The 60,230-nt window shown below is 32.8% G+C and overlaps 5 protein-coding genes and 1 pseudogene across 7 annotated transcripts; 1 reads left to right on the forward strand and 5 right to left on the reverse strand.

The window, feature by feature from the left end:
• Positions 1-2,242: 2,242 nt before the first annotated feature.
• Positions 2,243-15,012, forward strand: LOC145589772 (protein REDUCED CHLOROPLAST COVERAGE 3-like). Its single transcript, XM_081646458.1, has 23 exons — positions 2,243-2,534; positions 2,624-2,685; positions 2,829-2,921; positions 3,054-3,126; positions 5,743-6,054; positions 6,682-6,743; positions 8,022-8,153; positions 8,253-8,294; positions 8,393-8,899; positions 8,986-9,137; positions 9,522-10,014; positions 10,105-10,167; positions 10,251-10,352; positions 10,553-10,870; positions 10,959-11,051; positions 11,149-11,250; positions 11,374-11,478; positions 11,710-11,843; positions 11,943-12,126; positions 12,305-12,436; positions 12,543-12,655; positions 13,002-13,083; positions 13,197-15,012. The coding sequence occupies exons 1-23, from the start codon at positions 2,465-2,467 to the stop codon at positions 14,646-14,648; spliced, it is 4,878 nt and encodes a 1,625-aa protein (XP_081502584.1). The 5' UTR covers positions 2,243-2,464; the 3' UTR covers positions 14,649-15,012.
• Positions 15,013-17,056: 2,044 nt separating this feature from the next.
• On the reverse strand, positions 17,057-17,668 carry LOC145589033 (VQ motif-containing protein 11-like). The gene has a single exon (XM_081645607.1). It carries the CDS (start codon positions 17,666-17,668, stop codon positions 17,057-17,059), a length of 612 nt encoding a protein of 203 aa, XP_081501733.1.
• A 4,132-nt stretch (positions 17,669-21,800) lies between these two features.
• On the reverse strand, positions 21,801-24,693 carry LOC145589034 (protein NUCLEAR FUSION DEFECTIVE 4-like; annotated as a pseudogene). Its single transcript, XR_014101628.1, has 2 exons — positions 24,297-24,693; positions 21,801-23,224 (listed from the first exon to the last, which is right to left on the reverse strand). The product of XR_014101628.1 is annotated as a protein NUCLEAR FUSION DEFECTIVE 4-like (transcript).
• Positions 24,694-27,475: 2,782 nt separating this feature from the next.
• Positions 27,476-30,879, reverse strand: LOC145588053 (protein NUCLEAR FUSION DEFECTIVE 4-like). The gene is made up of 2 exons (XM_081644695.1): positions 30,414-30,879; positions 27,476-29,167 (listed from the first exon to the last, which is right to left on the reverse strand). Exons 1-2 carry the CDS (start codon positions 30,784-30,786, stop codon positions 27,732-27,734), a joined length of 1,809 nt encoding a protein of 602 aa, XP_081500821.1. The 5' UTR covers positions 30,787-30,879; the 3' UTR covers positions 27,476-27,731.
• A 4,573-nt stretch (positions 30,880-35,452) lies between these two features.
• LOC145589035 (uncharacterized) lies at positions 35,453-38,953 on the reverse strand. Its single transcript, XM_081645609.1, has 4 exons — positions 38,656-38,953; positions 38,176-38,560; positions 36,017-36,104; positions 35,453-35,524 (listed from the first exon to the last, which is right to left on the reverse strand). Exons 1-4 carry the CDS (start codon positions 38,951-38,953, stop codon positions 35,453-35,455), a joined length of 843 nt encoding a protein of 280 aa, XP_081501735.1.
• Positions 38,954-44,347: 5,394 nt separating this feature from the next.
• Positions 44,348-52,025, reverse strand: LOC145588054 (protein NUCLEAR FUSION DEFECTIVE 4-like). 2 transcript variants are annotated; one of them, XM_081644697.1, is made up of 2 exons: positions 51,532-52,025; positions 44,348-46,054 (listed from the first exon to the last, which is right to left on the reverse strand). In XM_081644697.1, exons 1-2 carry the CDS (start codon positions 51,899-51,901, stop codon positions 44,622-44,624), a joined length of 1,803 nt encoding a protein of 600 aa, XP_081500823.1. In that variant the 5' UTR covers positions 51,902-52,025; the 3' UTR covers positions 44,348-44,621. The 2 variants fall into 2 exon arrangements, with proteins under 2 accessions (XP_081500823.1, XP_081500822.1); XM_081644696.1 differs by lacking the exon at positions 51,532-52,025 and adding an exon at positions 48,124-48,638.
• Positions 52,026-60,230: the final 8,205 nt, after the last annotated feature.

Here is a 60,230-nt window from a genome sequence, read left to right on the forward strand (position 1 = left end):
TAATAAATCATCTATTCGTACATACAATTTTTTTTTTCATTTTAAATAAAAATAATATCATATGAAGTGTAAAGCATTAATTTTTTTTAATTAGTAAAAAAAAAGCATTACATATATTTTATTAAAAAAAAACCGAATTAATTGATGATATATGTTTAATGAAAAAAAAACATTAAATGTATTAATGATAGTAAACATATTATTGAGGGTAAAAAAGTAAATACACATTTTGCACACAATTTTGTACACAATAGTGAGGGTATAATTGGTAGCACACTATTCCTAAGAGTTACTTTCTACTTTTTATAAGGTAGGGATATATTTTATTAAAAAAAAACCGAATTAATTGATGATATATGTTTAATGAAAAAAAAACATTAAATGTATTAATGATAGTAAACATATTATTGAGGGTAAAAAAGTAAATACACATTTTGCACACAATTTTGTACACAATAGTGAGGGTATAATTGGTAGCACACTATTCCTAAGAGTTACTTTCTACTTTTTATAAGGTAGGGATATCTTCACCCCACTATCTCTTACTTTATCATTTCTCACTCCTTTCATGGTCCCCACTTCCTCTCACATTCTTTTACTTTATCATTTCTCACTCCTCCAACCTACCCCACTAACATCTTATTTTATTAAAGTCAATAAAATCTCCTAAAACTACGTGTCGGTCAAAGTGTGTCACTTAAAAAAACATGGAGGGAGTATTAGGTAATGTCAATATGTTTGTCCAATATACGAGTAATAGATAAAATAAATAAATAAAAAATTTAAAAAAAAATCTTATCCACATATACTTAATTATTGTTTTGTCTAATATTTATTTTAATTGATGGTTTGTTGGTCCATCCATTATCGACCTACGACCTATATTGGTCTGATCCATTATTAACCTTATATAATGTGACCCTTTTGACCCAAACTGCCTAATAACTAGGTCTACTAACAACTACGGAGTATACGTTTACCAATTATGGAATATACTCTACAAAAATTTCCCTTTGATCCTCACCCTATAGTTTTCCTAAAATTATGTATAGCACCTTGAAAGGAGAAAGTAATTAGGTTATTGGTTTGTTAAGTTGTTATGGAGTAGCTACTTATGGAGTATTTTGACTAGTTTTTCGTTTATCATATCGAGAGTGATTGGTATCCTATCTGCATGTACCATGGCAAAGTCTTCCCAACCATATGACATTGTTTATACAACTTTGAAACACAAATCAAAGTCTAGAGTGATTGATTGACTTACATAGATTTCCTTAAAATTTTCAGAAATTAATGTTAACTTTAAAAAGTTATTCCTATTGGTCTAAGGTACTCTAGGCAAGTTTTATTTCATGATCATTTTACATGTTGTCTATTTGTTCACACTTTTAGCAGATGAGAATGTACTATATTTTAGTTATAGAGATTGTGTTACATCAATTCATGTGAATCTTAGTAGTTACTACTTGCTAGTTAGTAGAGCAAATATTGAGAACGTATTTTTATGCTAAATTGTAGAATGATGTGCAAAAGCTTGTAAGCAATCAACGAAAGTTGTTATTTTTTTCAAATTTAGCAAAAAGTCAAATGATTTGTAATAATTCAATCATAACACAACAAAACCTATGTGTTTATTTATTTATTTACAAAAACCTATATACGTATATTTTTTTTTTGAACAACCTATATTTTTAATTTGTAAAGTATATATACACGATACAATTATACCTTATAAGATGAAAATGTGAAAAACAACATTAATAATGTACATTTTTATTAAAAAAAGAATACACAAAAGTTTGAGGTAGCGAGACAATAACGTCAACTACAATTTAAATCATCAATTTCCTAAAATTAAAAATTCAAAAAAATCACAATTACCATTTTTCGAAATTTAAAATAATCTTCTATTTAGGGTAAGTATCACTAATTTTCAAATTGATAATACATTTCGTATATTTCATCATTAATATTTCCTTACCCGTCACCCTATCATATTAACGTGCTACGTCACCGTTCCATGTAATACTCATACAATTTCTTACCCAATCGTATTCACCCACTCTATCACCATCCATTCATCCATTCATCCACATTGTATACACACTCATACAATTTCATTTACAGTCACAACTTACGACCTTTAGCATTTTCGCTCATAAATTACAGCACATCACATGCATCTCACATAGAGAGTGGGGAAGAAGAGAGAGAAATCCACACAAAAAAAAAAAAAAAAAAAGAAAAGAAAAAGACAATTATAAGTTAAGCAGTAAGGAGAGGTCAGGATTTCTCTAAAATCTCCAATACTGGTAAAACCCCAAAACCCCTCCTTATCTTCCTATCTTCTTTATTTTCCCCTCTTATTCTTCATTCTCTGCAACTCTGTTTTTGCCACCCATTAATTCTTTCTTCGCAAAACCAAAAATATAATTTCACGAACATAAAAAAGGAAGAAAGAAAAATGGCCCCAAAATCAGGTCGCAGTAAAGGGCACAAACCAAAGTCCGAGAAGAAGAAGAAAGAGGAAAAAGGTTGATTAATTATCTACTGTTTTTTTCATCATTTCTTGATATTTTAATTATGTTCGTCTTATTATATTGATTGGGTTTTGATTTTGCAGTTGTTCCTAGTGTTATTGACATTATTGTCATTACCCCATATGACTCCCAAGTTACTCTCAAGGTATATATCAATGTTCGGAAATAATTGCCACGTTGACAGTGTAATTTGAACTAGTAATTCGATTCGATGTTTTTGAAATGGGATTGTTTTTGTCTACATACAAATTTTTTCATATGTGTATTTGTTTTGGAATGTGAATGAAGGGGATATCTACTGATAAGATATTAGATGTGAGAAGGTTACTAGCTTCAAATGTAGAGACATGCCATATTACCAATTATTCTTTGTCACATGAGGTGAGTGTAAATTACCATTTTTATTGCTTATATTTTTGTATTTATTCATATTATGGAAATTAATCATTGTTGCTAAATTTGTGATAATTATGTAATTTTTGAGATTTAATTGCTGTTGAATATGGTTTTCAGGTAAGAGGGCAAAAATTGAATGACAAAGTTGAAATTACATCTCTGAAACCATGTGTATTGAAGATGGTTGAAGGTATGGTTGGACTGTGTAATTGTTTCAAATTCAATCCAAGTTGTTGATGCAAAATTGATTATTTCGTGTTCCACGTGGGATTCTTAATTTTTTATAAATGAGATGAACTATGACCAATAATTTTTTAATTAATATTTACTAAAAAAAAAAAGGTTGGTATTCCTATAACAATTATGCAATCATAATCACTCTCATAAGTAACCTAGTTATGAATTTTACATAGTTTAGAAAGTAGTAAAATTTGTATGGTTATTTGTAACCATATTTTCCCTTGATTTTTGGTTATTTTTAACTTCAAATAACAATGGAAAACAAAGTAGAAAAAGTTTTATATAAAAATGTACAAAGTAATAATTTATGTAGTACCAGTAGTCCGTAAATGATAGTGTATGATATGGAGTATGCTATTATGCGATAAATATATAATGTGGACGACTTTAATATGAAATACGGAGAATAAATTAATCACATATTTGTATTTTATTTTGATTAATTATAATACTATGTAGGCTCTCCTAGTACTTGTATATAAAATTAGTCATTGTTAGACACTTAAACTCCAAGGAAATAATTAACCTCAAAATAGAAAAGTAAACAATGGGGCAATGCAGGTAAAAATAAGTTTAAATTTCGAAGGAAAGTGTTATGGTTGGTGAGTGCGCAACGGAAGTAAAGATGTGTTTGATTAAAAAATATGAATTGAATTGATAATTGACAAGATAATTAATATAATTGAACACACAATTTTATGTAATGACAAGCACTTTTAGTCCACTATTTGAAACAGGAACCTTTGAGAGGGTGAGTATTACAAGAGAACTCTCAAAATAGAAACTCACAAAGGAGTATTACAAAATAGGAATAGTGGATTCGTAAAAAAAGTTAAATAGTACAAGGAGGTGTAGAATGTAGGAAGACTTTTGTATGGTATGGGTTCTTGTGTTGTCTTCAATAGCTGAATGCCTATGACCTATATTTATAGGTGTAGACGGAGCTTGGAAAAAATGGCCGGATTATTCTAGAAATTCCTCCATCATTCTTGTATTTATAATGTTTTAGAAAATTCACGAACCATGTATTATATTCTAATAGCTTCCAATGTCAATAATGCTTTAGAACATTCAAGTAGGATATTATTCTAGAGAAATCAAGAGCAAGTAATGACCTTGCTTGATTATTCCGAAAGCCTGTAAACTATGCACAATACTCCACCAAAATAACCAAAATAATGGGCTTATAAAATTTGGCCATACCCAACAGTGAGAAATTATTTTAATTATCTCACTCAATGAATATTTGAACAAAAGTGATAAGACAATCTAAAATTGTGTGGTTATATAATACTCCAATAAGTGATAAGATGTTGAAAATAATAATGTTTAAATTACAAATTTCTAGAATTGGTATATTGGTAAAATTGCAAAAAAGGTTTGAAAAATGCCTTGTTTACTTGTTTGTTGCGTTCAGTCAAAAGTTGGACAACAAATAATCATTGATCACTATAATATAAAATCAAATCTGTGTTTTTTTTTTATGGTATCTAAGGGAATGAAGATTAAAGGAAAATTAAATTATAAAATATTACAAATTCACCTACCATAGTACCATGTAACCGTGCAGGCAATCATGGGGAATCTAATGGTATATGAAATGTGCCGCATATGTGTATATCAGTTACTCTGACTAATTCAGTTGGAAATGTATTATTTTAAATTGGAGATTGAATTATGTTTACATTGGTACCTTTGTGACTTTAATACACTGGTAAAATATTTCAAAATTGTATTTTGTAATACGAGTATAAATTTTGACTATTGAAAGATTAATAAACAGTTTTATAGTGAGTGCATAATATTAAACAACCTCGATGATGAAATTAAGAATGTGACTAAAATATATACTCCGTACCATCCACTTTTATTATAAACTAGCCTTTTGGCCCGTTCAACGAACGGGTTGTAGCTCATTTTATTTTTCTTGAAATGTGTTGCTTATTTGTATTGTATGTGTCGGTGATTTTTTGTAACAATTTGCTTAATTTTCTTACTTATAATTTGCAAGTTAGGAATACATAAAGATTTTAACATTAAATAATTTGTTATTTTAACTTTTACATTAAAAGGGGTATAGAGAGGAGTACAACTTTTTTTTTTTTATAGTGAAAATGAAACACTCCATTTTCTTACTCAAATTTGCAAGTTAGGAATGCATAAAGACTTTAGCATTCAATAACATTTTATTTTATCATTTACTTTAAAAGGGAGTATAAAAAGTAAAAAAATTAATGGATGTGTTATGTGGCATAAGGGTGAATTATGATGACATGTGTCATATAGGTGATTGTGGTTTGGCTTTTTAAATACTAATAAAGTATAGAAGTATAGATAGATAGATTAATTTCCTAATTTACGTAGAAATTAAACCACTTAATTTAGTTGAGGTGCACAATCTTAAGCTACGTGGCTATATTAAATTCGTAGTATCCTTCTTATTATTGTTGATGTTGTTGTACAGAATATAACATTCATTTGATTGACACTTTCACTTCTCAAACAGTGATACAACTACATAGTGGCTAGTTACTACAGTAACAATTTGGCTAGTTTTAATTTACAGATGAATATAATAACAAGGCCGAAGCAATGGCCCACGTGAGGAGGCTACTAGACATTGTGGCATGTACAAGTTGGTTCAGCAAGCCCAAAGGACAGCGGCCCACATCATCCGACCATAAATCGAAAAAGAGTAAGGCCCACAGTCCAATACAAGTGGGACCACCTCCATCAAATGAAGAGCCCAGAATTCAAAATGGACCGTCCATTTCTGTTATCTCAGAAGAAAATGACATGGCTGCTCTTCATCCAACACCTAAACTCTCCGAATTTTTTGAGTTTTTCTCTTTCTCTCACCTCTCTCCTCCTCTTCTTGGTGGGTCCTACTTTTTCTTTCTCACTTGACTTTTTTTTATTTTTATTTTTTTAAAATAATAATTCTAAGGCATGAGTCACGATGATTGGCCAAATTGCATGGTTGGAACTTTTGTGATTTTTGTCATAGTGTGGTTGGTGTTGTACTCTAGTGTGATCAATTTTGAGTCACACATTTTTTTTGTTGTTTCCAAAATTAGGTGGCTTGGAATTCACCATAAATTATTGACTTATTGTTTTTATCAAAGAATTATAAGCTTACTTGTTGAAGTTAAGGAGAACTTGTATAGTTGTATTATGCATTTGGACAAAAGTATATTTTGCTCTTTTGAAAATTATTAAAACAAATGAAAATGATTAATGCACATAAATTTTATTTCATTGAATACACTTAATTTTTGATACACTCGAATGGATGTAATAATTTTAAACTTTACAAGTTGATAAGGTATTGATTATTGAATAAGACACTACGTACGTTCTATATGTGGTTTGTTTGCCTTTTTTGATGTAATGTTAATTTTTCGCAATTAAATTATTGTTAGATAGTTTCAAATTTTGTTTATATTCTAAATGATATTTTTTTTCCATGTTATTTTCATATACTAATGAGATGGTTGATTTACAGGTATTAAGAGGTGTGAAAGAAAGTTGGAAGATAAACGTGATGGGGACTATTTTGAATTACAGGTATATATATCTGTTTTTCTGTATAGTCAATTTTATATTCCTTTTCATGTGTTGGTGTGTTACACATTTTAACATGGACGTACACTTAATCAGTTATGTACAGTGCACATTTTGAATAGATATTGGATTTTCTAGTGCATGATTATGACTTATTGACCTTATTTTTGACACACTGTGTATTGTCATATTGATGAGGTCAGATAACACATTTATTTTGGTTTTCTAATGGAAAAATGATGTGTCTAGTTTTATAGATGAATTATATGACACGATTGAGTGACCCAAAATTAAGTGAATCAAACATTAAGTGACGGAAAATGCTACATTTACTGATTTACCCACCAGGAAATCTTACTAATGACCCAATCGAGTTAGAAAACATGTACTACGTAGTTTTATATTTATGTGTTATCAATTATATTTCTGAAATCAAGTGAACCAAATGGATCCTTAGGGCCTGTTGTATTCAGCTTATTTTTAGTTCAATTTAGCTCAGTTCAGCTCTAATAAGTTCAGTTCCGTTCTTATTTTAATTTCCTTCTCTCATAAAATATTCAATTCAGTTCAGTTTAGCTCCAATAAGTTCAGTTCAATTCAGCTTACTTCATTCAATCAGAACAGACCCTTAGTCTCTCTACCTACTCTCTTTATCCCATAATACATGACACAGTAAAAAATTGCACACATGTCAATACAATAGTTTGACTTTATTTTTATACAATTTAATATTAATAAAAATTATTTTTAAAATTATATTATGAAACTTTATATTAAAATCTATCTAACAACATATTTTATGATAAAGTATATTTATATTATGTTAAGTAAAAAATTATGGTCAAACCTAATGCATGAATAGTGAAAAAAAGTCTAACGTCTCATGTATTATGGGACGGAGGGAGTATTAAAGAGTATGATCGTGCTATTGGACCTTTACAGATTTTGAAGGATCCAGAAGAAATTACTGGGTAATGTTTGATAAGTGAAAATTTTCTTTCTAATTAAGAATAAGGTTGATGGTCAAATTTAGATTAATGTTGTCCAAAATTAGAAAGAATGGAGTTGTAGATGTATGTTTTCATAGATGTCTGCATTTACATATTGGAATTGAACATTATAATCTTGAGTATAAACTATAGTTGGTTTCATCTTACAAGTAATTCTAGATTTCGAGTTGAAGATTAATGGTTTAAAATGCAAAGATTTGTTATTGTAATGGTTGTTAATTTGTTATAGTTGTTCTAGTTGTGAGTAGTTTACTAATGCAGTTAAATATAGATCAAGATTTGCAATGGGAAGATAATACAAGTCGTTGCTTCCGAAAAAGGCTTCTACACTTTGGGCAAGCAGTTAGTACAATCTCACTCCTTAGTGGATCTCCTGCATCAGCACAGCCAAGCATTTGCTAATGTGAGTATACTTGAGGATTAAGTTATCTAAAAATTATGTAGTTGTATGTATCTTAATTCTAACTTAAGCGAAAATTTTTGTTCTTACTTTAAATCATAGGCATATGATGCACTTATCAAAGCTTTTGTGGAACACAATAAGGTAATGCTCGCAGAATGTGTCTGTCTTGAACCTATTTACTTATACTCCGTACATGTTATGCAAGGAAATTGAACTCATGAAACAATGTGAAATTTCAGTTTGGCAATCTACCTTATGGATTCCGTGCAAATTGTTGGCTTACCCCATCTTCGCTTGCTGAATCTCCATCAAACTTCCCACCTTTGCCAATCGAGGATGAGAACTGGGGTGGAAATGGTGGAGGTCAAGGAAGAAATGGTGAGCATGATCTCCGACCTTGGGCTACAGAGTTTGCTACGTTGGCTAGTTTGCCTTGCAAAACTGAAGAGGAGAGAGTGATACGTGATCGAAAGGCTTTCTTACTTCACAGTTTATTTGTCGACGTGTCAATCTTCAAAGCTGTAGATACTATTCGCCATTTGATTGAATCAGACTCCTATGGAAGAGATTCCCATGAAAGCCGTGTGGGTGACCTGTTTATTGTGGTTAAACGTGACTTAGCTGATGCTAACTTGAAGCCGGATGACAAGTCTCTCTTCTGTGAGGAGTCTGAAACTTCTGCTAGAGGAGTTGTTCAGAGAAATTTGATCAAAGGGTTGACTGCCGATGAAAATGTGACTGTCCATGTGAGTTTTATTTGTAAACAATATGTAGCTTCAATTGATGTAGTTGTGAAGTTTGTTAATGAAGTAGTGAACGTCTTTTTTTTCAGGATATTTCTTCACTTGGAACTGTCACTTTAAGGTACTGTGGGTACACTGCGACAGTCAAAGTTCTTGGAAATGTCAGGAAGAATTTTGAACACCATGATGTTGAAGTTGAAGATCAGCCTGATGGAGGAGCTAATGCCCTCAATGTTTACAGGTTAGTATAAGATTTAATTACGCCAAGTTCCTTCATTATTCCCTTAAATTAATTTAAATCATTAAGCTGATTATGAAGAATTAGCTTTAATTAGCTAGTTCAGTGTACTCCCTCCATCCGGATTAATAATCGTCACTTTTCTCTAAGCCTCTAGCCCCTCCAATATCCTTCCTATATAATAGTTGAATTTAACTTATGCTCCAAATTATTCAATCTTAATAGAGGTATTCATTACATATCAATGTTGTTTTAGAAAGTATTGACAATTTTTTTCCAGAAATCTTAATATTGTATATGTAACACTGATTTTTCGAACAAATGGTGTATGTCCACTGGTATACGTACTTAACGCCCCATGTTTATGCATTTTATATATGTTTGCAGCTTAAGGATGCCATTACACAAGCCAGTTAACGCTGAATTCTCTGGAGAAAGCACATCTCCCGTGGCACAATCTGATGAACTAGAAAATCCTAGATCTCAAGTCATAAAGATACTTAATGATAGTTTAGCCAAATTGGAAGGGGAGGAAAAACCTGTGGAGGCTGAAGCGGGTATTAGATGGGAACTAGGTTCATGTTGGGTACAACATTTGCAGAAGCAGGAAAGTGAAAAAAATCCTAAGGAAGCTGGCAATGAGAAGAGTAGTGAAGCTTCGGTTAAAGGTTTGGGAAAAGAATTCAAATCTCTAAAGAAAAGGGAGAAAAAGCCGAACAGTGTGGACTCTTCAGATGGACAAGAGGAGAAAGAACCTCAAGTTTCTGGCCCTGAAACCAATGGCTTCTGCAAAAATACTGAAGTTTCTGAGCTGGAAAAGCTACTCTCTGAAGAAGCTTTCTTACGCTTGAAAGAATCTGGAACTGGTCTTCATCTTAAGGTTTCTAAGCTTTCCTAACTAGATATATATATGGCTTAGAATTGATGGAATTTCTTTAGCTGATTAAATCATCTTTGTTTTCTGTCACAGACTGTAGATGAACTTATCACTATGATTCACACCTATTATGATGAAGTCGCTTTACCAAAGCTGGTAATTAATCGCCAACTATTTAGCTGTATTTGATTTTTTTTAATGTAATGTTGTCTAACACAAACATTTTTTAATGATCTCAGGTGACAGATTTTGCTTCTCTTGAACTTTCTCCTGTTGATGGACGTACACTTACAGATTTCATGCATCTCAGGGGACTGAAGATGAGCTCTTTGGGTCGTGTGGTGAGGAAACTGTTTAAATCATTTTATTCAATACTAGTCAAAATTGTCAAATTACTAGAAGTGTCTTAATAGCTTCTTTTTCCTTCTTGTGTTTTTCATATTCTTAACTGTCTTTAGTTGCCTCTTCCATTTTTTGGGGCTAGGTGATGATCTTTTTCCTAATTTGATTAATCAAGATATATTTTTCATATGTGATTCAGGTCGAGTTAGCTGAGAAACTTCCTCACATACAATCCCTATGTGTCCATGAAATGGTCACCCGAGCTTTCAAATATGTTGTGAAAGCTTCTGTTGCTTCTGTTGATGATGTATCACAAATACCAGCAGCAATTGCAACATCTTTGAATCTCCTCTTTGGGTCCAATTCTACTAATAATAGTGAAAATGCCGAATTTCAAGAGTATGAGCTCAAAGTTAGGTGGTTAAGGGCTTTCCTCTTAAGCCGGTTTGGGTGGAAGCTCAATGATGAATTTCCTCACTTAAGGAAGTTGTCAATTCTTCGAGGCCTCTGCCACAAGGTTCTTTTTTCTTTGATTGTGATTTTATGCTCCTTGGACCTTTATATCCTTATTCATAGCACTGTATTAATCCTGCTATCCTTTCCAGGTTGGTTTTGAGTTGGTTCCAAGAGACTATGATGTCGATGCTCCAAACCCTTTTAGGAAAGAGGATATTATCAGCATGGTTCCTGTGTGCAAGGTAAATAACTTTCTTAATTTCCCTTTATTTTTTGTTTTCATTTGTCCTTTTTTTTTTCCTCTCCTGGTGGACTAATTCTTGTAATTATCCTCTGCAGCATGTGATATGCTCCTCTGCAGATGGCCGAACTCTGTTGGAATCTTCCAAGGTAGCTCTAGACAAGGGGAAGCTAGAAGACGCTGTTACTTATGGAACAAAGGTATGTGTTTAGAGTCAACGTGCTACAAACTGTTTAGTGTAGATGTGTTACAACTAATTGTTTGTGCTGTCCTTGGATTACAAAAGATATTCTAAATTTCCTTTATTTGTGTTAAATTTGAAGGCTCTAGCAAAGATCATTGCTGTATGTGGTCCCTATCATCGAACAACTGCAGGTGCTTATAGTCTTCTTGCTGTAGTCTTATACCACACAGGAGATTTCAATCAGGTAATGTATTGTTACAATAGCTGGTTTGTAAAACAATTCATATAATTACTTTTGTCTTATATATTTTGCTGATGTGACAACTGATCATTCTGTTCAAGTAATGCTATCTTCAATGAACAATGTTTGCCTACCATTGAAGTTGGGTTCTTGTATGCTAACTTCAGATGTTTTTAGCTTGGATATTGTCGTTACATGGATAATAGGGCTGAAGTGAATTTTTTCCATTTTCAGGCTACCATTTATCAGCAAAAGGCATTAGATATCAATGAAAGGGAACTTGGTCCTGATCATCCTGATACTATGAAGAGTTATGGGGATCTATCAGTATTTTATTATCGTCTCCAACACATCGAATTAGCACTCAAGTATGTTTAATTTATTCACTAATCTGCATGCTTTGCTAGATAATCATCCCTCTATCGTCTTCCACTCTTCTTACATTAAATTTGACGTCCTATTGCCAGGTATGTCAACCGTGCTTTATTTTTGCTCCACTTTACGTGTGGATTATCGCACCCAAATAGTGCTGCAACTTATATAAATGTAGCCATGATGGAAGAGGGGATGGGGAATGTCAACTTTGCTCTCCGCTATCTCCATGAAGCCTTGAAATGCAACAAGAGGCTCTTAGGAGCTGATCATATCCAGGTTTTTTTTCACATTATCCTATCTTTTTGCTTTTGCTGTTGGACTCTGGCTTTTGTCAATAATTAATTTAGTCACGGATTGAACTTTGCTATCCCATGTATAAACTTTTTTTCCTTGACAGTGATACAATTGGATTTTGTATCAAGTAATTTTTTGCTTCTTTGATTGTTGCTTACAGACTGCTGCCAGTTATCATGCCATAGCGATTGCACTTTCACTAATGGAGGCCTACTCACTCAGTGTTCAGCATGAGCAAACTACGCTCAAAATTCTTCAAGCCAAGCTTGGAGCAGAAGACCTTCGTACTCAGGTAATTGGTGGTCTCATAGTTGACATTTTCATCAGTTTGTATTTTTGTTGAGTTTGATCAATACAAGGTCTCAAGACTCATCCTATGAAGTTTATTGATCTTATAGGATGCAGCAGCATGGCTGGAATATTTTGAATCTAAGGTAATAGAACAGCAGGAACTGGCAAGGACAGGAACACCAAAACCGGATGCATCCATTGCTAGCAAAGGGCATCTTAGGTACTAAAAATGTTTGCCTGAGTTGTTGTAGTTGGAAGTAATGCAAATGGTAATTGTGAGGTAATCATGATGCTAACTGCAGTAAACCTAACTTAATGCAGTGATATGATAATTATACAACAATGCTTCAGGCTGGAATATAAACCTCTATAACTTCTCAGTAAATAAATAATAAAGTCTAAGAAAGAATAAAATGATAAGAAAACAAAAATAAAAAGGATAACATGAGGAAACTGTTGTAGTAAAAATCTTCAATTAAGCAAAATGAATATGGTTTCTATGCAATATAGATGTCTTACAGGATTACAAACGTGTCGGTAACTGATTTCGCTGTTCTTTTTGACAGTGTATCGGATCTCCTCGATTTTATTAGTCCTGATCATGAGCCTAAGGGTGGAGATGCTCAGAAGAAACATAGGCGTTCAAAGGTATATATACTATATAAACCATTGTTATAAATATGTGCATTTGTGCATTTTTAGATGTCTGTTACTAATTAACTTGGGCAAGTTTGTATAACATGTTTATACGGTTTTATTAGATATTGCAGGTTGCTGAAAACATTCAGGGTCAGGAACAGGGTCAAGTGTCAAATGGCTCAGCACCTGAAGATCATGACATAATAAATGATACTGTTGTTGTGGAAGAAAGAGCTGCTATTAAAGAAGAAGCAGAAGAACAAATTCCTGAAGAATCGAATGATAGCGATGTTACTATTGGTGAGCAGGTTGTCTTTGGTGAGGCTGTTGATACAAGTTCAGATGAGGGGTGGCAAGAAGCCAGCACGAAAGTGCGTTCTGGTAATACTAATGAGACCAAGTTCCGTAAAAGACGGCCTAATCATCTGAAAGTAAAAGTCAATCACTCTGTATCTTCAAAGGCTAAAGAAAATGGCCATGTATCTGGAGTCATGCCAAGAGAGCAGAGAGTGATGAATCATACCGTGAACTTGAAGGAGTCTTCTCCACCAAAGAAATCAAGAACTCAGGTTCAATCGAAGAAAACTGTTACTGCTTTGGCTTCGAAGGCAATTTCCTACAAAGAAGTTGCTATGTCACCCCCAGGAACTATTTTCAAGCCTGTGCAGCAGAATGAAGAAACAACTAATGCAGAAGAAAGCCAGAAAATTCCTGAAATTTCTGAAGAAGGTAGAAAAGGCGATGATGCAGATGATGTGAATCTTGTTCATGAAGAAGAAAGTAAAGTTTCTGATGACATTACAATTCCTTCTCCACAAGGTGAATTGATGGTAGCTCCTGAAAATGATGAAACGCCGTGTTTGGATAGTCAAGAAAAGGCAGCCTTGGAAACAAAAGGGTCAAAACTCTCTGCTTCGGCGCCACCCTTTAATCCAACAACCCTTGGAGCAACTAATTTTTATGAGTTCCCTCCTATTTCTGCTAGAGTTGCATGTGGTCCAAGGTCACCTTTGTATTACAGGACAAACCATTTTGTGCCAGCTAAACAAGGTGGTGTGACAGTCATGAATCCTGATGCTCCTGAATTTGTACCTCAGAAATTGGCAGCTGATGCACCTTCATCTCCTGATGTGGTAAAGGATGCAGGAGAAACTGATGGAAAAGAAGTATCGAAAGATGATCGATCAAAGAAGAGTACTTCTGAGGCTGAAAAGGCAGAGTTAGCAAGGCAAATTCTACTCAGCTTCATTGTAAAGTCAGTGCAGAAGAGTTCATCAGATCGTTCAAGCGAGTCTGCTAGGACTGTAAAGAAGTCAGGAAACTGGCAGAATTCTTCAGAAGCTATAGCAAATGACAGTGCAATAATCAAGATTTTCCAAGGAAGTGAAGAGAAGGCAGATGGGGTTGTAAGATCAAATGATCCCGAGAAGATCAATGCTAAATTTGCAAACAAAGTTGGGGATGGAGAAGGGTTTGTTGTTGTCTCAAAACGTAGGAGAAATCGACAACATATTGTTGCTAATGCAGTTGGGAATAACATAGTATACAATCAACAACAATCAATTTGCACTTGAAATATTCTTTTGCAGTATTGCAGCATCATTTTTGGGGATGTTGCTGAGTAAAAGTACATATATGATGGGGAGAATCATCGTTGTGGAATCGATGAAGCGATGATTAAACTCCAATGGATTGTTAGTTATGACAATGGAAAGACAAATCTGTTTCTCTTTTGTAGATTTTGGCTGATAATATAACAGCAGCAAATAAATTACTTCTTTTCTTTGCTTTTGTATCAAATAGTTTCAATTAATGTGTACTGAGGAGTGGGAATACTTGTTCATTTATGTAATATCATGCTTGCTTCATAAAGTTAAACTTATACAAAAATTGGTTCAAAATCAGATATAATTGAAATTGTTTATCATTTTACCTATATTTTTGTGAATTTTTTGTGAAATGAAGCAAAACCTAACTGTTTAGACTTATAAGGTGGTATTCAAGACCTAGGATCAAATCATGTATACATTATCCGACTTTCTTTACAATTTTATGGCAATACTACGTGATTATGTAGTTTAACTAATTAAATGGTTATGGAGGCTAGACAGTATGATATTGGATATGGTGGAAACAAAGACCCTGGTGTGAGATAGGTTATAGACTAAAATTGTCCAAAAATTGAAATTCTAAATATAAATTAAAGATATTATACAATTTGCTGCATGTTACAATTAATTGGTTCCAAAAAAACATCACTTCTTTCATTGATGAGTTAAGCATGCCATAAGGAGTAAAAAAATCTACCTTTGATTTTAACATTGGTGGTGATATATCTTTCATTTTTACTTAAAAAAAAAAAAGGTTAAGTACAATCGTTGCGCAATTTAAGATTAACTAGATACTTTAAAATCATGTTTAATGTGTACTCATGTCTTTCACATGAAGGTTACCACAAGATAGTTGCAAACTAGAATCAAAAGCATTTAGCAAGCGACAAATAAATAAGACTTTTATGAGTGTAAATGGTAGGTGTTTGTCGCCTGTTAATTTTTTTTTGTTCCCAGCTGTGTGTTATGCGTGTGCTTGTAGTTGCTTCCTCTTCACACTTTTCAATGCTTATCTATTAAGTGCTGGATATAAACAGATTACGGGAAAAAAAACCTCAATTGAGGGATTATATGGCATGTAAGACACTTAATTCAATTTTCAATTATATTGCATACATGGTAAACAATTCAACACTTCAAACCCTTGATTGGAAGGGGGAATCCTTAATTATAGGCCTCAAGTGGAGCCAAGCAATTGTCATGAAATGTGCATTTAGGACCAATAACAATCCTCGATCACAAACCAATACAAGTTCTTCTTGACTTCTTTTTTTCTCCTTACTCATGATCACCCAAAAAACTTTCCAATAAATCATATATTATTCTAACTCTACTCTCAACCCATTACACTCATCTTTGGTGTACGTATCTTAGCATATGATGAGTTCCCTAATAAAATGCATCTAGTCCGTATGAGTAGAATATCGAATCATTTCAAAGTAATTATGGTCATTAGATAACTCCTTGCCAACTTGTCCTTGCGAGCTTATTGAGAATTTCAAGATTCATCCATTATTGCGGTGAAGACTTAATTGGCGGATATCTACAAGATTTGACGGATATATATATGAGGAATCAATAAATTGTATAATTGTTATGAAAGTTTAAACAATTTACAAATTTCTTGTAGCATAAAAGATGTGAATTTATATTATTAAAAAAATTTAAACAATTTATAAATTTCTTGTAGCATAAAAGATGTGAAAAGTTTTGTTGTCCATGGTTTCCTAAGAAAAAAAAAGATCAATAAAAATCCTCCTTGATGTAAACATAGACTATCATATATAATAAGTGTAATATCTTTCCTCTCTAGGCTATAGCTAATTAAGGTTTTAAATGTTTGCTACAATGATGTTTAACCTTTTTCAATCCAATACTAAAGACGATAATCAACTATTGGAGAAATTTTGCATTTAGTGCTCAAGACATCTAATTTTATATGTAAAGAATAAGTTTTACAACTAATCATTAATTAGATATACCCCATAACATCTTGTTGATGCATGCTTTTTGAGACTTTCGATATCATTCATTATTATCGAGATACGAATGTTTGTCTTACCAAAATTTCAAAACATCCTTATCACCTTATCTCGTTTAAAATGTACAGTCTGTACACCTTTTTATAATCTACCTTTGATGAAATGTGAACCATAACTACTGACTTTAAAAAAAAAATTGATTAAATCCACATTGTATAAATCAACCATGCCAATTCTCTTTGCTATATGATTAAATAAAAAACTATGATACAAAGCAACCACTAATTAGAAAACTGATGGACTTAATTAATTGTTCTATTTCCCCAACTAATACTTCTAATTTATAGTAGAAGTAAACAATTCAAAATCATAGAAATGAAATTAATTATTTTAACCTTGACCGTTATCTCTTGGAGAATGAAGAGGGAACAAAGGCAAGAGTTGAGGCTCAAAATCTCTACTACCACCACTTAATGGACTAACCGGATGCAAATAAAACCCTTTCTCAGCAATAACCACCCTTTCTTCTTCCTCACTCATGCTACCACTTCTAGGGTTAGTCCTCGGGCTTCTAACCCCGAGGCCTAACCCATCCAATGTCGAAACGGGCGAAACCATAGCCACATCATGCCCTCCTCTAACCCTAACATGCCCATTTAAAGGCCCATGATGATTATTATAATTATGAGCATTACTATTAAGACTATTACTATTATTATTAAGCTTGATCATCTCCAACTTCCTAATAGCACCTTGTTGCTGCCTCCTCTCATGAAGCTTAAACCCGGCCCCATCCGAACCATCCCTTCGGATGGAGCCACCTTGAGACGAGGAGGCGGTCGTATGGGATCCGGTAAGATGTTGGACGATGGCACGGAAGTTGGAAGGGTCAGCTTGAACAAAAGTTGTGTTGTTGGTGGTTGAAGAAGATTCATAGGTTGAATAATGCATGGAATGTTGTTGTTTGTTGTTGTTGTTGTTGGTAGTAGTGTTAGAACCCATGACAATAATATTTATAAGGTTTAGAAAGAAAGCAATAATAATATATGAATATATATTATATATGAGGATTTATATATAAATACATGTATATTTCTTAAGGTATATATATATATATAAATATTTAGAGGAAATTTCTTGTATTTATGAAAAAAAAAAATGAAAAAAACAGCTAGCTAGCACTTGGTTATAAGGTGTACCGCGTGGGTTAGAAGGGGGAGGAAGTTTGTCATGCCATAAAGACGGTTTTCAGTGATCATAAAAATGGTATAGATGTGGATGGATATGCATGGGCTAGCTAGCTAGTTTTAATTTTTTTTTAATGTTTATTAATAATTTAAATTAATTTAAATGTTTGTTGGTAACATTTGAAGTTTAAATTTTGCATTGATTACTTTGTAGAATTTGTTCCTTTCATATGTAAATAATCCCCTATAAAAAGGGCTTTTTTTTGTTACAAGGGTTGTGACTAGATTTTACCAAAACAGATTTCATTCTTTTGTTGTTATGAGCTTTTAATGAGGTGTGTATGTATGTATGTGCTATTGGAGTGATTTGGATTCTAATATGAATGTATAGTTTGTATGATCTTAGGGGTAATGTCTGTTATACATTTGGGTTACTTACCTAGAAACATGTTCGCCCCTATATTTTGTTTTTATCTTTAAAATGTGTTGTTTACATATCGGAATATTAATTAAAAAATGAATTATAGTTTAATACACCTAGCTAAGAATAATATATCAACATAAGTCTCTCTTACATGTTAAGAAGTATTACTAACCCTTTTCAAACAAAGGCATTTTAAAATTACTTTAAATTTTTTTTTATATTTATTGTAATACTAACAAGTTGATTATAGCACTCGTCTATGGTGAGACGCGCAAGTCACTTATAGAACATGAGACTACATTTAGGGCTTGTTCTCTTCAAATTATTTTCAGTTTACTTCATTTTCATTTCAGTTCAATTCTTAATTTCATTCTCTCATAAAATATTTCGTTCAGCTCCAATAAATTCAGTTCAATTCATTCAGAACATACCCTAAATTGTCACATTCGCCATGTTATATTATTTTAATATTAATTTCTTTTACATATTCATTTACTTGTGGCTTTCCCAAACTATCAAATCCTATAAGACTATAACATACAATGCCATAACTAATAGCTCTATTTTGCATTAAATTTATAGATCAAGGTTTATATTATTGAACCTTAAAATTCATGGCAATGTAGAGTAAAGTCCAAAATTAAAAAAAAAGTTCGAAATTTGAAAAAATAAAAATAAATGAAAAGCGTGAGGCAATGAGCTGGCCTGTGTAAGATGTCATAACGGAGTCAGTGGGGCATTGAAAACGGTAAACGAGAGAAAGACAGTGAAGATGAAGCTAGCAATATCAATACCATTATACCAATACCCAGTAGCAGTAAATTTAATTAGCACAAAATAAATAAACTGCAGAATTAAGGAATTTAGTATGTACGTGACCTTCTTACACCTGTCTACGTTGTACTAGGACTATATCATATGACAATGATGGTTTATGTTGGTTGTACTCCCTTCGTCCAACTAAAATTATCTCGTAATTTACTATTATTTGTTTTGATTGAATTTATCCCGTATTATACAAAACATGTTGATTACTAGCCAGTTTACTTAATCTTATATCACTTCACCAATTTTTTATACTTGTATCATTATTACGGAGTGCTTGCCTAAAACTTTTTTTTAAAAACTAGGTAGGTTAACGCGCGCAATGCGTGCGTCATAGTAAGCCATGATCGGAAATTTCTTTTGATTTGGCGTTATGTTATAAATTTAGTTCTTAGTAGAGTTAATCAAATATGTTTAGGGCTAGTATGAATGTCTACACACGTACTATTTTTAAGAGTTAAAAAAATAATTAAAATTAATAATGGGAAATAGGCCGGGTAATTAAACATTTTAAGGAACATAATCGTTTCAACCCTGTTTATAATAGTGTGGTCATATTTTTGAAAGGAAATAAATACGTAAATAAATATTTTTAGGGACATAATCGTCTCAACAGTATTCATAAGAACTATTCATACTTTTTAAAAGGTGGGAAAATATATGGAGTATTGATATTCCGTCTTATGAGACAATTCGAGTGGGACAGTGATAGTAGCTTTTTCAACCTTGCTTCGTGATATGTTTGCGTGAAGGGAATGTATTTGGCAATAGGCAAACATATGGAAGGAAGTAACGCCCATTTTGGGGATTACTTCCCTTGTTTGGTTTTATAAGTTTGTTGTCCATTTTGTTTATCCTTCTTGTTCTACTACATTGGTTATGTCTCCCGTCTCTTGTCGAGCTTACTAGTATCTAGTATTACTCGGCTTATGAAAATAATGAGGGTTCGTTGTTGAGTAGGTATTGAACATGGTCATTTAAACTCATTATTAATCACCTTTAATAGTTCATATGCATATAAATATGTAATTAATTATCCATTAGTATTTTATAATTTTATTAACATGAATTACTAGAAATTTAATTACTTTGAAAATGAATTGAACTGAAATGATTTGAAATAATTTGTACTTTTTCCTTTAATTGTTTACTTATAACATAGTGACATACATATGTTATTATTAACACGTAATGCATTATATATTTATATTATATAAAAGATCGAGAGAAGTTAAATAAACAAATGATTAATCAAAATAACTCTTGCATTGATAATTATATATCCATATTTAAAATGTAGGTAAATAAAAAAAAATATCAAAAGGAAATAGAGATTTTTTTTGTTTATTTTCCGACAAGCAAGGGCGGATGATCCATAGTTCCAAGTAGTGGGGTACAAATAAGAAACTTTCGTCATTGAATTCCAATTCATATATCACAGTGCAGTGCACACATCACATCATAACATTAACATTATAGAGTCGCAGGAATTACTGTATCTATCAAATTTGAAATTTTATATCTTAGAAACTAAGTGTTAGTTTAATAAAATTTAAAATGCAACCAAAAATAAAATCTCTTAAAAGGAGAAGAAAACATTTTTAAGATCATTCAAAGCAAGCTGCGTAAATTTTTTTTCCATGCATGCAAATATGCAATGGAGTGATCAATCTTGTCCGCATTGGACCGTCGGTACGGTGTACAACTGTACGCCGTATTGTATTGTATATAGGACTATATACTACAGACTACTATGTATGCTACCAAGATTTTGTTCGAAATTAATAGTCATAGTATGTATTTTATGATAAGATGTTCTAGGATACATTATTCATGGTCTTATATAAAAAAGTAATTATATAAAAAAAGGTAGGTAGAAGAAAAATGACACAATCTACTCCAAGAAATTGTAAAAATACATAGGATACTTGATTACAAATTAAGAGGTCAAGAGATTAGAACAATGTGACAACTAATTAAATTTGGATAAAGATTTTATATAATGTTATTATTATTATTATTATTATTATTATTATTATTTTGAAACATATAAGGTTCTTATTAAGTGCTTAGTGGACTGAATTCTGACTGATGTGACGAAGCTTTTTTTAAAAAAAATTTGTATGTGTTAATTATTTAAATTTTTTACTAGATCAAGGAATTTGAATCTTGTGATGAACTAAGATATTGCGTGCTCCAAAGGCAACTAGTGCTGAAAGGAGCAGACTTGGGGACATAAATCTTGATGCATGTACATTTTATATGTAATGTAGTCCAAAAGTATTGGTACTACAATTAGGATTGCTGGTAATAAATGCATGTATTGCTAAAATTAATCCAAGTATGCCCACACGATTGGCACCATATATATATGACTATATACTGATATATGCATGACGCGTTTCATTTGTTATATTATACATACATAGTATCACACGCGACACTTTCTATACACTCAGGTATAATGTACAATTTATTAACAAGGACAATATATCCCAATCGTTTTCTTGTTTATTGCCAAAATACACAAATTTGCATACAATTACAAGTGTATATGTGTTAGTAAATTAAAGCATGTTCATTGTACACTTGGATATAAGATAGAAATCTAAACAATACAACAATTGAACGTACATATATCAGATTAGTTACCAATCATTTGGTATAAAAAAACACCTCTATAAAACTATAAACACTCCTAGCTTTCTGCCACCTTCGGCTCCGACTTCTTCCCTCCATTATCTGGCACTACGACACCAGCGGTGATCTCAGCCTCCGCTGCATCAGCTGCCTCCCTGAACTTCTTATAAATGTCACTCTTGTAAAACTTCCTTGTTCTAACCACCAAAATTAGTGAAATAAACATACTAAATAAAGTAGCACCTGTAATCACTAGAAATGCTAACTGAAAACATTTTGGGCCAATACAAGTCAATTCTTCACCTTCTTTCCTAACTCGGCCCAAAGCATGCATTTGCTTTTGGGCTTCTTTATCATATAAATAGCCCGTTAGTCTAACACCGAGAATGTAACCTCCTATTGGGCTTGCCATTGTACCCACATTGTTTAATGTTGCGTAGTACTTAAGCCCAAATAATTCTGAGATAATGGCAAATAACAAGGGCCATTGGGCCCCATAAGAAAACCCAATAACCACAGTTGCAACATAAAGCCCATTGTGCACGTTGAAAGCTATGAGAAGGTGGCCAATGCAAGAGATTAAGAGCATGAAAGAGAGCACAAGAGGCCTTGGAATCTTGTACTTGGTTAACAAGTGTTCCGAACCAAAACCTGCCACGACACGACCTAATTAGTTCCATATGCTGACTAAGGACACAAATGTGCCTATGCTGTGAGGAGGGTACCCTAGGGAAGCCCCAATTTGGCCCAAGTTGTCAATTGCTGTTAATGTGCCACCAAGTCCGTTTATAATAGTGATAACTAAAATGAACATGTCGATATTGAAAATTGCTTGTAGTATGGTATAATCTTCCCCTCTTTCCGGAGAGTTGAATATATTTTGAAAACATGAATCGGCCTCTCTTTGTTTTATAGGCAACTCTGTTACGGATGCTTTAGGCAATGCATTCGAAACAACATCCTCAACCACGCCTTCTACCACAACATTATTATTGGAGACACTTTGCAACTCTACTACAATCCTCTTTCGTCGTAGCTTGTACTCTTCCTTAATCACGGTGTAAAGAGGTAAAAGAAGCAAAAGAATCACGGCTATACCACTTCCTATGTAACCACCTCGCGTAAAGGTTATGGTCTTTTGAAGTATGCTCATTGCCATGAGAAAACCGGCGAGGCCAAGGGAGATGTAAAGAAATTCATAGAAGACATTGGCCTCATTTTTTTGTCGAACAACTTTCATAAATCGAATGGTACGAATGAATGCGAATGATAAGGCGGCGGGTAGCCAACCAATGAGGAGGATTAAGTCCTTGGAATGTTTACCATTACCACCGTAAAATGCAAAGTAGACTTGGGTTATGATAGCACCACTTAGACCAACAAAGCCTTTTAACAAGCCTAAGACCATTCCTCGGCTCTCTGGGAAGTTCTTTACGCTTGTAACAAGTGCACCGGTATTCGAAAAGGCTTGGGAGTTTGCACCTATATATGTAGATGTAAAAATAACGTCATTATTAGTGATTAAGGTCTAGTTCTAGTCACCTTATTTCAAGAACATAAGTTTAAACAAGAGATGATATATAAATTCTGATAGGATAAATTTACGAAATAGAAGTTCTAGATAAATTTAACAAATAAAGAAATTAAGTTTGAATAAAATAAATTCAAGAAAAATAAGTTTCAATAAAGAGCTGTGACAAGGATAAGAGCTACCTCAATTATGTTTACTCCAAGTTTAAATAAGATTTGTAAAGTGTAGTATGTAGTATTAACTAAGTCAGTTTATATCAGATAACATTAAATTAGGCCAGTTCAGATCGATATATTCACTTTTAGTAATTTTCTAAACATATACACTATATGATTTTTTGATATCTTATTATTTTAATATGCATTTTCAAAAGACATATCATTTCTTCAATTCAATTTTATTGTTTTTTACAATATTTACAAACTTTATTATGATTATATTTTGTTATTTATGGCTATCATAAAACACATATACTCATAAAAGAATTGTTACAATAGTCTTTCCGTATATTTTTACATTATTAATTTTTATATGGTGTAATTTTTACTTATTTATAATTAGAACTAGATAGATATTAATTGTTGAGCGTAAGGATCGGATATACAATTTTTTGATAATTTATGACGAAGTACTAAGCTATTTTGGACATAACTTTTAGTTTAGAGTTTAAATTATGACTTGTTATATTGTCATTAATTTAGGGTTAATGTACTACATCATATAAGTCTTGTCGTTCATTGATTGAGTGATGAATTGAAACTAGTCTCACACACATGATGATAAGGCCAATCAAATATGACCAATATATACTTTTTATTTTAAGAACATAGCTAGAGAATATACTTCATGTATGCATGATTACTAATCATACATGTAGTTTTCAAAGATTACATGTTTGATATGAAAGCAGACAAGAATATGATGCTATAAAAAGCAATATTTTATGGTAAGGATATCATCAAAGCATACAATAGCATATATATGATTTGACTATAGTAAATAATTTATCACGTACGTACGTACCTACGCATATGTACACGCACATTTGCCAAATTTTAGGCTTGGGGATGCGACTAGTAACGGCGAGCCAAATCATGAAGTAACCAAAAAAGTTAAAGACTGCGCCTACGGTTAAAACCACCCAAGGCGGCGCGACTTCTAATAGTAGCCCGGAAGGTACCCCGGCAATGGACCCCAAGTCCTTAAAGAAGCTAAGGAGGTTAATGGTACTTTGGTCATACCCTAAGGATTGTTTTATGTCCTTAGAGTATAACCCAAACATGTAGGTGGCTCCCGCCGAAGACATTACTAGAAGGGAGGAAAACACCATGAACCATCGCCCTGTTAAGACACGCATCACAAAGAGGAGCTGGCCACCACCACCACCACCGCCTTCTATTGCCATGGTTAGCTAGGTTGACTTAGATATTAGGTTATATATTATTGATAAAGACTTGAGAAGTTGAGACTTGAGAAGTTAAGCTTAATAGTGATATTATTGAGTTGAGAATGTTTGTGGAAGGTTATTTTTATAGTAGTGTCAACATGTAAAAGGAAAAATAAATATATGATGATAGTGATGTATATAATGGACCAATTTGTATGTTCCAAGTTTAATTAGAAAGAATCTATAAGATTACTATTACAATGCAATTAGTAGTTGTAGATTTAAGAATCTTATTCCAAATTTGACTTATCAAGCTTTTCTCTTTATTTGGGTGTATCACTATTCACTAGTACCAAAACATGAAATTTGTGATGTTAACTTTAGTTATGACCATGTATATATGTCTTGCGTTACTAAAATGTACTTTAGAGCATACAGTTTTTATGTTTCATTTGTTGGTTGATATATTCTTTGTGTTGACTGATCATAAATTTTTATTAATGTCTGATATGTCCTTAATGTTGACTGATATCAAACATCAATTGGCTGATACATTCATTTTAATGGCTGATATGCGTTATTTGTTAGCTAATATGATACTAGTATTGTTTTTTCCTTTCCTCTCCTCTTTCCCCCTCTTCCTCTCTTTCTTTCTCACGCCACCACCCAACAACCAACACCCTAACCGCACGCCACCACCCTAACCTCACGCCACCATCAACCAGCCACCAGCCTAACCTCACTCACTGCACCAACCCACGACCCCTCCAAAATCGCACCACCACCACTAGCGAACTCCACCAGCTAATCGCACCACCACCAACGAACTCCACCAACGTATTGCACCTCCGCAACGACCTGCACCAGCGAATCGCACCTCCCTTGCGATCTTGAATCAGAGGGTAGTGTTTTAAGATTATCAGATTCAATCTTTGAATTTTGACCTGATAATCTTGCAACAAAGTGAGGTATGGTCTGATAATCTTGAATCTGAGGTTTTGTTGATCCGATCTTTGATCGACAATTACTCCTTCGTTGCAATGGATATGGAGTTTCACGGCGTACTTTTCGGCAATTGCAACCTGCAATTGCGAACTCCACCTATGTCGCTCCCAATTCCTTCTTGCCGCACTAACTACTATAATGAGAAGTGCTTGACTTTTGCCCACATTAAAAAAAAAGGAAAAAAAAAAAAAAAAAAGAAAGACCCTAGAATCGAAAAAGATTATCTTGTCAAAATATAATACAGGTATTCAAAACTATACATCCTACTATTACAAGTAATAATAATTAATTAAAGTCATACGACTACAGAGTAATAAAAAGCATAAACATATGAATATATGATTTCCTCTTTTGTCATTCGTACAACACCTCGCATCAAATATATTTATATATGTATATTCGTGTATTGATAATTTGATATCCACACTTGTTTATTAAGTTATTTACCAATGAGAATTTTGCATTTATTTTATGCTTGTATCCAACAAGCTAGGGAAGATCTTATGTGACTAAGTCATCTATGTTTCCAATCTCCTTTTTGTCGTTTATATGTTTAATGGGGAACAAAATAAGAAACTTTCATTGTTGATTATCATCACTTCATATCATAATGCGTCAGTGCGCACATCATATATGATCATACCATCACACTAAATAATTGAGAAAATAATAACTTTGTCCTTTAATTTGCAAAAAAAAAAAATTTGTCATCCACTCATTCTTATCGAGTTATAGACAATTACAATGTTTCGGTTATAGTACGTACTCTTTTCATTTCTTAAAGATTGTTTTATTTATTTTTATAAACAATATTACTTTATTGTTGTTACTCTCGACCATTGTTTGTGACATGTGAGAGTTTTTCGGATCAAATAAATAAAATAATAAGAGGGAGCGAAAGTTCGTTGTTAAGCAATATGATATCCTTTTGTATATATGTTAGGAGAAAGATAATAATAAAAGAAATTCTGAAGACTTTATAAGCAAATTGAAAAATAGAACAATAATTTTTGTAAGAAAATGGGGACTACAACAAATATTTAAAGAAAAGAAAAAAGAAAAAGGGAAAAGGAAAACAAGAAGATGTCGTCTTTAACATAATCATAGAAAGATCACTCAAAACAAGTCGTTTATGTAGAAATATTTAATGCATGGACCAGAAGAAAGATGATCATTGATGTTTTATCTTGTGGTTTTGCTTTAATCATGTTTAACGCGAAACACAATGAAGTAATACCTGACTTTGTTTATGAATTACCAATATTGGTTAAAATGCAATATTAAACCAAATAAAAAGTTAAAATATATATACTCCGTTACCAACAAAAATATATAGAAGCAAGTATATTAAAAGAGGTTAAAAAAGTATAAAATTTATTACATATACATTATACGAATTACTACCTCCGTTTCTTATTACGTGCAACAAAAGAATATTTTATGTCTCACAAATAATACCCTTTTGTTGCACATAATAAGTAACGGAGATAGTATAAATAATGCAACCTTGCCAGGCAAAAGTACATAATATTACTAGTACTCTAGTAAGAGTACAACACGAGTAAAAACAACGAAGTATAGTCCGTATTAGATCGTTTACTATAATGTCATGTTATATGTTAGCTAAGCAATGTGATAAAACGATTATTAGGAGTTCCTCTTCATACTATATGGAGTAAGTAGTACTCTACTATAAGAATTACTCAAAGTCTGATGCACCTAATGATCAAAGTGATCCAACTATGAATACACGATTACACGGGCTAACCATTAGCCCTACATACATATGCATGACCTCAATCCTAACACATGTTTCAATTTATTTTTATACTATTATTTCTAGTATACAATGCATTAGTCTACGATAATTTTTTGTTAACAGTACACCTCTCAATCGAGATAATAATACACGTGAGCACACTATATTCATGGCACACCTAAATTCCTAAAATGATAAATGTCCGTCTGCCCCATTTCAAAGGATCCTTACGGCTAATAAGGATCATATTGATATGTAAAGGGTTACAACCTGATAGATCCGTCTTATTTATAAACAACCAAATTTCCTATCCTTTTGTCGCCACCATTTCCGGCTTCTTACTTCCATCATCCGATACTACGACACCACCTACCAACTCAGCCTCCACCGTACTTTCCGTCTCCCTAAACTTTCTATAAATGTCACTCTTGTAAAACTTTCTTGTTCTAACCACCAATATCAATGAAAACAACATACTAAAAATAGTAGCTGCTGTGATCACAAAAAATGCCAAGCGAAAACATTCTGGCCCATTACAGTTTAACTCTTCCCCCTTTTTCCTGATCCGGCCCAAGGCCTGCATTTTCTTTTGGGCCTCTCTATCATATAAGTAGCCTGCTAATCTCACATTGAGAATGTAACCTCCTATTGGGCTTGCCACTGTACCCAAATTGTATAAAGTTGCGTAGTATTTAAGCCCATACAGTTCAGAGATAATGGCAAATAGCAAAGGCCATTGGGCCCCATAAGTAAACCCCATAACAACGGTTGCAATGTAAAGCCCATTTTTAACATCAAAAGCAATGAGAAGATGTCCAACACAAGAGAGCAATAGTGTAAAACTTAACACAAGAGGCCTTGGAATTTTGTACTTCTTTAACAAGTGTTCCGAACCAAAACCTGCCACGACACGACCTAAGTAATTCCATATGCTCACTAGCGATATAAAAGTACTAATGCTACGAGCTGGGTACCCTAGTGACATACCAATTTGGCCCAAGTTGTCAATGGCCGTCAATGTGCCACCAAGTCCACTTATAATAGTGATCACCAAAATGAGCATGTCTATGTTGAAAATCGCTTGTAGTATGGTGTAATCCTCTCCTCTATCCGGAGAACGAAATATGTTTTGAAAACACGAGTCTGCCTCTCTTTGTTTCTCAGGCAACTCAACCACAGATGAATGAGGCGCCGAGTTTAAAACACCCAAAACTTCACGCTCCTTCTCTTGACCATTGTTTACCACAATATCAATATTAGATACACGCTTCAACTCCTCTCTACTCGTCTTTTGTACCTTGTATTCCTCTTTAATCACGGTGTAAAGAGGTAATAGAAGCAAAAGAATAACTGCTATACCACTCCCAATGTACTCACCTCGTGTGAAGGTTTTGGTGTTTTGAATTATGATCATGACCATGAGAAAACCGGCTAGGCCAAGGGAGATATAAAGCAACTCATAAAAGACATTTACCTCATTTTTTCGACGTACAATTTTCAAATATCGGATGGTACGTAGGAATGCAAATGAAATCGCGGCAGGTAGCCAACCAATGAAGAGGATTAAGGCCGTGGAATTTTTACCATTATCACCGTACAATGCGTAGTAAAGTTGCGTTATGATAGCACCACTTAGACCAACAAAGCCCTTTAGCAAGCCTAAGACAACTCCTCGGCTTTCGGGGAAGTTCTTCACACAAGTAACAAGTGCACCAGTATTTGAAAAGGCTTGCGAGTTTGCACCTACATATACAAGTATAAACATGACATTATTATTAGTGTTAAATTAGTGAAATTCTATTAGAACACCATTAGTCAAAAAATGTAGCGCCTTTGTCCGGACTTAGCAAAAGACTAAGGAAAAATCTTATATCGTATTGACTTGTTTGTTGATCAAATTAAATCGGTGTTCAACCAAAGAATGATAGGGCCGGGGTGTAGAAATACTGGTTTACAAAATTATGGAAAGTTGACATTTCAAATTAGGATTTTAAACATCTTGACTTTTGAAATTTATTTACAAGTTTTTTGACATATTATACTAGTTTTTGAAATAGACACAATTCAAAATTAGACCCAATCAAATTAAACTTGATTGAATGATCTGAATTGACATCTCTATTTGATAACACTAGCTACCAGTCCCACATGTTATATACTTCGTATATGGTCTATCGAATAATCAAAACTTTCATGTCTCTTGTACAAAACTTACATTATCGAAACAAGATAACTTATATTAGGTGATGATAATTCTTTTTTAAAACTAACTTAAGATGCAGATGTAAAAATTGCCATGGTTCTAATTAAACTAATTACCTTAGCTAATTAGCAATTACGAAGATAGATTTTTTTTTATTTATTATTTAATTTTTTTTTATTTTTTTTGAAACAAAAGTACAAAGATAGATTTAAATGCACATGAATTGTGATTAATGATTAAATTCCAAAAAAAGTTAAAAAACATATGGGACAACGAACTATTTTAAAGTGTACATGTTTACAAAATAAAGATGTGTTTTAATTAAGTTGACACTATACTTTTCGAAAGTTGGTTTATAAATAATTAGTGATAGACAAATCACGTTGTTTTTTGGTCCAACCCCGTTTTGTTTAAATGGTCGTGAATGGTGTCAACAGTTCACTAGCCTAACTCATGGGACCAAACAACTCTCTTGTGGTCACTTGTTAACATGTAAATAGTTATTGCATCAATCCAAGACCTCAGAATTCCGAGCAAAGATAAAGAGATAAAGTCAATTTTATATGAATGAGGCTAAATTTTTTTGAACCATATATCTTATAATCATTAAACATGTATTTTTCAAAAGTTCAATCGAAGACAAAAGTGCATACGTAAGGATAAGGTATCTTTGATAATACTAAGAGCCAAAAATTTACTTGAAAACATATATATGGATCAATAATTTTTAGATGCGTGCATACTAAATATTAATAGGATTACTACTGAATAATAATAAAAACGTACCTACACAAATGTACAAGCACATTTGCCAAATAGCGGGCTTAGGGATACGACTAGTAACGGCGAGCCACATCATGAAGTAACCAAAGAAGTTGAGGACAGCACCAACGATTAGAACCACCCAAGGCGGGGTGACTTCCATTAGTAGCCCTGAGGGCACCCCGGCAATGGATCCCAAGTCCTTAAAGAAACTAAGGAGGTTAAGGGTACTTTGGTCATACCCTAAGGATTTTTTTATGTCCTTAGAGTACAACCCAAACATGTACGTGGCTCCTGCCGTAGACATCACTAGGAGGGAGGAAAACACCATGAACCATTGCCCCGTTAAGACACGAATCACCAAGCGGGGGTGGCCACCACCGCCTTCAACCACCATGATTAGGTGTCTAGCCTAAGACTATGGGATTTTATGTTTGAGACTTGAGAGGGAGATATAGTTGAGTTTAATAAAAATGATGTGAAAATATGTGTGGAAAAGGTAGGTTTATAGATAGTAGCAAATGCTAGTGGTAACAAGGACTATCAACGAACATGTTGATGTGAGAAACATAAATGATGATAGTGATCTTCTGATCGATATAGTGGACCAGTTTATACGTTAAAAGTTTGATTAGTCAGAATTATACAGTAAGGATTTACCTTAGTGTTGTTACATGTTGAGCTCTTAAAGGAAAAAAAATTGGTATAATAAATGGGTTTGCATACTACTATTTTGTTGCTAATTACTATGATAATTTTTTAGTTTAATCTTGTTGGTTAAGGTACATTGGAAGAAACTAGGTAAACTAGAATCAATAAGTCTGAATAATATTGTTTATGTCAAAAAAGAAATCAATTAGAAGGACATATATAAGAGAGACCAATAAGTATTATAGATTTAAGGTAGATTATATACAACTATACATAATAAACTTAAGAATCCAATGATCATATGTACGTAGAATTAAAATGCAAATTATTTGTTGCACTCGGGTGCACAATGCTCATGGTGCACTCGGTCAAAATAACAGCATATGTTTTTGGATTATAGGAGATATATTATTTCATTTGGTTATGGGTTTGGACGTGGAGATATTTTTGTTTAAACTACAATTTTTTTTGTTGCTTTGAGGTTTTATTGTTAATAATCATTTTAGCTACGGAGTATTATTTTCGTTTAACATTTATGTTTATTTGTTTTAGCTTTTATGTCTAGATTTTCTATTCACTATGCACCCAGATGTAAAAAAGAATAATTAAAATCAAAATACCCGAATATATTTTACATATACCTTAGAAAGTGCTTTAAGATTTTAAGGATAGAGACGGTAGAATGACCTTCTAGAAAAATTGAAGAGTGCTAGCTTACTAACTTTATTTCCACAATAAAAGAATCAAACAATGAAACTTTCACCCGATTTTATGCTCTTGTCACTACTCACTAGACTTATATTCACCAAGTATTAGATGATGTTTAAGGCAGGCCAGGTCAAATATAATGACCATGATCTTGTCACTAATCACTTGATCACTTCACCTATTCTTTCATTGTGTTTAATTCATTATATGCCATGCACGGGAGTACCTAATTATATTACACAAAAATACAAAATTGCTACTTGTATTACAACTTGTTTAATTTTAATTAATTATACGTAACATATTCATTTAAACAAGTTTTAATAAATATATATACTTCCTCTACATTTGCCCACTTTTCAATTTAAGGTTTTAATCACTTTCACTGTACCATATAATATTCTACCTTTGTTTTCATTCACTCTTAATTTAGTTATTTAGTTTAGGCTCCGTTCTCTTCACCTTATATTTACTAATCTGAAATTATTTTTACTGAAACAAAATTATATTTGCTGAACTTAAATTATTTTTATTGAACTTAAATTAATTTTACTGAAATGAAATTATTTTTGCTGAACTAAAATTATTTTTATTGATTTTTTGTTATAATTCTTCTTTAAGAAAACTGAATTTTACTGAACTAAACTTATTTTTACTAAACTGAAATTATTTTTACTGAATTGAACCTAATTTTACTGCACTAAACTTATTTTTACTGAACTGAAATTATTTTTACTGAACTGAAATGAACTTAATTTTACAGAACTGGACTTATTTTTACTGAATTGAAATTATTTTTATTTAATATTATTTCTTTAAGGTGAAGAGAACATGGTCTTACTCTTACAAACATTTAATTTTAACATCATTTCTCTTGTTTGATTTGCTTTTTCTGCTTGCACCCATTTTTTAAAAAACCTTGTTTCATTTTTATTATATATATATATATGAGGGATCCGGTGAGAATAGATTTATATGTGAGTATTCATACTTATATGAGAACTGATTTTAAATTTAGAACATACGAGTAAAAATTTAGATCATGTGTCTGAAATTAAAATTTAGAACATCTGAGTAATAATTTAGAACATCTATGTGAGTAATATGTTTAGAACATTTGATTTAAGAATTAGAACAAGTGATTAAAAATTTATAAAATCTTCTTTATGAAATTTTAAACATATGAGTAAAATTTAGAACATTTAATTTAAGATTATGAACATGTGAATAAAAATTTAGAACATAAAGAGTGTTCCCACGCCACATAAGAAAAATTCTCACATAAGAAAAATTCTCACGAGAGCCTCCCCTTATATATATATATATATATATATATATATATATATATATATATATATATATATATATATATATATATATATATATATATATATATATAGTATATATATATATATACAATATATATATGTATATATATACATACTATATGTATGTATATACATATATATGTATATGTATATATATAGTTTTGTGCCCGTGCGATACCCGGGTTGCTTATTGAATTTTAAGATAAATTATTAATCTATATGTCAAATTTTAAAATATATCATTGATACAAACTTAATTAGGAATTGATGTGTTTTTGTGACGATTTGATATTTTGTAGGCATATAATGACTAATAATAATGTTAGTGGAAATGTTCGATTTAATTTAACACATTAAAAAAAAAAATTAAATAAACTAAATGTTCAAAGCCCGTTGGGTTGACCCGAACCCAAAACTTAAGGCAAGGGTTGAACATTTCTTGACTCATAACCCAAAGCATATCCAAATAGAATTCTAAACTAACTTTTTTTTTTTAAATATATCTTTTAAAGTCTATTTAAATCTATCCAGCGTGGCGCGAAACTTGGCGAAAAGTTGTAACGCCAAGTGTCACTGCCTCGTTACCTGGCTAAAAGTTTAGCTTTATATTATATATATATATATATATATATATATATATATATATATATATATATATATATATATATATATATATATATATATATATATATATATATATATATATATATATATATTATACTTCCTCCGTTCTATTAATATTGCAACAATGGATTTTTTGCACTATTCATCACTCTAGCATATAATATGAGTTATACGTTAAGCAAAATATAGTCAAGTGAGATCTTGTTGGATTCGTCTCATAAAATACTTTCACAATATCAACTTTTTATAATTTTTACTCTTACACAATTATAGATATTTAGCATATAAAAGGTGTTTCGGGATGCGTAATTTCCTCCTTGTTGCAATATTAACATAACGGAGGAAGTATATATATATATATATATATATATATATATATATATATATATATATATATATATATAATCCTATTTCATTAGGTTTTTTAATTTTTTTTATTTTTTTTATGGAAAAAAAAACCGGGAGGAGTACTTTTCCATTATAATCCTATTTCATTAGGTTTTTTAATTTTTTTTAATTTTTTTTATGGAAAAAAAAACCGGGAGGAGTACTTTTCTATTTCTACTTGTGGACTTGCCCACGCACATTAATGTACATAAATGATGAATATATTGACCGGCTGATTAGCTAAAGTAGCCAAAATTGCGGTCATGGCATGCTGCTGCTTTATTTCTTCCATGCATTTATTGACAAGAATTTGATAATCTTTCTATTTCTAAAATCATCAAACAAAATAAATCTCACTTGTTTAGAGGAGGGATATAAATGAGATTTGAACCCATAACTTTTTTATTATGCTGATTCTTGACATCATGTTAGGGCCTGTTCACATTTACTTAATTTCAGTTCAGTTCAGTTCAGTTCAGTTCAGCTCCAATCAGATCAGTGCAGTTCAGTTCCAATCAGTTCAGTTGAGTTCAACTTTTAATTTCCCTCTCTCATAAAATATTCATTTCAGCTCAGTTCAGTTCAGTTCAGTTCAGTTCAGTTCAGCTCCAATCAGTTCAGTTCAGTTCAGTTCAGTTCAGCTCAGTTCAGTAAATGTGAACAAGCCCTTAGAGTATGAATATAACCAAAATCTTATACGGAGTACAGATTATTAATAAAGTGTAGGATTGATTATATACATACATCAATAACTATGGTCAATTCCTTCTATCCTGTGAAGTATTATTTTGTTTGAATCAATAATGCCCAAATACAATCAAATTATTACATGTATTAAGGCCCTGTTCACTTTACCTTATTTTTGCCAAACCGAAATTATTTTTATTGAAACAAAATTATATTTGATGAATTTAAATTAATTTTAATGAATTGAAATTATTTTTGCTGAACTAAAATTATTTTTACTGATTTTCTATTATTAATTTTACTGAACTGAACTTATTTTTACTGAAATGAAATTATTTTTACTTAATATTATTTTATTTTTACTTAATATTATTTTTAAGGTGAAGTGAACAGGGCCTAAGTCTTCAAAGCGGCGGAGTTGATTCATGCGCATCTAATGTTTGACTTCTGTTCTGTCAAAAAAAAAAAGTTTGACTTCTGACTCACAAGTCACAATTACTCTAAATTGTACCATTTGTGAAGCAGTGAACTTAAAATAGGTTTTTTTTTTTTTTTTTTTTTTCTTGTATAATACATAACATAGTGATATTTTTTTATATGGTACATTAATTAATTACAACAAATAGATGAAATTTATATATACAATGTTGATCTAGTGGAACATGTCTCTTATAGCTCTTATGCAACACGAACTAATCCTTGAAATTCCGTAATTTTCATAGCCGCTACTACAAACCAATTTGCAGTGTACTAAACATAAGATTGCCAAAGAGAAGTAGCAAAAATAGAGCACAATTGCTTCAAATCGAAGATAAAAGTGTCGCACTTGTTACTTTAATACATAATTTTCTCTTTACATTGTTATACATCGTGTTTGAACTTCATTTATGTATTCACTTACCATCGTAACAAACTAACAATAGTCATTTCTTAAAAACTCACTAGACATATATATATTTCATTCTTCTTCTTGGTCAGACCAGTCTACCATTTGGTTAAAATTTATTTAATGTAAATTTTTAATAAGGTAAATATAGATTGGCTAAAACGTAAATTGCCTTAATTGTACCAAATCAATATAGCAAGAGTTTATTTTATAATAATACGACATATATTGGAACTTTAACAACCGTGCATTATTGCACGGAACCTAACCTAGTGTACTTGGTATATGACCACTACACTACATTATTCGTATCATTTTTTAAAAAACTTCCCAACTAAACCCATTTAGCTTCCTACCTTTGCCGTCTCCACCTTTTTCGCTCCGTTTGTTGCCACCACAGCACCGCCCTTCACCAACTCATCATCCTCCACTAAGGCCGCCTCCCTAAACTTTTTATAAATATCACTCTTATAAAACTTTCTTGTTCTTGTAAACCATAAAAATTCCACTACAAAAAACAGCTTAATTACGACGGAAAAATTCCGTCGGAAACACCCTTTTTCCGTCGGAAATCGTGTTTCCGACGGAATTCCGTCGTAACATGTCGTCGGAATAGTATTTGTCGGAAAATCAACCTTTTTCGACGGAATTTCCGTCGTAAACACTTTTCCGACGGAAATTCCGACGGATTTAAGCATCGGAAGAGGTTTTCAAGGTATGGAAAAGTCCGTCGGAAATTTCCGACGGAAAATAATTCCGTCGGAAATTCCCGACGAAAATTCCGTCGGAAAATCCTTTTTAAAAAACAAAAAAAAGCCCGCACCACCCCCCACCACCAATAGCCCCCACCGCTAAACCGCCACCTCCACTGCAACAAATTAAATACAAAAACTCCTCAAATATTCCCCACAACCACCACCTACCACCCTAAGCGAACCACCACCGACCACCTACACTAAAACTAATCTAGATCCACCCAACACTTAAAACCAACCCTCACCCACCCACCCACCTAAAACCGACCAGACACTGCACCCACACCAAAAACCGATCAGACACACTGCACCCACCCACACGGTATTCCGAACACTAACCAAAACCCCACCAAACCCATACCCAGATCCAAGCACCTAAAACACCCAAACCCTAACCCAAACCCTGACCTAGATCTACACCACCGCCACCGACAAGTCCACCACCACCACCGCAATTCAACCACAATTCACTATAAAATTAAAAAAAAATCTCAAAAAACAAAAATAAGTAAGAAAAAAGGTACATACCTTGAATTTCACCCAAAAAACCCCAAAATTGGCTCGAATTTGGGTTTTAAAGGTCAAATTCGAACCTGAAAACTCTAGATCTAAAGTTTTCAGGGTCGAATTTGACATGAAAAACCATTTATTTCTAAAAATTTGTGAGAAATCGACTTGAACACCACCAACCAAACTCACCGGCGTCTTGAACACCACCAAACCAAACTCTTCGGCATCATGAACACCCCCTACCAAGAACAAAAGAAAGTAAGAGAAGAGGAGAGGCCGACAATGGAGAAAAAGAGAACAGAAAGGAGAGAGAAGAAGAGGAGAAAGGAAAACGAGAAGGAGAGGAAGCAGAGAGAGAATAAGAGGAGATAGGAAGCAGAGAAGAGGAAGGAGAGAGAAGAAGAGGAGAGCGGCGCATCAGGGAGAAGGAGGAAGGAGAGAGAAGGAGGAGAAAAGGATAGGAGGAAAGAGAGTGGAACCGTGATATTTTAGGTTTCCTCTAAAGGGGTTTTTAAAGGTTTTTTTTTTTTAAAATTAATTTCCGACGGAATTTCCGTCGTAAATTTCCGACGGAATTAAAATCCGTCGGAAATAGTACTGTACGACGGAAAATTCCGTCGCAAAAGTCGAAATTTCCGACGGATTTTAATTCCGTCGGAAATTTCCGACGGATTTCCGACGAACTTTTAGAATTCGTCGGAAATATCCGACGGAATAAAAATCCGTCGTAAATTTCGACTTTTGCGACGGAATTTTATGTCCGTCGGAACGATTCCGTCGCTATTTGTCTGTTTTCTTGTAGTGTTCAAACCTGCAATGTATAATTAAAGAGAAAGAAAAATATACGGGAACAATTATTTTATTGATAATTTGTGGGTTACAACTCTCATAGATCTCTTGATTCCTCTCTCCAAAGGGCTAGGTTTTGATATTTGCTTATAGTACGGGGCCTTATCGACCTACAATGTTTGGTAGTAGGGAGGAGATGGGGTCTTTGTGACTTATTCCATCTGAGCCTTCTTTAAACCCTAGATTCAACCCTCTTTATATAGAGAGTCCTAGAGTAAAAGATAATAATCTATGAGATTTTGAAGATAAACATCTTATAATTTTTGATATTATCTCCTTACTTACATATATCTGACACCTAATAATTAACAAAATTTCGGTGTCAACAGTTCTTACCACCAAAATCAATGAAATTAACGTACCAAAAATAGTTGCTGCTGTGATTTATAAAAAATGCTAACCGGAAACACTCTTCCCCAACACAATTTAACTCTTCCCCTTCTAATCTGGGTCGGCCCAATGAATTCATCTGCTTTGTGGCTTCCATATCATATAAATGGCCCGTTATCATCACATTAAGAATGTAAGCTCCTATTGGGCTTGCAACTGACCCAAAGTTGTACAAAGTTGAGTAATATTTAAGTCCAAACAACTCTGAAATTATACCGTAAAGCAAAGGCCATTGGGCCCCAAAGGTAAACCCAATAATCACAGATGCAACGTAAAGCCCATTACGAACGTTGAACGCAATTAGAAGGTGCCCAACACAAGAGAGTAGGAGCATGCAAGTGAGAAAAAGTGGCCTTGGAATCTTGTACTTCTTTAATAAGTGTTCCGAGTAGAAACCTGATACGACACACCCAAATAATTCCATATGCTCACTAGGGACACAAAGGTGCTGATGCTTTTAGTCGGATAGCCAAGTGATGTCCCGATTTGACCTAAATTGTCAATCGCAGTCAATGTACCACCGACTCCACATATGGTAGCAAGAAACAGAATGAGCATGTCTATACTAAAGAGTGCTTGTAGTATAGTGTAATCTTCTCCTTGGGGTGGAGGACGAAACACATTTTGAAAACAGGAATCCGCCTTTCTTGATGCTACAACTACCTCGTCGGATGCAAGAGGATTCGATTTGTTAGGAAGATCCTTAACCCTATCTTCCTTATCCTCACCATTGTTTAAGACGACATTTACCTTGGGAGCATTTTGTAACATTCTTGCTTCTTCTTCCATTGCCTAAACTCCTCTTTGACCACAGTGAAAATGGGTAAAAGGAGCAAAATGACTACCGCCACACCACTTGCTATGAACTCGCTTCGTTTGAAGGTTAGCTGCTTTTGAAGTATGATCATGATCATAAGAAAACCAGCAAGGCCAAGGGAGATATAGAGAATCTCATAGAACAATTTGACTTCATTTTTTTTGTCTAACAACTTTCATATACCGGATGGTGCGTAGGAATACTAGTGAAATCGCGGCTGGTAGCCAACCGATGAGGAGGATTAGAGCTTTGGAGTTATGGCCACCATATAATGCAAAGTAGAGTTGCGTTATTATAGCACCACTTAGACCAGCAAAGCCCTTTAGCAAGCCTAAGACTACTCCTCGACTCTCGGGGAAGTTCTTCACGCATGTTACAAGTGCACCGGTATTTGCAAATGATTGAGAATTTCCACCTACATATCAAAACACAACATGTACGAGTTACTAATTATTGATCTTCCATTACAACTTTGATAGAAAACAATCTACACAAATGATATTGTATTTATAAAAACTTCTTCCGTTTTCCAATACTTGCACCATTTGGAGTATTAGGACTTTCTATTCACACATTTTATTTGACCAAATTTGTTATTTATACTTATGGGAAAATAAAATTTGCATTCTTGTTAATTTTTTTTTGATATGATGTATACTATCTCCATTCTATTATGTTTAAATCAATTACGGTAAATATAAGAAAATTGTCAGATAATATAAACTCCTTAATCAGAGTGATTTCCATTGATCAATATTTATAGGGTTACAATGAGAAACCTAATCATATTAGGTAACTATAAGATATGTACAGATATAAAGATAATCTTATACAAAATATATCCTAAACCTAAGATGAGAATATTCTATGGATATTCTCTATCACACCCCCGCAGTCAGAGCGGGAGAAAATCGGATGCTCAGACTGGATCTGAATCACGCATCGAGCGGTAAGGATAGTATGGTAACCCATGATCAAAAGAGAAGTAGTAGACATGTGCCGGTGATGACGATGAGAAGCAACAGCCACGACCTACATAGAGTAGAGATAAGCACTGCTAGGCCGGAGGAGAAGGAGAAGAGCCACACACAGACTTGGGCTAAGTTGCAGATCCAGAGAAGAAGAAGCTAAGGGATCAAACCATCATCGGGGAGAAGACACTACACTACTACGTGAAATCACAGTTGAATAAAAACAAATAAAATTGCGCAAGAAAAGATTAAATTCCACCGCTTGAAATTAATCTCAAAAGAGAAACCCAGGTAGCAAGAATCAATACTCCACAAAGATTCCAAGTGCTGCAACAATAAGAGGAGCCAACTTGATAGCAAAAGAGATGTGCAAAAGTAGTTGACCTTATTCTGATATACGACCACCAAAACAAAATCTATGTGATTATGTGTAGGAAAACCAATGGGACAATGTAAGAATCATTGTTGGTCATGAGGAGGTGGAAATAGAGTGCGGCACATGGAGAAGGTTGGCAGATGTGGTTACTGCCAGTAGTGGGAGGCGGTAGTGTATGCGATTGCCACTAATGGAGGCGGCTTTCGCGGTTGCTACTGTCGGTGGGAGGCGCAAGGTTACATAAAGATTCTAAAAAAAACTTTGAGAAAAGGAAAAAAAAAAAAAAATCTATATGTGTGTGTTTGCGGAAGCATAAAAAGTTTGTGTATATCCCGCCGGTGGGTTTAATTTTCCAACCCACCGGCAGGGTGAGAATTTTTTTTATATGATCCCAAGATCTCACCTAAGCTGTGATACCATGTCAGATAATATAAACTCCTTAATCAGAGTGATTTCCATTGATCAATATTTATAGGGTTACAATGAGAAACCTAATCATATTAGGTAACTATAAGATATGTACAGATATAAAGATAATCTTATACAAAATATATCCTAAACCTAAGATGAGAATATTCTATGGATATTCTCTATCAAAAATATTGAAAAATAGGTAATATTAATACCAAATTTCGGCTATTTAATTGTTGTCTTTTAATCCTAATTTTATGGGTTGTTTTCTTTTATTAGATCATGATCAGTCAACAAAAGTCAGTGACCTATTATAACAAATTACTTGACACATGTCAAGCCTAAATATTTTCATAAACAAGTCTCTAATACAAGAAAAATAGATTGTGGTGAAGTGTTTTTTTAATAATGAATATAAGTCTCTAAGTTTCTATTAATCCTAATTCTTTTCGACGCTTACACATTAAAAATTCAAGAGTAGTAGTATAATTATAAACCTTTACCAAGATCTTAAGTTGGTTAGATTCATCTAAATCAAGAATAAAACATATGAACATCATGCATGTGTACGTTAATGCAAATAGGAAAATAGCCCTTTGTACAAATCAACACCTAAAGAGTCTGATCAATCTCAAATATTTAAAACCTATACATACAAAAGAGTATTGATTAAACTTATCTTAAACCTTATAAAATTAATTATTTGTATCTTTCAAAAGTTATCTACGAAGTATTACATTATAATAGTTACCTTAATTGCTTAATGGCCGGGCTAATATAATTAAGTCACCGACTCAACAAAGGTAACTTACCCACCGACAATATAATTTACTTTGTATAGCACTCCAAATTTTCAGAACAAGATGGTCGCATTGAAGCTAAATGGACATGAGAGATGCAATATAACATATATATATGCATCTTTAAAAAGATAAATCTAAGCTTTTGAGTGCTATTGTGCTAACATGAATAAAAAGATCTATCAATATGATGCTGTGATATTAACATAATACGTCTTATAACATTATATTATGATCTACTAACTATTCATTCATGCATTTCACAATGATAAACACAACGATATGTGAGATTTTTGAGTAAAGATTTTTGATATTATTTAGAAAGTTTGGGAGAAACTAAAGTCTTTTTGGCTTATTGGCACAATAAAACATGCATATAGGATTAAGATTTACTCCTTCCGTCCCTTAATTAGATTTCTAGTTCTAACATTTATTCCTCACATAATAGAGAGAAGTAGGAATCTAAATAAGGGACCGAGGGAGTACCAAACAGGACGAAGGCTTACACTAGAGAAAGTATACACATACCTATGAAAATATACAAGCACATTTGCCAAACAGAAGGCTTGGCTATACAACCGGTAATCGCAAGCCAAATCATGAAGTAGCCAAAAAAGTTAAGGACAGAACCCACGGCTAAGACCACCCAAGGCGGCGCAATCTCCATTAGTAGACCCGAAGGTGCCCCTACCGTAGACCCTAAATCCTTGAAAAAGCTAAGGAGGTTAAGGGTAGTTTGACTATACCCTAGGGACGATTTTATGTCCTTAGAATACAACCCAAACATGTAGGTGGCTCCTGCCACGGACATCACTAGGATGGTGGAGAACACCATGAACCACCGTCCCATTATGACACGCACCACGAAACTAAGTCCATCACCGCCTCCACCACCATCAACCACCATCGTCGCTAATAACTATTTAATATGTTTTGGGAAGGAGAGTTGAAGTTGAGATTACTACATTGAGGGCTAGTGAAAGTGTATGTATAGATAGATATAAGGTCACATATAGTAGTATAGTATAAATACAAGTATTTGTGCAAGTAGCTAGATAGATCATGACCATTTATAGGAACGTTGTTTTAAAATGTGAATATATAGTCAAAATTATTCTATGTAATATGTTAATTTTTGGGAAAACTTTCTAGATTGAGACTTTATAGTTGACCTAAGCTAGCCCATGTTATTGAGGTGAAATTTTGAATTCAAACAGAATTTGAAGGATTTGAGGTTGAATTATTTAATTAGGTAATGTAATCAATAAGCTTAATGTAACTTGTTAGCTGTCTTGCTTATGATATTATTTGATCATGCGCTTATAACTAGGCTAGTTATTAATTTTGTTTTATTAAGGATTCTTAATGTATGATTCATGTATTGGTTGGTTTGCTAAGAAAAATGGTTTAAAAAATCTTTAATTATTAATTGAAAGGAGATTATACTATTGAAGATCTGACAATGTATATATTAATAGCTTAGCTTAGTTTAAAATTTATTTGTTTGATGATAAATATAATTCATTTTATAAAATAAGATAAAGTTGTGTAGAAATAGTAATTTTACATTAATATTTGTATAATGCTTCGTAGCAATAGTAATTTATGCATGTATAAGATATAACAAACAAATCTCCTATAAGGCATTAAAGGCAATTCACAAAACTATGATTAAGACGGATTTTCATTAAGTTATCATAAGATAGACTAAAGTAATCCACAACATTAACCTTGGATACACTCTCCAACTCCTCTCCACTTTTTTTTTGTACCTTGTATTCTTCTTTAATCACGCTGTAAAGAGGTAAAAGAAGCAAAAGAATAACGGCTATACCACTTCCAATGTACTCACCTCATGTGAAGGTTTTGGTGTTTTGAAGTATGATCATAACCATGAGAAAACCGGCGAGGCCATAGGCCAAGGGAGATATAAAGCAGATCGTAAAAGACATTGTCCTCATTTTTTCGACTTACAAATTGAAATATCAAATGGTATGTAGGAATGCAAATGAAATCGCGGCAGGAGCCAACCAATGAAGAGGATCAAGGCCTTAGAATTTTTTCCATCATCATCACCATACAATGCATAGTAGAGTTGTGTTATGATAGCGCCACTGAGACCAACAAAGCCCTTTAGCAAGCTTAAGGGCTAAGACAACTCCTCGGCTTTTGAGAAAGTTCTTCACACATGTAACAAGTGCACCAATATTTGAAAAAGCTTGCGACTTTGCACCTACATTTCAATTATAAGTACGATGCAAATCATGTAATACTCTTATTACATACAGATTTTTAGATTAACATTATAATTATGTTAGGTTATTTTAACATAATAAAATGACTACAAAGTACAAGAGTAATACTTAAATTTAAGCAGATGGTTAAAGCCCAGGATTAATTTATATATACTTTATCGATCAAATCTATGATTAATTGGACTTGGTTATTCTTTCTATCCTGTACAATATTATTTTGTAAGAATCAATAGTGCCCAAATACATTCAAATTATAAAATGTTATAGGAGTGAGGTCGTGAGAGATAGCTCAAGTAGTTAGAGCTTCCCTCCTGATTTCAGAAGATCTGGGATCGATTCCCACCCTTGTCCTTGAGGCTCACAATAAAAATAAATAAATAATAATAATAATAATAATAATAATAATAATAAAAAGTTCTAATTTGACTTATGTCTGTTATGCAACACGTAACAGCTAATCCTTGATATTCCGTAATTTTCATAGGCGTTATCATCACAAAGAAATTAGCATTGTACCCAATACTAGATTGCAAAATAGGAGCACAAACTGCTACAAATCAAAAATAAAAGTGTCACACTTGTTACTTTAATATAACGATTTTCTCTTTACACATTAACATATCGTGTTTTATCTTCATCTATATATTAACTCACCATCGTTACAATAGTCATTTCTTAAAAATTCACTAGACATAAATGATATATTTCGCTCTTCTTCTTGGTCAGACCAGTCTACCATGCATTTCATGCATCAATAATGTACTTAATATATGACCATTACACTATATTACCCATATGTTTTCGAAAAATTGCCAAACTAAACACATTTAGCTTCCAACCTTCGTCGTCTTCCCCTTTTTCGCTCCGTTTGTTGCCACCATAGCACCGCCATTTACCAACTCATCCTCCTCTACTACGGCCGCATCCCTAAACTTTTTGTAAATATCACTCCTATAAAACTTTCTTGTTCTTACCACCAAAATCAATGAAATTAACATACCAAAAACAGTTGCTGCTGTGATTATAAGAAATGCTAAACGAAAACATTCTTGCCCAACACAATTTAGCTCTTCCCCTTTTATCCTGGGCCGGCCCAAAGAATCCAATTGCTTTCTGGCCTCCTTATCATATAAATGGCCCGTTATCCTCACATTGAGAATGTAACCTCCTATTGGGCTTGCAACTGACCCAAAGTTGTACAAAGTTGAGTAATACTTGAGCCCAAATAACTCCGATATTATACCGAAGAGTAAAGGCCATTGGGCCCCAAAGGTAAACCCAATAATCACAGATGCAACGTAAAGCCCATTACGAACGTTGAATGCAATTAGAAGGTGCCCAACACAAGAGAGTAGGAGCATGCAAGTGAGAAAAAGAGGCCTTGGAATCTTGTACTTCTTTAATAAGTGTTCCGAGTAAAAACCTGATACGACACGACCCAAATAATTCCATATGCTCACTAGGGACACAAAGGTGCTTATGCTTTTTGTCGGATAGCCAAGTGATGTCCCGATTTGACCTAAATTGTCAATCGCGGTCAATGTACCGCCAACTCCACATATGGTAGCAAGAAATAGAATGAGCATGTCTGTGCTAAAGAGTGCTTGTAGTATAGTGTAATCTTCTCCTCGCTCTGGAGGACGGAACACATTTTGAAAACAGGAATCCGCCTCTCTTGATGTTGCAACTACCTCATCGGATGCAAGAGGAGTTGATTTATTAGGAAGCTCCTTAACCTTGTCTTCCTTATCCTCACCATTGTTAACGACGACATCTACCTTAGGAGCATTTTGTAACAATTCTCGCTTCTTCTTCCATTGCCTAATTTCCTCTTTGACCACAGTTAAAATAGGTAAAAGGAGCAAAATGACTACCGCCACACCACTTGCTACAAACTCACTTCTTTTGAAGTTTAACTGCTTTTGTAGTATGATCATGATCATGAGAAAACCGGCGAGTCCAAGGGAGATATAGAGAATCTCATAGAACAATTTGACCTCATTTTTTTGTCTAACAACTTTCATAAACCGGATGGTGCGTAGGAATACTAGTGAAATCGCGGCTGGTAGCCAACCGATGAGGAGAATTAGGGCTTTGGAGTTCTTCCCACCATACAATGCATAGTAGAGTTGCGTTATGATAGCACCACTTAGACCAACAAAACCCTTTAGCAACCCTAAGACCACTCCTCGGCTTTCTGGAAAGTTCTTTACACAAGTAACAAGTGCACCGGTGTTTGCAAATGATTGAGAGTTTCCACCTACATATCACAATACAAAATGTATGAGTTATTAATTATGGATCTTCCATTTCAACTTTGATTGAAAACACGTACACAAATGATATTTTTATTGAACTTCTTCCGTACTTTAATACTTGCATGCACCACTTGTGATGGACTTTTACACTATTTATTTATACCATGTTTGACCAATGTTATACTAAAAATAATATAGCTATGTCGGGATCTTTTGTTAAATTTGTCTTATTATATATATTTTTTGGTTCTTTTATATTCACTGTAATATTATATTGACGGTAAGACAAAGTAAAATGAAGGTAAAGAGATGATATACAAAATGTGTATTTTTGTCAGAAATAAGTTAATTATAGAATATGAGAATAAAGGGCGAAAAGATAAAAGATGTACACTAAAAATAGAATAAAACAATGTGAATAGAACAAAAAAAAAAAAAAAAAGAACCAAAATGGAAAATGAGTAATAGGAGTCCTAAACTCCTAATAAAACATAAGCTAGCAAAGGATCAAACAAAGCCTTTTATAAGTTTTGGTAAATCATAATTAAAAAAAAAATTAAATAAATTTAAATAAAGTTGGCAATATACACCATAAGAAAACAAACACTGTACTTAGAGCAATAAACAAAAAGCAGAATATTGGATTTATTATAATCATTATCTACTACACCGTAATTACTTGTATAACTTTATTAGAATATCTCCAGCTACATTTACGCAAAATGACAAAAAATTGCCGCAACTTCTACTTGTTCAGTTGTTCTTGTACGTAGGCTGTAACTAGCTAGCTCGCCAATACACGTGATTTAGTTCAAGTAGCTACTTCTCTAAGTACAAAGTCAAACAAACCAGACTAATTATTTATTCAAGATTGATACATAATTTATTGCTTTTTAATGTTGTTCTAGGTAGATGGTAGATAGACTCCATGGTCCCTGGGCACTCGGCTCATTATATCAAAAGATTGCTATTGAAAATTACAAGTAATTATTCTTATATTTGCCTCAAAAATAAAAAAATATTCTTATAAGATTTAAGATAAGTGTAATTAATACGTCGTACGTACGTGTAGGTTGTAACTGTTTGAGACTTATTAATCAGATTCGTTAGATATTCCTATAGGGTGTCTAGGCTATTGTCACGAAAGAGGTTAATTAATGTAGAGTACACTCGGTGTTAATTAATTTTATTCTTGATATACATCAATCTAAGCTAGTTTAGATCATAATTGTGTTTGAATCTAACGTGAGCAAAGAAAAAAAAAACTATAAAAGTTATTTTAAAAACTTTTATGCATCATCTTGTCTTAATTTAGAGATGTAGACGTGACAAACCTTATCAAATTGTAATAACTGCATGTCTATATATTATTGACAGGCCTAAAGTCCTTATTACCATCCGGCAAGGAAGAGTATGAATGGCATTTGCAATTAAATATAGTGTGGACTACTTACTAAGACTTTTCAAAGATATACATGATGTAAGTGCAAGGATATATGCTAAGAAAAATATACAAAGTAACACATAATATTAATATATTAGACTAGATGCAATTGTTGTATCACCAATAATAGTCACCTTGTTTAAAAGTCACCGACGACTCAACAAATGTAACTTACCCACCAACAAGGCAACAATATAATATAATTCGCACTCCAAAATTTCAAAATAATGGTCGCATTGAAAGCTAAATGGATTCTACCAACTCCACATAAATTTTGAAGATGCAATATAAGTTACTAAGTTAGAATAACAAAACTAACTATGCACATGTATACTTTTAAAAGATAAACCTAAACTTTTGAGTGCTAATTAACATGAAGAAAAAATCGATCAATATGGCCTGGTGATATGATATTTGAAAATTTTATCATAATATAATACTCCGCATAACATTATATTATACGAAGTATTATATTATGATGAAAATTTCAAGATATAAAGATATGAGATCTTCAAGTAAAGATTTTTCATATTTTTGTAGAAAGTTTTGGAGAAAGCAGAGGCTTTTTGGCTTTGGCACTCTAAAAAAATTAAGTAGAGGCATAAACTAGAGAAAGTAAACACATACCTATGCAAATATACAAGCACATTTGCCAAACAGAAGGCTTGGCTATACGACCAGAAACCGCGAGCCATATCATGAAGTAGCCAAAGAAGTTAAGGACAGAACCCACGGCTAAGACCACCCAAGGCGGCGCAATCTCCATCAATAGACCCGCAGGTATCCCTACCGTAGACCCTAGATCCTTAAAAAAGCTAAGGAGGTTAAGGGTAGTTTGATCATACCCTAGGGATTTTTTTATGTCCTTAGAGTACAACCCAAACATGTAGGTGGCTCCTGCCGCCGACATCACTAGGATGGTGGAGAACACCATGAACCACCGTCCCATTATGACCCGTACTACGAAACTAAGTCCACCACCACCTCCGCCACCATCAACCACCATCGTCGCTAATAAAAGCTACTTAATTTGTTTAGGGAGGGAGAGTTGAAGTTGAGCTTACTATAGTGTAAGAGTGAACATATATGTAGAAATAATGTTACACATATAGTAGTATACTAGTATAATATCATCAATTAATGTGCAAGTAGATAAGATTATGACCATATATAGGAACGTTGTTTAAAGTGTGAATGGTCAAATTTTCTCTTTGTAAAATGTTTATTATTGGGATATTTTTCTAGATTGAGACCTTATAGTTGACTTAGCCCATGTTATTGGAGAGCAAGTATGAATTCAAACAGATTTTGCAGGATTTGAGGTTGAATTATTTAGGTCATGTAATCAATTTTCTCATCAAGTTGTTGTATGAATTGTTAGCTGTCTTACTTTTAATATAATATGATCATGCGCTTTTAACTAGGCTTGTTAGTTTACTTTGTTTTATCAAAGATTCTCGATGTATTATTCAATTGGTTGGTTTTTTAATACAAAAGTGGTTAAAAAAAATTATGTGATTAATTGAAATGAAATTATACTGATGAAGATCTGACAATGTGTGGATTAATAGTTTAATATTCATTTCTATAGTGATATTTATAATTAACTTCAAATAAGATAAACTTGCATAGAAAAAGCTCATGCTTTATCAACTTACCTATAATAATATGCCCTCCTTATTATCAGCTAAATCATGCCGTATGAAATTGAAGATGACTATACAAAGATTATATAAAGGAGAATAGAGCAGAGGTTTTAATTACGTGTCCAATTTTCTACTTTTAAGATTACGAGTTCAATCTCATTTCTCTAAAAAATAGTCACAAAGTTTCGACTACAATGCGAAAGGGTTAATCAAATGTAGGTCCTACTCATAAGAAAAAAGTTGACACTAACAACCCAATATAGGATCTAAAACTACTTTAGTGGAAACTACTCCATATTAAATTTTACATTTTTTCATTATTATAGATTTGTATGAAGCTTCCTAGTAGTAGTAGTTTATGCACATTAAAATAAACAATTTTCCTATGGCAATTTCAATGGAACGGAACGGAACGGAACGATGTGAGTATTTGATAATAAGACATAAAAAAACCTTTGAAGACTCTTATATCATTTAATATTAAAATACAAGCAACATTAACTGACAACCGACTAACCAATAATAACTCAATCACAGAGAATATATAACAGACATAAGTAGACAGCTACCCCAATCGCAACATGACAAACTTATTATTGCTGTTACTTGCTAGTAAGTATGAGGGCTAGGATTGGTCATTTATAATTTTATACATGAGTAACATGACATATGAATATATACTACCTCCTATTTGCAACGATTTGATATAAACTAGAGAGAAAAAATGTCTAATCGCTGCAAATAGTATAAAACGGATGTAATATTGAAATTGTTAAACAAGTTAAAATTAATAAATAAGAGGTCTTTCATGAGAACATTGGAGGATTACTTTTGTTTAAGTTGTTCAACATCGTTTTGTAGATTACTTAGGTGTAAAACCGTCTTAGTACATATAACTTTACGAAAAAAGTAAGGATTAGGCTATATTCTATATATATATAATTGCTAAAGCATACAAAGCTCGGTTAAAAAAAAAAATGTAAATTCATCATAATGCAAACTGTTGTATCTATAACTATCTTACTGCTCATTTAAAACCTAAATTAAAATTTGGTGTGTGGTCGGATGCATGAACGAATGGTGGATTTTTGGGATGCTCAGACAATTTTAAAATAATCTAATATAAGTCAATCTGTTCTAGCCATATAATTAGCCAATTTGGTACATACATGGATGCATTATCTCGAAGACCCCTTTCTCTAGAGCTGTCACATTATTTGGTGAGTTGTGGGCCTTGTGGCACTAGTTGCTTTACTGTATATTCGTGGGTCAAACAAAATATGTAGATATGTCATATATTGACTCATATCCAAAATGATACTAGTACAATTATTTTTGAAAAAAAATGGTTTTATAAAGGCAAATTGCGTCTCCACTAGACTAAATTTAAAATCACTTGATGCCGTTGTCTAGAAAACTATTGATATTGCAATCTCGTAAATTTAGGAGGGGCAAATTCCTGTTCAGTGTTCCCTCTTGCTCATTCGTTGCCTACTTTCCTTCATAATTTTATCCTTGTTGAAATTTAAACTACGAAATATATAACCCAATACATCACCTAATTAATTAGACTATAATTCCCCTCATATAAAAGACTATTTGAAATGACATTTTTAGTATACTTCGTAATATAATTATATTATTCAGTCTTGTTTCACTTGTTTATCTAATTAAAAATTTCTTATTTTAAGGTCAAATGGAAGATGCAAATTGAGACGATCAGAGCTTGGTACCAAACAAGACTGGCTCACTTGATAAAACTTGTAACCTTATTATCTTAGAGATGTAGGGTTCAAATCTTCCTTACTTTTCTATGCATGGTTATGTATTATATTAGTGTCTCTTCCTAGGTTTACATTTCTAAACTAGTATAATATTTGGGAAAAAGGTCTTATATACATGTTGTAACTAGTACTCATATCCGTATATAAGAAAGGTAATTTACACAACATAACAATAATTCTTAGTTCTTCAAACAATAATTTATGATGCAAATACACTCTCAATGAATATATTGTAAATGACGATTTAAGAGTTGAAAGGTCTTACGTGTAAACACGGGATTTGAGGTTTATAGAAAATTATATTTATGGACATATAATTACAATGTAATTCAATTTTAAACTCTTAAATTGACTAATACAACTAGGGTGATTCAACAAGAGAAAATGCTAACACTTATCTAATATTAAAATAGCGAACGTATATACGAAGATAACTACTCAATTTGGCAATATTAAGCAAATGACATAATATATGAGATTAGCTATTTGTTACGATTTACGAATGATGGTGTCAAATATTAATATCATAAAATCGATGCTAATATATATATTTGAAGATAAAATGCATGTAACATAACATATCAATACTAATTAAAAACACGTACCTATACAAATATAGAGGCACATTTGCCAAACGGCAGGCTTGGCTATATGGCCTGAAACAGCTAGCCAAATCATAAAGTAACCGAAGAAATTGAGGATCGCACCCACGGTTAGAACCACCCAAGGTGGTGCGATTTCCATAAGTAGACCGGCGGGTATTCCTACCGTAGACCCCAAGTCTTTGAAAAAACTAAGGAGGTTTAACGTACTTTGATCATACCCTAGGGACCTTTTTATGTCCGGCGAGTACAATCCAAACATGTACGTAGCCCCTGCCATGGACATCACTAGGAGGGTGGAAAACACCATGAACCACCGCCCCGTGATGACTCGTACCACAAAGTGGAGCCCACCATTGCCTCCAACGGTCATGGCTAGCTATTGAGACTAATCAAGATATATGTTATTTAAGTTGTAGTATATATGTAGGACTATACGTTGAGAAAATGAGTAAATGAGGTGACCTTAACTTACTAATAAGGATAATGTGAAGTGAAAATGTGTATATTAAGGAAAATAACCGAATAAGATTAGACATGTAGTATTAAAATTAGGTTAGTTAGACAAAAGAAAAGTATATGATCGTGATAATGATGATAATATATACACAGTATATTAATTGGAACAATAATGTTCCAAATGTGACTAGTCAGGAAGTCATATACGAATGATAGTGCATGATATATATAGATGGAAAAAGACTTTATGGTTGACTTCATCGATGGTTCACACGATTTGATGATGAAATACTTGTGTCATTTAGTTACGTTTTAGATCAAAATTAATAACAAGTGGTAGCTATCTTGCTTACAAATAATATTGATCTTGGCATTAGAGTTGATACTTATGTGTAAGAAGACTATAATTGAACACGTATTGTACCACACAAGGAAGAAGTGAAATATGTCAAGGTAACTAGATAAAGCTAGAGGAGATTTTGATTCGCTTACAAGCGTAATTAAATGAGATACCACTTTGAAACTAATTTGCGATAGTATAAGTAACTCTGATCTACTAGTTTATAAAGTGGTAGTTTTACTCATCTTTGTTCAATGTAAGACAACTTATATGTTGACAACAATAGATTCAACACATAAATATAGTGAAGCACTTTTGCAGACATTGCAGTCATAATAAAAGCAACATGCCATTGAGTTAGTTAGTTAGAGAATAAGAGAATGATTGTGAAATTTTACTCCTTTGATCAAAAACTAAATTGCTTTCACCTTTTTTTATTTTGCACGTATGGATAATTAAAATCCGAAGTTGAACTATATAATGCACCATTATCATGTGGTTGTTTTTAAATTGATGTCAAATTGTTGCTTTGATGCATGTAATGTATATATTTAATTTAATACAATTAACTCTAATGTTAATATCTAAAAAAAACTAATTTCTTACAATAACTTGCCCTTGGTTGTTCTCACTAGGCACCCTCATCACAATCCACTACACGTCACTTAATGTGCATAGCTGACACTTTAAGAGACAATTGTGCGTCAAAAATTCTACACTACTCATATGAGCTCATTGCAACGACTTTGCTACAAAATTTTGAAAGGTCTTACGTGTAAACGCGGGATTCGAGGTTTATAGAAAATTATGTCTATGGACATATAATTACAATTTAATTCAATTTTAAACTCATATATTGACTAATGGAACAAGGGTGATTCAACTCCATGTCATAAGAAATCCTAGTAAAAAATATAGCATAAAATTCAAACTTGACAGTCCAATTATAAGTTATATGGAGATGACATTGATCAATGGAAGCTGAAAATATTATTTAATTTTTGTCCATTTCATATTAATTGACATGCTTCTTTATTATGCTAATAATAACACATTAATAAATTTGATTATTAATAAGCAAAAAATTATATTAATTTTTGTAATTATACATTAAAACAAATCTAACAATATTACGTATGATTTTTTTTCCCCTTTAACTAAATATCCACAAAAGAGAGTCAAAGTAATTTATGTATATATATAATGTCAAACAAAATGTATCAATTAATAAAAAATGTAAGTACTAACTAATGATATGACATACATATACCATAAGATATAAAATAATACTCGTATACAACTTACACGACATACTAAAAAAGATATTCTATTTTAATTAATTTCTCGATTATGTTCCGTTTCAAAGTGTCTAATATTAGGATAATCATATTTCAAGGCCTTGTTACTCCCTTCTTGGGGAGTCTTATTCATGATTTATTTTATGGATAGTTGGGCAATAATGCAGTATTAATTAATATTTACAATATTTAATACATTCTAAGTAACCAATCTCTTGACAATGTCGTTGATAATGTTAAACAAGGTCATTAATTATTCTTATTCTTTGCATAATCTGTGGAGTTGCACATGGTAGATGTTAAACAATAGATATACGTACTATAAATCATTGGGTATAAAAATCATATCGATTCCTAAGATAGTTATTGCGCTAAACATGCATGCCTGGCTAGAAACAGAAAAAACAATCTATTTTATGGGATCTTACTACTAATATGTGTTCTAAACACGTCGACTTCAATAGCATTAATCATGCTGATGAGTCCTATACTCCTATTTAATTTATTCAGACCGTATTATTTTTTTTTGGTGTTTAGAGAGCCACAAGGGCAGGGGTGAGAATCGATCCCATGATCTCATGGAATCTGGAAGGGAGCTCTAACCACTTGAGCTATACTTCACTCTCTTCAGACCGTATTATTGAGTGTTAAACATTTATTTTTCATTATATATGGAGAAAGATAAATAATTATCTAAATCATTTTTAGTGAATAATTGTTATAAAAGGAGATGTATCTCCAAATTTTTAACGGTTAGATATAAATATTGGGTAAAATATTATATATAAAAAAAAAATTAATAACTACAACATTAAAATGCTTCGTAGTAAATAAAAATAAAAAAAAATAGATGACGATGCATGGTATATGGTATATACAACCTCCCAAAATAGCCTTATTTTGTTTTAGCTAGGTTTTACATACAATCCCTAAGTTAACATTAAAAGGCTATCATATAAGAGTTTATTTGATTTAATCAAACACTAAATGCTTTACCTTTAGCAATTCTAACTTTTTGACTCAGCTAATTTAAACTCTTAAAACTACTGTCTTTTTATTTATTTATCTATTTATTTATTTATTTATTATTATTATTATTATTATTATTATTATATCTCAAAAACAAAAGTCATACAACCTACAATAAATTAGTGGGAAGCCGAGATACAATATGGGCCCCCACTCCTCTAGCAATAGTAAAGTCTACCCTAGTAAAAATATGAGCTGCAGCACGTGCTCCAATGTCTTGCGTCGTCGAGAACCTCTGAATTTGCTTAAGCAACGCAACAACCTCCTACTCTAATTCACCAAACGAAGAAAAGAAGAAGGGAATGAACCCATAACCAATCGCCTGACAACGAGCCTCATACTATAGAATAAATTATTATTATTATTATTATTATTATTATTATTATTATTATTATTATTATTATTGACATATGAAGGTAAATAAAATTACAAACAATAGAATAAATTCGGTGAACTACTCAAAAAAGTCTGAAGAGTATACTCTTTCATACAATGGATTGTGAACTGAACTGAACTGAACCGAGCTGAACTGAACTGAACTAAATTGAAATGAAATGAATATTTTATAAGAGAAGGAAATTAGGACCTGAACTGAACTGAACTGAACCGAGCTGAACTGAACTGAACTGAATTTCAACGTAAGAAAACAGGCCCTAAGGGCTTGTTCACTTCAACTTAATTTCAGTTCAGTTCAGTTCAGCTCCAATCAGTTCAGTTCAGCTCCTATTTTTCCTCTCTCATGAAATATTCATTTCAGCTTAGTTCAGTTCAGTTCAGCTTCAATCAGTTTAGTTCAGTTCAATTCAACTTCAATCAGTTCAGTTCAGTTCAGTTCAACTCATTTCGGTTCAGTAAATATGAACAAGCCCTTAGAGTATAAATTTTATTGTCAAATAAGGCTTATAATAAATTGGTAGCAAAAATATCTCACCCTATTAAACTAGATTGGGTTCATTATTTTTCTTAATCAAATGCTAAATCTAGCTACTAGTTGATCTAAATTACCAAAAAAAATTATAAAAAAATAGTTGACTACTATGACATTCACGTACTAGTCGACGAACATTTGATGAATTGGCGGCCATCTAGATGATTTTTCAAGTCTCTATGTAAACAATTGTATATTAGCATGCCTTTTCCCACCTTATTTCCAACACTAGTATTATTATTCGAATCTTGGGTATATTTGTCTATTTTGTCGACTACAAAGAGTTTGAGTACTAATTATGCTTCTAAAGTAGGATTTAATTTCCAATTTTGCTTTTACTATTACTTGTCAAATGTATAGTAGTCAAGAATTTCACTTTGGGTAAAAGTGGTACATCTAATCAATCGAGTATATGCACTATACATCACATTCACATTTATTTGAGGATATAATCATTATGATAAATTGATGATTGAGAATGACAAAAATTTTGGATAAGGTTTTGTTTTATCAATTACTAATACGAAAATAGAAGTATAAATAAGTGTGTGTAGGAATGCATTTTAGACGAGTACAAACCAGTATTTAATGAGTAAATCATAGCTAAAGATGGTAATGGGCCACATGCTTTATCGTCACCTAGACAAAATTGCCATTTTGATCAATATATATATATATATATATATATATATATATATATATATATATATATATATATATATTTGACAAAAGAGCTATCAAATAAAAGGAACAACAACCAAACAACAACTGTCAACCCCAAAAAAACTACTGACGACGCCGGGCACAACCAACCAACCAGTGAGCAGGATTGACCCACAAACGAGTAACCTTTTGAACCTGGCAAACCAAAAGAGACTGAACCGAAGCCCGCAACTCCTGAATGAGCCACCAAGCAGAGATTTTCATTGAACCAGAAGGAAGAAGAAGAGCAAGGAGGGCAGCACAATCTGTATAAATCCAGATTTTCAAAAAACCTTTACGAATAGCAAACTCCAAACCCCATAAACTAAAATTAAATTTGTACTTCGTATATGCAACTATGCAAGATTCTCCATCCACCACCCCCCCCCCAAAAAAAAAAAATAAAAAATAAAAACCTAGCACTGAAACACGTACAATCCATCAAACGGTTGGGATTTAGGCTATGTTCAATTTACATGATCTGAATTGGTTTTTAAATGTGAGCAAATTTAAACCAAATTTATATACAAATCCGTAAAATAATTAAAAAAAAATCACAAATTTGTATTTGCGGCCTGTTATATCGTACGACAAGGGTTACTTGAGTTTCTGTGTCAGGGGTTATTTGAGTTTCTCGGTTAGTGGTTACTTGGATTTTCTGCGATTACTTGAGTTTCTTGGTCAAAGGTTACTCGAGTTTCTGGGGTCACTTGAGTTTCTTGGTCAGGGGTTACTCAAGTTTTTCGATCAGGGGTTACTCGAGTTGTCGGGGTTACGTACTCGAGTTTTTCGGTCAGGAGTTACTCGAGTTGTCGGGGTTACTTACTTAAGTGTCTCGGTCAGGGGTTACTCGAGTTGTCGAGGTTACTTGAGTTTCTCGGTCAGGGGTTACTTGCATCACAATTTTTTGTATGTGGCCTGACCGAGAAACTCGAGTAAAACCTGACTGAGAAACTCAAGTAACCCTTAACTGAGTGAACCCCTCGAGTAACCCCTATCCGAACCCCTCAAATGACCCCTGACTGAGTAACTCAAGTAACCTCTGGCTGTAAAAATCAAGTAACCCCTGACTGAAAAATCAAGTAACCCCTAACAAAAAAAACTCGGGTAACCCTTGTCGCATGGTGTGACCTACTGCACCAAAAAGTTGCTGTTAAAAAATAACATTGAATGAGACTGTCATTGGATTTGTATTAATGTGTAATTTTTAACTATGAAATTTTCATAATTTTATAAGTTATGAAAAAAAAATATTCAAAAATAAATAATAATAATAAAAAAAAAAAAAGATCTGACCTAATTATTTCAAAAAAAAAGTTGATACAAGTATTAACTTAAACAAGATGAACTTTATATAGTCTTAGAGTTGGTCCAAGTCCACTTACTATCATACTCATTTTAGATTAAGATTGCATAGGTTCATCACGTTTCACGTCAAGCTTTGTTTTGGGTAGTGCCGCTTCAAGTAGATTCTATATTAGCATGATCCATTGTCATCATTTGAAGTCATCTACTTGTTATTCCACTAAAGTGTCTTGTGTATGAAACACATGTACATGATTTCAAATAGTTATATGAACTTACCCATCATAGGCATTGACAAAACAAATAAACTTAACAAATGCATATGTATATATGATCCTTATTCCTTACCAAGAAGATATAAAATAAAATGTTCACATTTTTTTCCCATTTTGAAACAAGTAACTCAATATTGTTGTAATTTTTTTATTTTTTATTTTTTATTTTTTATTGAATCATTACTGCTTTTATGATTTTTGAGCTCTTTATGTTCATTCTTTCACTTTTGATTTTCAACATTCTATGTTTTGTGTTACCAAAAAAAATAATTTCATATTTTTAAATAATCTATTTTTTTTATGCAATTAAAATAATCTATTGCTTCCAACTTTTTTCTTTATTATGATGACTTAGTATGTAATACTTCATCCCGTAGGTAAAATGTGCTCTATTAATATTTGAACCAAAATTCTGCTAGTGAATTGAAGTCTCTTTGTTGTTTTCACTCTCATGATTTCATTAATGTATGCAATTAGGTAACTAGAGGAAATATGTTACTCCATAATACATAAGTAATTGAAGTACGGAGTAGTTTTTATTTTTGAAGAGGCAATCCAAAATAAATTATAGAACAAACATATAACGACTAATTTTTGTGTTTTTAGAGGCAATCCAATATAAATTATAGAACAAGAAAATAGAAACCGAAGGAGTTATTTGACGTATTTTCTCTCAAATAATATAAAAATACAACACGTTTACATGTAAGCAACATTGGCCCACGGGCATATATATATGTTGCTTCTCGTTACACAGCTGACGAAAGCAAGCCCATGTCAGTTGTCACATATTAATCTTTTCATAAAGCCCAAAGTATTAAAGCCCAATTGATCCATTGGATAGGGCTGATAAAGTTGTAAGGTCGTCTTTAAAAGTTGTTCCGATCATTAATTATGGACTTATGGTGCAATTGTAACATTCTGTATCACCTCCAATTGTACACATATAAATATAACAATCAAGATCTGCAGCATTAGCCTTAAACCTCAATGTCATTCTATGATAAGAGCTAAAATGTAGGTTTTGCACTCGTTCCGGGTAAGCTCCGGTACTGTGAGTCCTGGGGTTTGTAATGGTTTAAAGTCCAATTAAGAACCTGCACAATCAGCACAAATTAGCTAACTCGGGGAATTACCCGGGGATAACCGCTATGATGCTAAAGTTAGCAATCTCACGAGAAGAACAAATGAAAGGGCAAGAAAGTGTTGAGAGAGAGAGAGAGAGAGAGAGAGAGAGAGAGAGAGAGAGAGAATATTGTCCCTTAATAATGAAATATGCTTGGTATTTATAGGAAGATAATCAAGCTGGTGCCACCTATCGACATAGGTGGCAGGTTGACTTTGTGGGCACCAGGTGCCTAGGTGGTTGAAAGCAGCTCTCCACGTGACCGAGAAAAGGGCCGGTATGGATGTTAAACTGATATGTTAATAATGGATGGTTAACAATGTAATGTATTTGAATAACCCATCCGTAACGGTGTCGGCACTATCCCGTACACCACTGTCCACTAGTCAGATTAATTATGTTTGCAAATTTAGGAATAGTTTTCGAACACCAATACACCATTATCAACTATATATAATACCTCAATATCAACTCTAATACTCCCACCCCTCCTCTTCCCCCGCCGGAACACGGCCCCCACCCTTCTCCATCTCCGAAAAACGTCGGCTCCCCCACCCTCAAAAACCCCCCATTCCCACACCCCGTAAAATTCCCCCTCCCCTAACATAACCCTCAAAACCTCCCCCAGTCCCCCCTCCCATCCCCCCTACCAATTTACAATAACAAAAAAAAAAAAAGGCAACCCTATTTTAATTAAAAAAATGATCAATGGATTTAATAAGTATATAAAATATAATCGTCAATAAAATGCACACCACTTTTTTTTACCAAACTTATCCTTTCAGCTAATAGCATTAACGAAATACATTATACCAAATACAGAACACCAAGATGAATCTTAAATTAAACTATCGCAGGATAGGGTAATTAGTAACTTTAAAAAATCAAGATAAACTGTAGAAAATAGGCCGAACAATAGATAATCTATAAATGAAGTAATGACTACCTATTGTTTTATAATACTTCCGATTCTTATTATTTATAACATAGGAGAGTATTATTTACGATATATAAATAAATTAGTTATTGCAAGAAAAAAATAATATTATCGTTAGTAATTTCTCCTTGGAATCTTGGATGGACCATTTATCATGGTAATCAGGGTAATAAATTCGTAATTTCTCCTTGGAATCTTGGATGGACCATTTGCAACTGTAACCACACATTCTAACTTAGATATTATGAGCGTATGTTTCGTAATTATCAATTACATCAATCCCAATCGGACATTTTTTTTTAA

Source organism: Chenopodium album, chromosome 17, assembly GCF_948465745.1.
Source record: "Chenopodium album chromosome 17, dcCheAlbu1.1, whole genome shotgun sequence".
Classification (NCBI taxonomy): Eukaryota; Viridiplantae; Streptophyta; class Magnoliopsida; order Caryophyllales; family Amaranthaceae; genus Chenopodium; species Chenopodium album.

Excerpts from the sequence above, each read along its gene's own strand:
- LOC145589772 (XM_081646458.1), top strand. The coding sequence starts at position 2,465 with ATGGCCCCAAAATCAGGTCGCAGTAAAGGGCACAAACCAAAGTCCGAG. Across the intron at positions 6,744-8,021 it reads GGGACTATTTTGAATTACAG|ATCAAGATTTGCAATGGGAA; the intron begins GTATATATATCT and ends AGTTAAATATAG. Across the intron at positions 13,084-13,196 it reads AGAAACATAGGCGTTCAAAG|ATATTGCAGGTTGCTGAAAA; the intron begins GTATATATACTA and ends CGGTTTTATTAG.
- LOC145589033 (XM_081645607.1), bottom strand. The coding sequence starts at position 17,668 with ATGGGTTCTAACACTACTACCAACAACAACAACAACAAACAACAACAT.
- LOC145588053 (XM_081644695.1), bottom strand. The coding sequence starts at position 30,786 with ATGGTGGTTGAAGGCGGTGGTGGCCACCCCCGCTTGGTGATTCGTGTC. Across the intron at positions 29,168-30,413 it reads GTGCTTGTACATTTGTGTAG|GTGCAAACTCGCAAGCCTTT; the intron begins GTACGTTTTTAT and ends TTGTATATGTAG.
- LOC145589035 (XM_081645609.1), bottom strand. The coding sequence starts at position 38,953 with ATGGAAGAAGAAGCAAGAATGTTACAAAATGCTCCCAAGGTAAATGTC. Across the intron at positions 38,561-38,655 it reads GACTGCGATTGACAATTTAG|GTTTCTACTCGGAACACTTA; the intron begins GTCAAATCGGGA and ends GTGTCGTATCAG. Across the intron at positions 36,105-38,175 it reads GTTGGGGAAGAGTGTTTCCG|GGAGGCGGCCTTAGTGGAGG; the intron begins GTTAGCATTTTT and ends TAAAAAGTTTAG.
- LOC145588054 (XM_081644696.1), bottom strand. The coding sequence starts at position 48,502 with ATGGTGGTTGATGGTGGCGGAGGTGGTGGTGGACTTAGTTTCGTAGTA. Across the intron at positions 46,055-48,123 it reads GTGCTTGTATATTTGCATAG|GTGGAAACTCTCAATCATTT; the intron begins GTATGTGTTTAC and ends TGTGATATGTAG.